The sequence below is a fragment of the Glandiceps talaboti genome, chromosome 11 (genome assembly GCF_964340395.1).
Source record: "Glandiceps talaboti chromosome 11, keGlaTala1.1, whole genome shotgun sequence".
Taxonomy (NCBI): domain Eukaryota; kingdom Metazoa; phylum Hemichordata; class Enteropneusta; family Spengelidae; genus Glandiceps; species Glandiceps talaboti.
In genome coordinates, this window is record NC_135559.1 from 9,538,317 (window position 1) to 9,606,258 (window position 67,942).

The 67,942-nt window shown below is 36.4% G+C and overlaps 4 protein-coding genes across 4 annotated transcripts in view; 2 read left to right on the forward strand and 2 right to left on the reverse strand.

The window, feature by feature from the left end:
* Positions 1–5,004: 5,004 nt before the first annotated feature.
* On the reverse strand, positions 5,005–9,395 carry LOC144442523 (thiamine transporter 2-like). Its single transcript, XM_078131890.1, has 4 exons — positions 8,069–9,395; positions 7,130–7,322; positions 6,365–6,506; positions 5,005–5,353 (listed from the first exon to the last, which is right to left on the reverse strand). Exons 1-4 carry the CDS (start codon positions 9,198–9,200, stop codon positions 5,060–5,062), a joined length of 1,761 nt encoding a protein of 586 aa, XP_077988016.1. The 5' UTR covers positions 9,201–9,395; the 3' UTR covers positions 5,005–5,059.
* Positions 9,396–9,594: 199 nt separating this feature from the next.
* Positions 9,595–16,241, forward strand: LOC144441981 (uncharacterized). Its single transcript, XM_078131253.1, has 4 exons — positions 9,595–9,652; positions 12,344–14,348; positions 14,994–15,110; positions 15,741–16,241. The coding sequence occupies exons 2-4, from the start codon at positions 12,357–12,359 to the stop codon at positions 15,963–15,965; spliced, it is 2,334 nt and encodes a 777-aa protein (XP_077987379.1). The 5' UTR covers positions 9,595–9,652; positions 12,344–12,356; the 3' UTR covers positions 15,966–16,241.
* A 5,510-nt stretch (positions 16,242–21,751) lies between these two features.
* Positions 21,752–59,158, reverse strand: LOC144442863 (ATP-binding cassette sub-family C member 4-like). Its single transcript, XM_078132259.1, is given in 27 exon segments — positions 21,752–22,420; positions 23,116–23,288; positions 23,630–23,719; positions 24,156–24,311; positions 25,019–25,173; positions 25,176–25,209; positions 25,648–25,748; positions 26,229–26,459; positions 27,248–27,398; positions 28,298–28,377; positions 28,821–29,034; positions 29,566–29,676; positions 30,301–30,437; positions 31,373–31,592; positions 32,505–32,601; positions 32,995–33,176; positions 33,360–33,551; positions 34,200–34,289; positions 35,057–35,173; positions 46,196–46,445; positions 49,071–49,196; positions 51,909–52,072; positions 52,810–52,899; positions 53,676–53,891; positions 54,773–54,890; positions 55,581–55,691; positions 59,029–59,158. Coding segments are annotated over 27 exon segments (4,038 nt in total). The 5' UTR covers positions 59,103–59,158; the 3' UTR covers positions 21,752–22,062.
* A 7,302-nt stretch (positions 59,159–66,460) lies between these two features.
* Positions 66,461–67,942, forward strand: part of LOC144441982 (ATP-binding cassette sub-family C member 4-like) — a 19,291-nt gene continuing 17,809 nt past the window's right edge. The window contains 1 exon segment of the mRNA XM_078131254.1: positions 66,461–66,534. Coding sequence (XP_077987380.1) covers positions 66,461–66,534 — 74 coding nt within the window.

Consider the following 67,942-nt stretch of genomic DNA (forward strand, 5'->3'; position numbering starts at 1 on the left):
AATTACAGTTACTGGGAGGGAAGGGGGGGGGGCACACGGAACCGCGAGAGGACAATATACAAACTACTTCTAACTGTTACAACCAAAATAACTGTTTTGCCTAGAGGACAGTCTGCAAGACATCAATTCATCCCTTTGAAAAAGTCGCTTACTTAGAGTCTGGATGCCTGTGTCTATACTAACTGGCCATGGGCTCGAGGGTGAATGTAACTACAGCAATTTTTAAAGCACAGGCCTAGGGGACAGTGAGCATGTATTATATTGATTAAATCACTACTCCACTTCGACACTAGGGGTTTTTGTCATTTAATAGAAAGTTCTATAGACTTGTCTATCACTCATTTACATTATGCTCTACTTCAACACTAGAGGGCGTGATTTGTCATGCACTCATTTACACCGCTTCACTTCAAAACTCGAGAGCCAGGGAGAGCATGATTTATTACTAATTGAAAGGTTCACTGACTTGTCTATCACTGATTTAAATCATTTCTCCTCTTCAACACTAGAGGGCAGCATTTATTAGAATGCACTGACTTGTCTTTCAACTCATTTGTCATTATTCTTCGTCAACACTAAAATGTATGAATTACAGGAAAGTTCTATTGAGTACTTACATCACTACTTCAACACTAGAGGGCAGTGAGTGCGATTCAAAGCAGTACTGGACTAAGAAAGGTCTATTTGCAATTGGTATCATCCATTCACATACGTGACAAACATGTGTATGTGTACATGTATGTGTGTGCGTGTGTACATGTATTAATGTATGCATGTGTGTGCATGCATACATGCATACTTGTATGTAATTCATGACATTAACTCCAAACTTATGTTCATAACATTTGATTTATTCTAAAATATATAGAATACCTTGCATAGAAGCATACAAAAGTAGAAAGCTGGCCGTTCTATTAGTTTACACCACAGTACTCATTCTGTATGACCATGGTAGAAATAAGTATATACAATACAATACAATACATACAATAAAATTCCATCTTCAATAACTGTAGCATTGGGAGGGGGTGGGGGAGGGTTGGGGGAGGGAAGCTTTATGACACAACACATAACATATGATGACTTAATCTACATCCTGATATAAATTCAGGTAAACCACAACATAAAGTGTTTGTCATTGTACCAAAAAAGTCTGCATTTCAGCAGAAACTAAGTCTCAAATGTCTACATTCTGCCAGAAAATAGCAGCGAAAAGTCCCGGAAAAAATGTGAAAATCAGCAACCTGGAAATGACATTTTTGAAAAATCTTGGCAAAAAATAAAAATTAAGCAACTTGGCAAGTACGTTCCCCAAAATATGGGGTCAAAGGTCATACATGCAATCAAAGAGGGATCAAGCCTCTATGTAGTGCTTAAAAAAATCAAAAGTAAAAAGTCTATGAGTCAAAAAAGGGGGCTCAAAACTGTGGTACTTTTACTATGCAAGTACCCCCCCCCCCCCCCCACCCATGCTCTACTATTGTATTTTTCATGTGATGCTAAATACCTATATATTGATACATTGTAGTCTTGGTAATAAACACTTGGCTACAGTAACATGCTCAAAATATCATACTGCAAACTTGGAAATTTTCGCTAAAGACTTATTTTCACTTATTTCGCCACAGGCCGTAAAAATGCAATGACTAAAATACCTTCTTGTACATGAACGCAATGTACCAGTCTGGTAATTAGTAAAAAAATTAGTCTTTGAGAAAACTGTAAAATCACAACATTTTCTTGTAGCAAAATATCTAGATTTACAGTGTGTTGCGATAATGTGCACTTCTGTGTGATGAACACTGTAAATAAAACACCAGAAGTACTATCACAAAATGAACTATGTTTGTAATTTCAAAAATAGTTCTTACTACACTACTTTGTACTGATATTTTTAGTGTGGGCGGCAAGGAACCCATTAGTAATGTGGCAAATAATCCCACACTATAGCTTATCTCTGTTTTTACTTTACAAGATTTATTCACTATAATATGATACCACCATAGAATATGAACCAACTAGTTTTACATGGTGGGCTAGGACTAGTCCTGCTTGTAGATGTGTACATGTTTCGCTCAACGGACGACTTACTCCGTATGTAAGCAGGACTAGGCTAAGATCAATCTGATTAAAGTCCGATGTAGAGTACACTGTGTGATTTCTTTTTGGCTGTTACGTTTACTGTCGTTTGTTCTTTAGTGAGTGCTCATTACATACATCTGACACAATACCATAGGTTTTCCCAAACTCAATCTCGTACTTTAGAGTAGCCACCAGAATTTTTCTTACAATATAACACTCAATGTTTGAAATTGAAAGAAAGAGAATGACCAATCAATAATCAAGACTACATTCAATCTGAAATGTTATAAACAAGTATGGCACACAGTGGAATCACATTACTTGTGTGTTATTGGTTGTACACGAATGTGGCACACTGTGGAATCACATTACTTGGGTATTATTGGTTGTACACGAATGTGGCACACAGTGGAATCACATTACTTGAGTGTTACTGGTTGTAGTAGTTTTGTGAAACATTTCATTCAAAATGTATCCACCTGCTAAGATTTGATTCAACTTTGTAAATAGATCATCAAAAGTCTAACAAGTAAAATAGTTGAACATTTTAACAAGAATATCAAATATTCCAAGTACCCTTATATTATGTATATACATAATACAGTTAAAATGGTAACAGTTTAAACAATCCCCAGACAACCAGAATTAACATGTGAAATATATACATTCCTTCTTATGTAAATGATAATTATGGAAATTTTGAAATTTGACACAAAATTATCAATAATGGACATAATTTGGTACATAACATATTTGAATAATATCATAACTAGGCAAAGCCCATAAGCTTGCGCAGGGTGGATTAATTTGTGACCGGTTGCCTCATGATGATTATAATAGATAGCGCCCTCCGTGTGGAGAATGCGCACAGTATATAGAATGTGCATGCATTGTCATTGTGCCGCAGTGCATCCTTGGGTAAAACCACCCCCAAAAAATTGCATAGTATATAGGACACGCATGCGTACTAGTCATTATGAGCTATTATCTATCATTATACCACAACTGTATGTGATTTGAACAGAAAATACAGCATGTACCTTCTAATTGTTCTGTTACCTGATAACGTAAACCTAGGTCACTGGTTCTGCAGTGTTCAAAATGTGTCAACATGCCCAAAATAGCCTTTATTTCTCCAACATTTTCTTAAAATAAGTTTGCACGAAAGTATATCAATAAAATTTCATAATTGTGCTAGAAGTATGTACTCACCACATATGGGTTTTGTTACTATTTGTCTTTTGATTCATAGTGATCAGGCCCCTCAGGTCACTCAACAAAGAAGAATCTTGGGGAGTAAAATCTACGTTACTCTGTTTGCTATCATTAAAATGAGATGGTTTCATAAATCACAATAAATTGATATTTTTGCAACCTTTTAGTGAAGGGTTACAAATGTTATCTGTTTTCACAAACATTATTTGTAAAGTCAGTATGCATGCTGACTCAATTCACAGATTTGTTGTGTCTTGAATATGTTCTGAGGTTATCAGATGTCTGGCAGCCAAACCTCTCAGACCTTACTGTTTTCAATGCTACCAGGAATTCTATTCTACATGAAAATGAAAAAGTTCCCAAGTTCCTTTCAGTACTTATTGAAATATATTCTTGGAGAATATTAAGTTAGTAATGCTGTTATGTGACATTGTTAATGTTTGATACTTTGACAGTGGCAATGTTATAGCGCCCCCTAGAGTCATGCTCACCCATCATGGAGTTCTGTGAGATTAAATGACCTGAAAAATAAATTCAAAAACTTGTGTGTAAAACTTACTTTATACAGGCACTTTTGTATAGCATGATCTCTGACCTCTGTGTTTTCACATTCTACATATTCTAAGTATTATATTAGGGAATGGTTCCTATGAATTATTCACATAGTTACAAAATTTTTTTTTTCCTCTGGGACTTTGAATAACCTTTGACAAAGATAAGGAGTTCATCACAATCTGATTTAGTGAAGTTGGTGCGATGATTTACCTGTTTCTTAATTTCATTGTTGTTTGTTCTTTTTTGTTCCGTGAGCACTTTGTACCTACATCTGAAACAATACCATAGGAGTTCTCATATAAAATGTGAGTGTTGAGTTAATTTACTCAATGAATGAGAACACATAATATGTCGAAACATATGGGTACAATACCTCAGAACATTGTTTGAAAAGAGCTCAAGTGCAGAGCGGCAACGACGATGTTATTGTTATTCTTTGGTGGTTCTGTTTGTTGAATTTAGAGCGTCAAGTGTTACATTGTTAGATGGATTCCGGTTGGCTACTCGTAAGTATGAGATGCAGTATGAGAACTCCTATGGTATTGAGTCAGATGTAGGTACAAGGCACTCACACAGTCTAGTTGTTAAACCATATTTGGAAGTGCTCATTTACATAAATTTTAGCATATCATTAATATGCGGAATGTCTTTGTTGCATAACAAAAAAAAAGCCAAACAACAACAAAAGTAGGAGGTAAATAAAGAAATCACGCCAAGTTCCCTATATCAGATTTTAATCAGATTGGAGTTCGTCCATAAAGTTATCTGTCCATATAGTTCACAGAGAAGAACTCTTTGTGAGAATTTTTTATGTGTACACAATGTCACATTAGTTTTTCATAATATTAGTATCTTTATATTCTATTTATGAGCAAACAACCTCCAGAGTTTGAAATACTTTGTCTTAGTGTTTTCAGTTCTTTTTGTTGACGAGCGTACAACAAAATTATGCAAATTTATGTATACATATGGTGTGAAAAATATGTAAATATATCACTTTTAAACAAAATTTTTATAGAAGTTCTTTTAAAAATAATAATAGCTATACAAACTGTCTAAAATAAAAATGCTTTATGCAAAAAATTTATTAAAAAAAAAAATTTGCATAATAATTCTGTTAAAAATATTTTCAACCTAAAGGTAACCTACAGATTTTCTTTTTCTTTCTAAAACTCAAACAACGTATTTCAAACTCTGGTGCTCATTGTCAAATAACCAAAGGTCTTTTGTCACTATTACTTGGTGAAGGACCAACAACATTGTCATTGCTTTGCTGGGAGTTCATACTTGATCCAAAATCATGCTCATGGTCTGATGACCTAGACTCGCTCTTCTCCATGTCCTCCTCCAGGTATTTCTCCTCACAGTTTGCTTCATCTGTTTCCATGGTATCCCATCGTTGTAAGCAACTTATTCTCCATCCTGTCTTGGTTAAAGTGTAGATGGCTTTGACCAGAAAGACAACACCAATGACAAAGAAATATCCTGAGAAAACTTGAAACTGGAATGGCAATGCAGAGAGGAAATATTTGAAAAAGAGAGCTGTGATTTTAATTGATGCACATCACAAAACGGAAGGTACCATTTTCGACCTCCAGTTTGGTAACTCAATGAATAAAACTATATTCATATTCAAAATATTGTTGGACAGTTGCAAATTGAAAACTCTTCTGACTACATTTAATTTGTAGTTCTTAGTTGAGGGTTGTTGGTGTAAAAACATGACCATATGTTCTGCAAACAATGCGCAGTCCTACAGAAAATATGTCCACAAAATGATAGGGTTTAATGTGATAGGCATATGTAGTGATTTGAGTGTTCAAGTCTACTTATTATCTGTGGTGAATAAAGCTTGATACTAGTAAAGGACGTATATGAAAAGACTATGGTGGTATTGGTGAGTACAATATTTAAAGAACTAGAGTATGTAGATGCAACAAACAGTTGAACATACTCTCTAGCTCTCCTGCCCCCCCCCCCCCCCCCCCCAGGAAAAAAAAAAGAAGAAAAAAGAAAAAAAAAGGGAAACACCACTCTAGGAAATAAAGGTATTTTCTATAGAAGAGAGAGTCAGTTTATCATTTACCACCACATACATTTCTAATGATAGCCAAGAAAGACCAAATTGAAACTTTTTTCTTTTAATTGTTCTTGCATTGGTTCACCGTTGCATCATAGACATCAACAGACATATACATTATATGAACACTGCTGAATATTCATGACTACTTCATCTGAATGTAGTAAGCACTAAGGAGTCATGAATATTCATTGTTCAACTAATACATGTGTGTGTGTGTGTGTGTGTGAAGTCCCATTAGGCAACAGTGGACCACTATGACAACAAAGAAGGTGAAACACAGTTTGATTTTTGGTGTTTCTTGGGAAACATGCAAAATGTATGTGATGTGAAATCATGACAAAACTCTCCATAACCCACAGTTTATGAAAATACCTTAATATTGTGCCCCTTTAAATTGTGAAAAGAATGGCATATCCTATTAGTACTGACCTGTGTATGAGGTGGAAGGTCAAGTCCATGTTTGTCAATTACAACAACTGTCAGGATTGCTTGCAGTGCTAATGCTAAGAATGTATTACATCCAAACACCAATGCATAACGTTCTGTTGTCAGATGGCTGGCTATCTGGAAACTGAACAGACAGACACCTTAAGATGATTTCATGACATCATTAGACCTACAGTAATTTTATCCATTTGTCTTGTAATTTTTTTGAACGGTTGGAAGATTAGCTACAATTGTTTTTGATTTAAAATAAAGTGAATATAGATATAAATTGATAAGTCTTGGAAATGTTTTAATGACTTGGAGCTATTATGCTGAAGAATAAGATATCTTCTCTACAAGTACATGACAGGGCAATTAGCTTCAATATATTTCTCTATCACTGTTGTCTCAGAGTGAACAGAGCAAGGGCGAATGTACAGCGCCCTCAACTTTCTCAGCATGGGAGGATGGTCCCATTGTTGCAAACAACGGCCTCTTTTACAGCAGAGGGTTTGTTATTTAACAGTATGGTGGAAGAAATAACAGCTCTGGTTTGTGAGAATGGGATGTACAATACCCAAAATTTTCCTAGTAATGGAGGATGTATCGTGCCCTAAACTTATACTCAGCAAGGGGATGTAGTGTCCAAGCTCCTAAACATCAATACCCATAACTATCACTCAACTTGAAACATTCAACTGAAAGCAGAAGCTCGAGCTAGTTTCTGGTAATGCTGTGTAGAAGCTTGAAACAGCGCCCTCAACTTACCTAGCAATGGTGATGAGAAATTGATAGGAAGCTCTGAACAACACATAGAAACTATATGCAAACCAGATATTGTTTGTCATCCCCATGACAACTAAGACAGCAGCATCCATAATAGATACAATACCCAATGTCAATTCACCAAATATCGTCCAATTAAACTTGATGAATGCAAGAACAAAGGCAGCTAGTGCACCTACAAAAAACAAAATTTGTTCAGTGTTTGTTGCCTTCCATAACCAGTACTTGAAATAAGTTGTAATGTTTCCTCATTTTTGCTGTTCCTGTCACTGTTTACATAGTGAAGTACTTGTACACAGCAAGTCAGATAATTCAACGGAGAAAATTTAAGAGACCATATCAACTATGTATTAGATGGAGTAACACTTCTACTTTTACGGCTAAAATATATTTCTATTATTACATTATGTATCAGAGAATTACTTGCACCGGTGCACAAGTATACCAGTGGTATATGCACTGCAGTGCAATAGGGAATACAATATTGCATACCTGCATGCAAATGATATGCAAATAAGTACACTATCATTCGTTCTTTACTAAATTGCTTGATCATATAGTGTAATTGTTATGGAAATTCGTTGTTTTGGAACATGTGTAATAATAACAGAACCCCATGCTACGTGAATTACAGTGTGAGTATTTGCATTTGTGCTTGCAGTGTTTTCTGCTGCACTTTCACTCACCACGCTCATAAAAGTACTGTCGCAGAGAACATTGCAAGCACTCATGCAAATACTCCCAAGTATGTCAAACTTGCACTCACATGTCACAGGGTTCGGTTATGTTATTTCTTACCTAGTGGTAAAATATTTTGGTATTGTGCAGCAGTGGCGAGGCACACAGTGGAAAAAAAAATTCTACTATTTGCCCAACTACTGGGCGTGAATAGCATTTCCCCCTTCCCCTTGAAATCATTACCTGCAAGAGTTGCCGCTGCTTCTACAGCACCATTGTAAACGTTAGTATCATCTTTTTCTGATGGTTGAATTGATTCCCATAGAGTCTGTACATAATTACCAACTAGGAAATTACCGCATGTCGCAAATGCCCACCAGATTGACCACTTTAGTAAGTGACTTGACGAATAACAAGTTTTGAAATCAGTCCACAGTCCTGAAAAACTTTCACAACACTTTGTACAACATTCTGGTCGTTGTACTTCAAATTTTCCTTTTGGTTTTGAATAGACGTCAATTGTAATAACCTCGGTATCTTCGTCAACATACGTTCTAGTTCGTACAATGTCACTGTTTGTATGTTCTTCAATCCCCCAAAAGTTGTCTGTTTCATCTTGGACACGGTTGGTATCATCACTACCCTGCAATGATTCATTCCGATGCACACTCCTTTCCACGCTCGCATCCACATCCGACACAGATTCCTGCATCGTTTTAACATTTTCATTCCCTCTTTTCTCATCACTTATTTCATCACCCGAGCTGCTGACAGTATGAGCTGATTCTGAAGTTTTCCTTCGGTGGAAATAAACGCTCTTTTTCGCAGGTGGTAAAAATACACTGATGAAAAATGCAACACTGACACTTGCAAGGGAAATGTAATTGAGCGTATCATAAGTGCTCACGTGAAGTGATACAAGTATCTGTCCAAGGACGGCAGCAATGAAATCACCCATTAGAATGGCAGATCTTGTGTAACTTGTAACTTTCCTGTAGTGTTCTGGAGAAACAACTGCATAGATGTATGAATAATATGCAATCTCCAATGCTGTAGCAAAACCATACACAAATTGCATGAGTTGCATGGTCTGCACACCCTGCCCCCAAATAAGTAATACCCAAGTACCTATATATGTGATAGCCTCTATAACAATCACAGGTTTGTATCGGAGTAAATCAGTCAGCAGGAACACAAGAACAAGAGCTCCTAGGTAGGAATATGTCCAAATTGGATATACTTCATTGTTTATCTCTTCATTGGTGAAGTTTTTGACAGTATGTAAATATGGAGTGAGAAATGGCTCCGAGGGCCGCATCTCCTTGAAGAAGCCATATGAACAGAGAAGTGCTGTGGCGAGTTTCCACGCTGCCATTTTTTTTCTAGTAAAAATCTGGACACAATAAACGGTAGAGTAAAACAAGGCCTTGATAATCCAGGGTCAATGTGTACAGTAAAGTTGTCAACACTTTACTTCCGGGTTTTCATAACTTGTTCATGTTATGGAATGTTCCTCAGGAAATAATAATCTGCCACGCCGCAAACAACTTTCAAAAATGTTACTTGCGTAAATGTGAGGATCCTATCTTACTGAAGTTGTCATGTTTGATGTTCGATCAATGTGCCACTCTGCTAAATGTGCATATGTATACATCACACTTTTCGAGCGTAGCGCAGATGACTTGGTGACTTTTCGGATACGTCATATTTACGCGATGCACCATGGGATTGTGCGCTAGTTGCTCTTCATCCGGGTACTTTGCTGCAAGAGCGCGTTTGTGGAATCTACATTCTCCAATTTTTGTGGACCATTTTCAGTGCTTTGAGGTAGGTTTGTATCCATAATCATATTGAATCGTAAAATAAATCCATGAAACATTATATATATACTTCTAAATAATACTATACTTGGAGAAAAGGAACAAACTTACGGTTTGTTTGTTCGTGTGTGCGTGTTCGCACAAACTTCACTCCCGGCGACATGAGTGATCGCCCTTTCCTAAATGTGAAGCCTTGTTCGACGTTTTTGCCGCCAAAGCGTGGTTTTGATGAATTATATTGGGGGCTTCTTAATTTTTTGTAACATAACTGTATACCTAGTATCGTGTTTTCTTGTGTTACACCAGTCTTTCTTGGAGTTTTTGGTTGAAATATGTTCGACTTGGAGACGCGACAAAATGGCGGCATTCAAACCCCAGCTAACCGCTCATCAGCTCCCAGGGATACTGTGCCATGGGGCGGCACCCAGCCTTTACTACTTTATCATGTTTGTGTTATATGTGTCATTAATTTTTGTTGTCGGGTACAACACTCTCGTAAATACACGGTGAAAGATCTGACAACGGCTCATAGACACATCAAAATCGTTTCTGATATAATTTACATTTTTGTTCCAATCCAAGAGTTCGTTCACACTCGCAGTTCAGACTGTGACTAGTGAGAGCCATTTTGTACAAGCACAGAGCCAGTGGTATATACGATAATCACATTATTTCGTACTTTGACTACATTACACCTGGATTAAATATCCAGATTTATACACCTTTTATACTAACTTTTAGTATTACAATGTACAATGCACCCCCCCCCCCCCACAACCACAGTTGGCATCCAGACTACAACAGCTCCATCTTTTTAGATACTGCGATGTCATGTGGTACAGATTGAATTATGGGTGAATCAAGATAAAAAAAATGGTTTCCCTTTTTGATGACCTATCCTGTGTTATGATTAAATAGGGTTCTAGTCATTTCTCTATATTTTGTAAATTACAGATTACATGCATATTGTTTTATTGTTTTATTGAATGTCTGTAAAGCTAGAGGAACCACAATAAAAAGCGTGTATAGATCATTGACTCATCTTTGTGCTGTTGTATGTGAACATTCTCAAAATTACATCAATGAATAAATATACAAATTCCTAACCATTGTCAGTGTCACTGTCAGATGATCTCGAAAATAAATGTCATGTCACCCCACCCACACCGTTAGCCATGTACTTGAATACCTCCCCCTCCCCACACACCCTTACATAGTGATTCAGTATTCAAGCCAACTTTTTAATCTCTATATTTCATGTACTGATGAAACAACAGCTCTAGTCTAGTTCCTATATACATGTACAGTATTGCTATGATTAATACCTTCACTCTCACCCCCCCCCCCCCCCCCCCCCCCGAAACCACAGTTGGCATCTGGACTACAACAGCTCTATCTTTTTAGATACTGCGATGTCATGTGGTACAGATTGAATTATGGGTGAATCAAAATAAAAAAAAACTTTCCCTTTTTGATGGCCGATCCTGTTTTAGCACAATTCCTTAAGAGAGCATACTTTTGATCCTGACTTAAAAAAAACCCCACCAATGGTTCGGAGGGGACACCCTTACCCCCAATCTGATTAAAATCCGATGTAGATGTCGGCTAATCCTGATCACCTTGGCTAAAAAATGTAAACATGTACCAAGGTCAATTCAGGCAAAATAACGAAGGTAAAATAGCAATGAAAGATTAGCCGACATCTACATCGGATTTTAATCAGATTGCCTTACCCCCACCAACCCAACCCCACTAGTCATAACACTTCCTTGTTGAGCTTTTTGCCAACTTGTAAATTTTACCTGATACTTTGAGATAAATGGGTATGGCGATGTTCATTAGAACAGTTTTGATATGGCCTCTTAAACATAATAGCTACATTCATAAATAACTTGAAATTTGTGAATGTAGCTATGAAGTAAAGCGGCCATAAAACTTGTTATCAAAATGTCTCCACACTTCCAACATGTGTTGTCACTTGTTCTTAATCCAGTTCATTTGTTTACGTTTCCTTTTTTTTGTCAATTCCTGCTTGTTACTGCTTGTATGTCACCTGTTGTACATCCCTGTCAGAGATGACATATGAGATACCCATTTCTGTATAGCCCCCAGACAACTTTTTCTCACCAAAATTTGACCATAACTAGGGTTAGGATTTTTGAAATCCCACAACCATGATAATGGCATTGCAACTGCAAACTTACATGGATTGTAATGCTGCTCTCATGACATAGTCATAGTTATTAGTAACAATAGGGAACTTGCCAACCCACCATGTTGAATGTTGCATCATGGGAAATGTGATAATAAATACTAATCAAATAGTATTGTAAACAATACTGTTACATAGTTTTTAACCACAAATGACCAATTCATAGTCACCCTGACCATTGTGGGAGATTTATTTTATCAGTAGCTCCTGATTAGGTATTACGATAACCACAGATAATCCCAAGATAGTCCTTTGCATCTGAGCATGCTCAGTCTGGATTGCAAGTTCCCTATTCCAACAACTACAAACAGAGGTGATATTGCCCTCATTGCCCTCGGAAAATTAGTGTACATTAATTTAGTTAAATTTCAGTAGAGTCAGTTGTGTTTCAATACCATTGGCACCATTTATTTTCCAACCTGTATACTAGTATTAAGTTACATGAATGACTACAGATCATTTATATATAGCTTTTGTACCTTGCAGACCAAGTTGAACAATGCCAGAGGTTGGGAAAAGGAAAGCTGAGGACAATGAAGAAGAACCAGAGGCCAAGAAAGCTAATATTGAGGAAAGTTCTAGCCAAAATTCTGAAGAAAGTACAGAACAGGAAGACAGACCTAAGACCCTTGAGGAAATTGTAGCCAGGGCCAAGGAACAAAATATTCAAGTCCGACAGTTGGGTACTGGAGAAACACTTATTATTCTCACAGACTATGATCTTAGAGCTGCTACTGGCACTGGCAGTGTCAAAGGAGGAGGTGAGAGCAGTGGTGTAGATGTTTTACCGCCAAATGTGGACGTTGATAATTTGGCTGAAAAACAGGCAGGCATTACTGTTACTGTGCTTAAAGATGCGAATGCCACAGAAACAAGTAGTGCTGAGGCAGATGAAAATGTGGATACAGCGAAAGAGGAAGGAGGTGAAGCAAATGAAAATGAAGAAGCAAAAGATGGGGTAGTCAATGAAAGTGATGATGGGAGTACCAATGCGAGTAAAAGTCCAGGGAATAGCAAAAGAATGGTGACCCGATCAGTTACTAAGAAGAGTGATGGAGACGGAGACGAAGATTCAGAGACGGGTGAAGACAAATCACCGAAATCTGGCAAAGGAGAAGAACAAGAGATTCATACATGCACTGATTGTGACTACACTACACCACATAAATATAATCTGAAGACTCATATGAAGAGGCACCAGAAATTGAATGAAAATGACCTGTACAAGTGTTCTGAGTGTGATTATGTTTCACCTTACAAACATGATCTGAGAACTCATATGCAAAAACATGAACCTGAGAAACCATACAAATGTGATAAATGTGAATTTTCTAGTATTTATAAACACAGTCTTTTACATCATGTGGCAAGTAAACATGAAGGTCTTCGTCCTTTCAAGTGCGAGTTTTGCGATTATGCATCTGCAAGAAAACAGGATTTGAGAACTCACATTGCAATCCACAGTGGTGAGAAACCGTTTAAGTGTCACTTGTGTGACTATGCCACACAGTATAAATCTAGCTTCAAAGCTCACATGGACAAACACGATGGGCTTCGGGCATTCGAGTGCGATTTTGAAGGCTGTGATTTTGCAACGAATACCAAACAAAATCTACGATCTCATAAGCTGCGTCATTCTATTGTAAAGCCATTCCAGTGTGGTTTTTGTGACTACAGTGCTGCTCACCGACAACAACTTCTTAATCATGAAGCAAAGCATAGAGATGATCAGCCTCCAAAAGAGAAAACATTTAAATGTGACCTCTGTGCTTACGCAACAGCTCATAAGCATAGTTTGACACGTCATCTGCTTACGCATGAACCGAACAGAGCACCTCCTGACAAAGTTTACGCTTGCGATCAGTGCTCTTACACGTCAGGCTACAAGAATAGTTTGAAACGTCACATGGCAACCCATTCAACTCTGAAGCCGTTCAAGTGCGGTCATTGCGACTACTCTGCCATCAACATGACGCAGATGCATGTACACATTGCAAAGCATACGGGCGTGAAACCTTACAAATGCGATAAGTGCGATTACGCTACGGCTAATAAGCAGCATCTCACTGCACACCAGGCAAAGCATTCAGACATTAAGATGAAGTGTGATTACTGTGACTTCACTACCTCATGGAAGCAAAGGCTACGCACACACATCAAAGCTCATCAGTTGGGTCGCGTATTCAAATGTAGTAGCTGCGAGTATGTGACCAGCTCAAAATCTGACCTCAAAACTCACGTCAAAGAACACCTTCCTCAGCAGTACTCACAGTTCCAACTGCCAGCAGGAGTAACAACCATCCAAAGTATGAATGTTGCTGACTTCCAGAGTGTAGCAACGGTGGAGAATAGTGAAACACAAGATGCTCTATCTCAGATTTCTGACGCTATTGCTGCCTACCAAGCGCAGGCTGAAATGCAAAATCAAGTCATCACACAGACTGTGCAGACAGAAGATGCCAGCCATGGTGCAGGTAGTGAGCATGAACAGGTAAGCAACTTATAAATATTGTATATCATCACTATATGTGAAGAAATCCTAGCTTTCGCCTGAGTCTTCTCCAGGAATGCAAAGTTAATGATGTTAATATGCACACATGACTTCAAAATATTGCACCAATTATCCATTTTTACCAAAATTTCTCTGTTCAAAGAAAGTGATGTGATAACTAGAGTTGTGAAGATCAACTGGTTAGAAAGGCTGGCTTGCAACAAATCTGCACATTGTGCTTTTTGTGATGTCAAAATAGATTTAAATGGTTAGAGGGATGGCTTACTATCTGTACATTACTTCTTGTGGTGTTGTGAGAGTCAAATGGTTAATGAGCTGGCTCATAATCTGCATTGCTGGTTTGATCCGTGCCATTTCTCTCAGATTGTCTGAAGTCCCTGGGCAAATGTTCAACCACAGACACCCTAATGAACCCAGCTGTATAAATGGTGACCTCCTTGTACAGATTGTTATTTGAAGGATTTAACATGCGTTTTAGTTGCAGGATGGAGTGTATACTGTCTGCCCAGGGAGTTCATTGTCTGGAGAGTTGCTGTCAGCATTGTTTGCATCCAAGATTTAAAACTTTGTATTGTCTTCTTGTGAGTAATTTCTTTACATCTATTCTCCATTTCATCATTTCAGGTGGAGGAAAATACCAGTGCAGAACAGGTGATTGTTATTCCTCAGTTGGAGAGTTCAACTACAGCTGATGGTGTCAGAGAAGTCGTCATAGAATATACCTCTCCAGATGGAAGTCAGGTAGGCCATGTGGAAAATATTTTAAAAAAACACTTTCCATCTTTTAAAGGGTTTACCATTTAAAGGCCCAAATAGAAGGATTACAATTTAGGTGTGAAAAACATTTGTCTGGCAGAGCTTTACAAAAAGTTGGTCCAGAACAAAATAATCCCATGTAATTTTCATGGCTCCACTGATAAATCATTAGAATATTATTAAGATAACGCTAATGTGAGATATTGGGACTGAAACCCTGGCCTTTTTTAAGTCTGTGTTAGCAAAGAAAGTTTTGTAGTCAACCTGACTTATGTTTCATGATATTCAATGTCTTGCACAATATGTACACATAGTCGATATACTTATAATGGTCACTTTCTCTACTAACGGGGGCAAATTAATGTTAAGAGTAGACCATGCTATGTGTGATGTTGTGAGTTTCATACATATAGATTGTTGGCTAATTTTAGTGGTTAATTTCAAACACCAATCAAGAAAAACTTCAAAAAGTACATGTCAGGTTTTCTCTTTGAACATAGAATATTGTTCTCTGCTGTTATCGAAAACTGGTAGAGGTGAATCCATTTTCCTGCGTGAGTCTGGTTTGATCCCCAAGTGTACACTTTTTCAACTTTTGGTGTCCTTATTTTATAGGTTCAGTTGGTTGATGAGGAAGGTAACCAGATACAAACAGTCAAGTACATGGATGGTCAGGTAGCAGTAGTAGAACAACCTCCAGAAACCGGTGTCCATGTTGTACAGTCGCAGGAAGAACAAGATGCCGCCACTGAACTTGTAGAAATGGCTGTCAGCAGTCAAGAGAACCCAGAAACTGAGGTTGTTTCTAATGAAGTCACTGCTGTTGCTATGCAAGGGTGAATACTAACGTCTTCAAGAACATTCCATACCTTCAAACTGTCTACTTGAATGATCAACGACAGGCATATATGACGACAGGACAAATTGGACCAGTTTTTCTGATTTTTTTTTTAACAGTTGTTGGAGGAATTCGGTAAATCTGTTGAATAATTCATGTCTGTAATTGTAGTAGTATTTTTTTTTCACCGGCGATGTAATTTGTAGACACAATTTGAAGACTACTATCCTTGCTGATTTTTTTTTTTTAGGTACATTTCGTAAAATAAGAACTACAATATTAGGGTTCAAAATTTCAGCAGTGTACTGAAATGCAGATGAAATGTTGAAGAAATAAATATCTTTGTGATATCCTTGCATTTCAAAGTCGCACTAGCTAAAGTAAATACATTATTGGGGTGTAATTTTTGCTGTATATGGAGAGATATCTGTCATTTCTAATTACTTAAAGGGGTACAAGCTGTGTATTGTGGCATACTTTTTGCTGCATATTTAACAGGTACTCGTAGTATTGTACTTACTGAAGCATACTTAACCAGCACTTGCAATTGACTGAACTCAAACCTAGTATCAAGATATAACCCATAAATGATCCGATGACGTAATTTATCATATGTATCGAAAAATGTTCATGAAATCTGTATAATGCAATCAGCTGTTTGAACAATGCCAGGGGGGGGGGGGGGGACAACCATAATGTTATAGAAGACATGCATCAGCATGAACAATATACTGGAATGTGGTTTTGTTTTAAGCATTTTCACTTGAGTAATATGCTGACAAACTGAGCTTGTGCCACTTTTAAACATAGTTAACCATCACTTTCTATTGGCAGAATTCAAATCTGGTATTTAGGACTAATACATAAATGACTTGATGACATTATTTATCATACGTATACTAAAATGTCATGGAAACTGTTACTATGCGATCAAATGTGACAATACCAGAATACAATTTCAGTGCCACTGAAGGCATGCATTGACATTAACATTATAAAGCGTGTAGTTTACTTGATAGCTACAATGCCATTTTTTGCTATTGTATAGTTAATAGTGGACACAAATCATGAGATCATGTACAGAGATACGTTCAAATGTAACAGCTGAATGCTGAAGCCTTTCATATAAAGTGCGCCCTCTATAGTCTGGTTTGTAATGAGAGACAACATTTTCTGCGGTGGGTCAAAATGAGTTTTCATGCGAGTGGCTGCATAGTAAGGGATAGGATAGGGGGGTATAGGAACAGCACATTGTGGTATGTCACAAGAAATTGCAGTGTGCCAGTGTGTGGCATGTCAAATTGGCTTAGAGGACACAGTGGTCAACACATGGTGATAGGGGAATACCAAAATCGGCGTGTGTCATAAGAAATTGCTGTGTCGTAGTTGCACATCAAATTGGCTTTGAGGGCATATGTGTCAACACACATGGATGAGAGAACACCAGATTTTGGTGTCACAAGACACTGTGTCAAACACACTGGTCGACAGTAATTTCGGTGCATGTCATAAGAAATAGTTATGTGCCAGTGTCATCAAATTAGTGCAGTCCAAACTGGCTGTCTGTTGAATTGTGTCACAATAAACTCGTTGAGAAACATTAAGTCTTATTTGTATTATAGTGGTATACATAAAAAAATGAACAACAGTTTTAATTTCATTTCAAAGTAAAATGCTGAAATGTACATATTCCTTTGACCTTGACCTGTAGTTATTGAATTGTTGGCTAGGTGTTGTAAGTTAGATGTGGTTGAATATGAAATAATGTATGATAGATATGAGTGTAACACAAGTAATGAACCCACGTGACTTGAATTTTGTATAAGCATGTATAGAAAATATGTCAGTTTGGATGATTTGAACTTGTTGTCAAATAATATTTCTTCTGTGAAGGCCAAAGGAGTTTGTAATTTTTTGTACGATGCAAGAGTTGATGCCATTAGGATGAAATGTTTTGAAAGTTTGGTTGTCTTCAGATTAATAAAGTTGGACTTGAATGAAAATGATAATTTGTGCATGTGTTTTGCATATCAATTTCACAGCGTTACATTCATAAATGTTTTTCAAGACCTGACTGACTTGCAGCTGACAACAAACGCCCTCTATGGCCTGATCAGGAAATACCTCACAGATGTCAAGCCGGGGCGTGTTCGATTTGCACAATCATAATCAATTATTTATCGATCACAATCACACGATTTCACTTTTGACAAGTACCAATCACAATCATGAGGTATAATTTCTTGAAGTTCAAACAAAATCCACGGTTAGCAGCTAACTGAAATTTTTCTTTCAGGCAGTCACACTGTTCATATCATTAACTAAATAGAGTCCACACTGTGTATGTGATGTTTGTGTATTATCTTTATGGTGTCTATCTCAACATGAAACCTTGTGATCAGTCTCACTGATCTTGATAGTTGGTTAACAGTTTGGGCAAGCTTGTCTGAAAAGAACTGGGGCCGGCAATGTGATCTAGTTGGCTGAAATGACAACATTTATTTCAAAGACAGGACCACATTGTAAATATCAACAACAAAATAAACTTAGTGAATGTGTAATTATATTTATTTATTTATTTATTTATTTATTAAATGTTTGTTACATTATAATATCACAAAATAATATGATTCTTAGAAAAATAGTTGACAACATGACAAGGCAAGTTCATGGCAGATGATACATTCTGTAGTGTGTTGTCCTGATGTAAATAAACCTAAATTTAACAGGTTGCTGCTAATACATTGTGTCACAGTTTCACGTCAGTCGCTGTGGTGAGACATACAATAGTCAGCAAGTGTTGCAGTCACCAGTGCAGCATACAATAGTTAGCAAGTGTTGCAGTCATCATGGTGAGACATACAATGGTCAGCAAGTGTTGCAGTCACCAGTGCAGCATACAATAATGAGCAAGTGTTGCAGTCATCATGGTGAGACATACAATGGTAAGCAAGTGTTGCAGTCACCAGCGCAGCATACAATAGTTAGCAAGTGTTGCAGTCACTGGTGCAGCATACAATGGTCAGCAAGTGTTGCAGTCACCAGCAGAGCATACACTAGTCAGCAAGTGCTGCAGTCACCAACACACATTATATAATAACAAGTGTTGTGCAGCACACAGTGATAAGGAAGTGTCAGTCACCAGCGCAGCATACAGGGTCACAAAGTGTTGCAGTCACCAGGTTTTGCATACAATGGTTATAGGTGTTAGTCACATAGAGTTGCAGTCACCAGATTTTGCACACACTGGTTACTAGGTGTTAGTCACTAAGTGTTGCAGTCACCAGGTGTTGCATACAGGTGTTAGTCATGAAGTGTTGCTCAAAATAGTCACCCAGTGTTCATTCACCAGGTGTGGCATACAGTGGTCACAAGGTGTTGCATACATCATAACCAGGTGTTGCAGTCACCAAGTATTACATAAAACAGTCACCAGGTGTTACTAGGTAGGCAAACAATAGTCACCAAGTATTGCAGTCACCAGGTGTGCATATAGTAGTCACCAAGTATTGCAGTCACCAGGTATTGCAGTACAAAGTGAGCAACAATCATAATGATTGAAATGCCAATTTCTGATTGACTATTGCAAATTGTTTACTTTATATAACATTAACAAAGAATGGAAATGGTCACCTTGTGAAAATAACTCACTAAAATTTGCCATCTTCTGATTGGCAGTTGAAAATGTTTCACCTGCTTCAACTTCTTAAATAAGCATAACTGATGTTATAGTTAATAAATCATACAAGAATAAAAATATGTTCAATTCTCTTGTCTTCTCCAGCTTACATATTTAGCCATATATGATATTAAACGTGATCTGAAAACGAGGTCTAGCCTAGAGTCGTATCATTGGGCTTTTTGGTTATCACCCCCTCACAGCCTAGAATCATGCTAATAGTTGTGTATTCAAACTTGAAATTAGATTGTGATTTCACACAGCAATGGTTCAGCCCTTCTTAGATATGTCTAAGTTTATCATGAAATCTATCTCTTTGTGATTGGCTTTGTGACTATCATTGAATATGGTAATTATGTTTACATTGCACCGTTCTACTCACCTCATTCATTCTAATGATGTAATCGAGCACAGTGGGTAGATTTAAAAGCCAATAATGATATAATCTAGCACAGTGGGTAGATTTAAAAGCCAATAATGATATAATCTAGCACAGTGGGTAGATTTAAGAGCCAATAATGATATAATCTAGCACAGTGGGTAGATTTAAAAGCCAATAATGACATAATCTAGCACAGTGGGTAGATTTAAAAGCCAATGATGTAATCTAGCACAGTGGGTAGATTTAAAAGCCAATAAGAATCTGTACCAGTTTTTGGTGCCATGATTCCATAAAGTAAAATTGATTTTGTCAGATGAGAACTAAAATAACAGTTTGAAACCCCCCCCCCCCCCCAACCTAAAAGAATTGAATTTTTTATCCTACACTGAACTACATGTACTGTACTGATCTCACCCCTTAAATGTAAGTATACTAAACTATGTCATCTAATCATTTACATAATATACAGGTTTGGGTTCTGCCAATAAAAAGTGATGGTTAAGGAAGTTACAGTCAGTACCATACTAGAACACCAACTACCTCTAAAAACGTATTAACTCAACTTAACTTGCCAAATAGCATGAACACTTTGCTGAGACACAGGGTTTTTTTCATGAGTGAGACAACATTAGAAGTAATTGGATATGAGATTCTTATCAAAGCTGACCAGTCATCCCCACTGAGTGACACCCACTGAGTGACACAATAGCAGCACATACACAGTCAGCTACTGAGGCATACACAGAGTAACTGAAGTTTTGATGAAGCCACACAACTTTACTCAACATCTACATCTGTGTTTGTCTTAGTACCTGACTGTGTGTGCTGCTATTGTGTCACTAAGTGGGGATGACTGGTCAGGTTTGGTAAAGATTTCATCTCCAATTACTTCTAATGTTGCCTAGCTCATAAAAAAAATGTATGTGTCCCCAGCAAAGTGTTCACAGTATTTGGGAGCTGTAGTATACCCATTTAAAATTGGAGTCCTTCATATGCAAATTCCATTCATGGTCATTAAATATACATATGACAGCATATTCTTTTGTACATTAAATAAATGTAAGCCTCTGTTTATCAGTACCATAAACTTATACTGAAGTCAAAAAATATATTATCTCATGCATTTCCATTCAAATATTCATACCAGGAGCACGTTCGGTAGACAAAAAGTTTTCTTATCATTTGGCCAGGTCGATCTGACCCTCTTCTGTACAACATTATGCATGTGAAAAACAAAAGATGGCGGCACATTCAAACAGAATTGTGGCATTTTGTGTACATTTAGCACTAATCACTAAAAAGACGATTTACATAGTTAAATCACATCATTGCAGTACTGCCAGGGTGCAAGAATGCTTTTATGCAAACGAAGTCATCTTTGACCTGTGACCTCCTGACCCCAAGTTATCTTGCATTGCTCAATGGTACATCAAATCGATCGTACCGTTATGCTGACAAGTATATGTATTTCTAAATACAGTGGCTAATAGTAAATGACTAATTTCATGAACTTTTTTGCAGAGGTGAATCAAAACTGATATGCACAAAGTAATCCTACACAAAAACTCAAGTTCACCAATGAAGTGAGAATTCGTGGTCGCCATCTTGGCTTTTGGCGAGTCACCTAGCTCTTCTGCCTTCCTTTGTCCCGGGTTGCCCGCGAAAAACTGACAATTAGTCGTTCATAAACAAAATGTTTCAAAATGTCCGCGGGCGTTTTGTCTACCGAACGCGCCCCTGACGAAGTCAATATAAAAGTCAGTAGCTGATTGGCTGACATGTCACCTGCAGCTTCTCATGTAAATCACTTGCTGATTGGCTGATTCAAATCAGCCATGATAATACTTAACATCTGATTGGCTAATAGCACCATGGTTCACCAATTCTTTGATGAACAATCACTGGTTCAAAAAGTCATTTGTCAACATTTTGGTTCTGTAGTGGAATCTGTTGTTGGTCCTAGAATGCAAATTTTCCATTCAGTGTACACCTGTTAATTAATGGTTCCACTTTCCTCACTGAAAGTGATGCGAACTTTCTAAACAGTTGATTCCAGTAACAACTCTTCAGCATCCGTTGGTATGAACCTCTGTAAATATGATCTCTGAGCATCTGGGATCCAGATTTTATCCTCTGGATGGGATTTTTGATAGATATCCATGGCAACATCATGAAGCGTATTTGCCTCACTTTTTCCCACCTGTTGCACAAATTTATATAAATGTCCATTTGGGTTCTGTAGCAGCAGGTGAGGCTCATCAAATTCCACAACACGTCCCTCGTCTAATACCAGTATTCTATCTGAGTCCATGACAGTGTTAAGACGATGGGCAATGGTTAGTACTGTACAGTGCTGGAATCGGCTACGTATCGTCTTCTGAATTAGCATGTCCGTCCTGTAAACACAAAACAAGAAACAGGATCAGTTAAGTGATTCAAAGACTGCAAGATAAGCCATGTCTGTTGACCTCAATGGTCTGTGAAAGGGTGAGGGCGCTCTGACATGGCATACCTTACAGACTATCAAAAAGATTAGTATGATATCATTTCTATGTGGTACAAAATTAATTTGTTGAAACTGGCATATCTTTGATATTCTTCCATTTTACGTTCTCTTCATCACTCTTATGAAATCCATCTGTTGTTGCCAACAAATACTTGATCAACAATTTATCTTTAATAGCTCTTTCCATGAGAGCAAATTAATGTGAAAAGTCCAAGTCCAGAGAGTTGTCTATCTGGCTTGTAAATGTTATTTCCCAGAACAAGCCAGTATGTCAAGTCAAATAGCAAAGTCTTGGGGTTATAAACTTGATTTAGTTGTATCATTTTACTTCCCTGTCCCTTGCTATGATTTGAAGGCTGGATATCAAAAGTATAAATACAGAATACATACTAGTATACTCACAATCAATTTCCTTGCTGGATTGACACTTAGTATACATCATCAAGTACCTTACATAACTGAACAATGAGAATGACTTTATCTCTAAGTTTTGAAGTATGTTACAGAAATATGTGGCCTGGTTTGCTATGCAAAAAGGATAAAACAGTGAAGCAAACGATTGACAGTCAACATCAGCTAACTCACCTCGGATCTACATTAGCTGTTGCTTCATCTATGATAAGTATTTTATTATTTCGTAGAATAGCTCTGGCTAGACACACTAGCTGTCTCTGACCAACACTCAGATTTGTTCCTGACTCGGCAATCTCTGTTTCTAGTCCTCCAGGTAAGTCGTCTATTGCACTGCTTAATTGCACCTGGTGACAGAATACACAGAATACAAACATACATAGTTTATTTTAAATTGCCGTTTGTTCCTCAATCCTTTTCTTTGCTTTACAACATGCAAATATATGCAAATGAAGCTCCAGGGAGCATAAGGGGAAACACACGAAATGATGCCAGGTATGTAAATGAAGCACCAGATATGCAAATGAAGCACCACTCTGGTTCAAATGAATGTTGACATTTTCTTCACAGCAAATTGTGCTGGGGTATGATTCAGATGACCACAGCATGGGTATAGAGCTATTTCTCCATAACTATGTATACAAATACAGCATGACTATAGGTATATGTATGTAATAATTACACATACCTGTTCTAAAGCCTTCCACAGGTCTACATCTGTGTGCTCAGTAAAAGGATCCAAGTTTTCACGTAGTGTTCCAGTGAACATAACAGGATCCTAATTACAGATAAAAAATGAAAATATTAACTTCTTATTGCAGCATGTAACGTTAACTTCTCAATAAATGACAAACAAATCTCAAATAAATGTCAATGTCATTTTGTCATGGGGATATCACTCTATCAACTGACCAGATAATTTTTACGACAAGGATGCTAGTTGCCTTGCATAATCCCTCAAAAAAATCCTGAATCATTTTGGGTCCTTTTTGAAAGTATGTGTACCAAATTTTGTTTTGATTTCAGCCAGTTGGTTTTCAGAAAATGATAACACAGACAGACAGACAGAAAGACAGACAGACAATTTAACAACAATTCTTGGTACTTGCAATAGCATTTCACTTCACGCTAGAGGTCCAAAATAGAATGATATCTGGTCGCCTTATTCTCATGTGCATCTACAGTAAAATTAGACTATTCTATTTTCTACATACCTGTGGAATTATAGATATTTTACTTCTCAAATCATGTAAACCTATTTCACATATATCCACACCATCGATTTTTATGACACCTTGAGGTTCAGATGTACGAAATAATAGTGAAATTAGTGAACTTTTACCAGCACCTGTTCTTCCCACAATGCCAACCTAAAAGGAAACAATAATTTTTAGAGGTAAATAACATGATTAAGAGAACATTCAACTTGCATTTTGTACATTTCATTGAGAGCTGGATAGAATTTTTCGCATTGTTGTTGAAAGCAGTGATTACTTCAGACATGGTATTCTGAGACTGAATCTCATAACAATACTATTACATAACCCAACAACAAGAAATGCAAGTGTGGCATATTCGGGTTATTTGCAGAAGCACTTGCAGTGTTCGCCGTGGCACTACATTCACAAGTGTAGTGAGTGAAAGTGCAGCAGAAAACACAGCAAGCATGGGTGCAAATGCCCGAACATCCACACTGCAACTCACATGGCATGGCTTTCTGTTATCATTATTACATATGCTTATCTGAAATTGCAAATTTCTGTAAAAATGATACTGTGTGGTCACATGCTTGTGAGGAGAGGGAAAGATCGGACCACCATTTGCATGCAGATATGCAATAACGATTTTGGTATTGTAGTGAAATAGAATGTATGTGCAAAGGTGCAAGAAATCACTGATACATATGTAATAATGTGGTTTAAATAATAAATTTTGTTCTTCACTTTTGAAACCTGGAATTCAAGATTTATTTGCTTTGGATGAGATTAACCTTGATTTATATATGTGTATATAATTGCATAACCTTGCTCAATTCAGAGATGTCTCTTCTACATTAAGCAAGAATGAGTGAACTTACTTTTTCCTGAGCTCTGATACATAAATAGACATTTTTAAGTACATATGGGGCATCTTCTGAATACTTAAAGTATGCCCCTTCCATGGTAATTATACCATGCTTTGGCCACCATGGATCTGGTTTGGTATCTGTTTCCAATGGAGGTTCTGGGGGATGTTACTGTAAGACAGTACTCTTTCAACAGATGTCATCTGTGAAGATGCAAAATAATTGACTTAATATCTGTGATGTGTTCATAAAATCAGAAGTTACATGTCTGTATTTATGAGAAAGTAAGAAATAGCATGCTTAGAGACAATATAGAGACAAAAGATAACGTAAACGAGAAGAGAGAGAGAGAGAGAGAGAGAGAGAGAGAGAGAGAGAGAGAGAGAGAGAGAGAGAGAGAGAGAGAGAGAGAGAGAGAGAGAGAGAGAGAGAGAGAGAGAGAGAGAGAGAGAGAGAGAGAGAGAGAGAGAGAGAGAGAGAGAGAGAGAGAGAGAGAGAGGGGGGGGGGGAGGGAGCCAAACACAAGCATATGAAAGACAGATGGAACACAAAAGATAGAATGAGAGTGAACTAATGAAAGATCGAGATAAAGATCAAGCAAGAGATCAAGAGAGAGATTGATTGTCTGTGTACATTTTTACCTGATTTTCAACTTCAGCACTTTGGCGGACACACCACTGGAACATTCCCATCAATGTCAGAGAGTACGTTAATGACAACCCAACTAAACCAGCATTTAATCCTAATAATTCAACAACATAAAAATGAAATATCTTAGACAAATGGCACATAGATTTGTAGAATCTATTATATTGAATTGCATTCTTTACTGGGATTGCTTTATTTAACACTGATAATCATCTCTGTAAAATTGCAACTCATTCAATATGCAAAGTGAACTCATTTCATATGCAAATTTAACTCATTCAATATGTGAACTCAACTCAATCCAACTCACCTCATTAAATATGCAAAATTGACTCATCGAATATGAAACTCAAGTGTATACTTATTTGCATAATGGCGGCTACTTATCAAAAGGTGCACAAAGTTGTTTAGTTGTAATTCAGCTCTTTATATCTTTCTTGAGCTGACGACATCATTTATTGTTTGCACACTGTTGGAAAGAATGATTGCTTCATCGTAATAACAAGATACAATCGTGTACAACATGAAAAAAGTAATAATTATTTCAAAATATTTGTTAATATATTTAACTTACTCTCTGCAGCAAAAACAGAACAGAAAGCTACCGACATCACAAAACAAGCACACAGTAACTCGATACGTATGGCAAACCATCGACTACTTGTCAAAAAGAGGAACCATCCTTCTGTGTGCAGATCTTGGTGAGAATCAAATTCTCTTGTAAATATAGTCTCTGCATTAAAAGCACGTATGGTACATAGTCCTTGTAGAGATGCTGATAAATGGGAAAAGACTGGACTACGGGCTGTAAGTGAAAGAAAGGTTAAATGGTAATCTGACAAGTGAACAGGATTAAGAATTTTTTTTTACACATTTCACAAGTTTATCAGCTTTTGTTAAAGATACTTTTAGCAGCATTTTTTAGTGCATCAAAAATATTATGATAATAATTTCAGTTCAGATGTGGTACTTCATGGCTGATCATTTCATAAATTGCATTTTTAAGTATAAATGTACTGAATTTAAGTTCTTATTTTTGATTTATTTTTCTATTGTTTTACTAGCTGAAGATGACGGCCTATAATAAGACCACAACATATCTGCATGTAGTATATCTGTTATTTGCTGACAAGTCTATTTTATACACCACTGGTTGGGGGACTTAAATCCAGTGTAAATAGCAGTGTTCTGGCTAAGGTTGGGGATCGCCAGTAACAGAAAGGGAGAAAGGGGTAAAAATGGAAGTGATTCATCCATAGAGTCTATGGTAATTTTGTTTAGGGAACACAGGTAAAATGACATGGGAACCCTGGTAGATTTTACCTACTTACCACCCTTAACAAAAACACTGAAATAGTAACATCACATGGCATAAAACCAAAGATCTCTTAGCAGCAATGGGATGACTCATACCTGTTTGAAGCCTTGGCTGAGAAATAATGCCCTGGCTTGTAAGATTGTAACATTTCTGACTAAAGGATAAGTATTGAACCATTTCATGTAAGGTGTAATGTATTTCTCATAGGGTAAAATTCAGTAAAACAGTTCTTATTTTATTTCAATAATGATGCTTTATATCAGAAATCTACTTACTGACTCCCTCCAGCCTTTTTATGTCTCTTGATGTCGCAAGAAAATATTTCCTGAGATAGAGAAACACCAATACTAGCGGTGCGGTTGGGATAAACACCCATGGGTTAATAACACCAGCTACAATGATAATACCTAGGGCTAAAAGCCCACTCTGAAATTATCAAAGAAGACATTGTGAATATATTAATGCTAATGTTTGACCATAAATGATGTCTTTGCATTTTATAATTTTCTTCATTTTTGACAACAATTTGAGATCAAATCTTTGGATGTGTATAAATTTTGCTAATTCATTGTAATTACTCTTCTAGACTGATGACAGAGGGCTTGACGTTTACTTTCAAATGACAAATACGGATGTGAATAAATTATGTTAATTAGGTGACATTTGATAGTGATAAGTTGACCATTACTTCTTTCAAATGAATATAAGCGTGACATGCACTCAATTACAAATGATGTGACGAAATTATGTTAATTGGGTGACCTTATATGGTTATAAATTTACCATATATGGTCTCCTTCACTGTAGACTAAAGCATGACAAGTACTCTCAACATTTTTTGAAAGTGTAGCATATTTTTGTTATCTGGTAAAATAAATTTCATTCATCCGTTCAATTACAATTAAAGATAAAGTGAATTAATTACTTTAATTTGGTGACCTTATATGGTGATAAGTTTACTGATCTTCTTCACTGATGACTAAACACTTAACATGTACTCTCAATTACAAATAAAGATAATGTGAATAAATTATGTTAATTTGGTGACCTTATATGGTGATAAGTTTACTGATCTCCTTCACCGATGACTAAACACTTAACATGTACTCTCAATTACAAATAAAGATAATGTGAATAAATCATGTTAATTTGGAGACCTTTATATGGTGGTAAATTGACCATATATGGCTTTGTAATCTTCATGACTGATGACCCAAGACTTGATCTCTACTCTTCAATGACAAATACTGATAATGAGAAGAAATCTTTGAGGTACATGAATGCATATTATATCAAATAGTGTTTCAAATGTTGCTAAGTCATACCTGACAAAAGTCAAAGAAAGTCCAAGGCAATAGATCATCCATGAATCCTATATCTCTGGAAAATCTGTTTAAAATACGACCTATTGCGGAAAAAAGTAAAATAAAAACAAATGAACATATGACATTTATCACAGCTAATGCAGTTTTAGGTTACATTTTATTTCAAGTTTTGAATTTTGAAGGAAAAGCTGTTGCTATGACAACATCTACTTTCTGACTGGATTCTCTTTAAAAATAGTTCTGATGTCCCTCTGTGGCAAGAGCAGGAAAGGTGTTTTCTGGACTATAAAAAAACATATAAAGTAGTGTAAAGCAATTCACATTTTTAGGAATATATACATAAATCATCTTATGTCAGAAAGGGTGACTTCAAATAAGGTGTAACTGGATGTTTTGTTGTTTCCTGGTTAACCTGTTCTTACATAAATTTGGCTGCTGCTGCTGCTACATTATCATCATCATTCAGGCACTTTATAAAATATGTTTTATAGATTTTTTGAGTCACTGGAAATCTTCAACTTACCAACTGGATTTGTATCAAAAAAGTAGATAGGTGCTCTGATGATAGCTGCAAACATTCTGTTATGTAAGTTTTTAGAGGCAGTAACACAAACATGGAAGAAAGAAAAGGCTCGGATGAGTCCAAAAATTAAAACGCCCACAACCAAGGCAGTATAAATTAGGATATTTGTTCTCGTATCAAAACTTAACACATCATCATCCTCAACAGTATATGTCTGTAAAAAAAAAGAAAAAAAAAGAAAAAAAAGAGAAGTATTATTCTAGTTTGTGTTTTGCTAAGACAAATCATTCATTGTGTGAAAATCATATAATATTGTAAAATTGAAAACTTTACTATATTCATTCATGAAAATGTACAACCGCTATATGAGACAAATTATGCAAAATGGTTCCAACTGATAATTGTCATGCAAATGAGCTACAGCTCACTCAAAGTAACAGTGTGGTATGGGAAAAAATTGACTTGTTTTTAATAATGTTAAATGCTTGAAGTGAACAGCATGAGATTGAGAGCTTTGTAAAACTTCCCTAAAACAATTTTCAGACCACGTAAAAGTTATGAAGTGCTTCCCTGCCTTATGGTGAGAACAATAACTAGAATTAAATTTTTCAGGTGTCAAGTCTCAAAAATGTTTAAAAAATGCTCTTGAAAATTTGTTGTCGGCCATGTTTGATGAAGGCTTGTGGGATTAATAATTGAGTTCAAAGGTCAAGTTGTCACATGACTTTGTAGAGTGCTTTTTTACCTTGTTACTAGTACTGTTAGGAAATGCAACTAATGCTACTCTGGCTGCATGTTTACTTTCTTCAGAGCTGGCCCATAGTGATAACCACAGATCAGATGCCACAAACATTCCCTGTGAAGAAACATGATGATTACATAAATATATATATTCCTGTGATGAGTGTCCATTCATACTCTTAGTCTTTGCACTGCAGGGCAATACCAAAATATTATAGCCCTCCTGTATGCAAATGAGCATGTGATCATTTGATGTACATGTCAACATATCATGACAGTTATATTTGTCAAAATCTGCATTTTTGGACAATTTAATATGTTACACTGTAATAACAGAATCCCACAAAATATAAATTCAGTTCTGGGTACTTTGGTATTTGCACTAGTGTATGTGGTGTTTTCAGTTTCACTTTCACTATACTATGCTTGCAGAACCAGTGGCATAGACACAGGTTGTCGTGACATCAGGTATAAAATCAATATTTTCTGTTTAAACATTTGTGCATGGTAAAATGTTTAGTGTATTGCTTTTGGGGATGTGTTTGGTAATTCTCTTTTAGGTAAGGAGGATGGTAGGACTTTTGAATGTGCTAAAAAACATCACTAGTAAATCACCGACAGGTCTTGTACTCATCAAACAAAATTTTGATAGGCTACTGTAAAGACTTTAGACCAATCAAACACTGTTTTTCATAATGACAGCCAATCAGATTATACGTATCAGTTGACATCAACTCACCTGTGCCATAAGATTGACAACTACAAGCATTATAAAACCACAGAAACTACACCCAGCTTTAAAGTACGATTTGTAGACACTCCATCCTACGTTACCGACTGATTTTTCTTCTTCTTGTTGCTTAGCAACAGCCTCTGCTGGCTAGAAATCAGACAATGAATACAATCAAATTGTAAGTATTGGTATAACTGTAATATTTAATAAAACATAGTTACACAAATGGTCAATTGTCAACGTTGTTGATAAAATTAAATCAAAATTAAAACACTGTACTTTTACACATTTGGAATGTCAGACTCTTACCGCCCACTGATGTGCAGTTCAGGGTTTGAAATTTAACTTTTTTTCTTTGATAGTCCTTGTGGGCTACCAATTTTTGAAATTGGTAGCCCAAGGATTGTGACCCTGCAGTAGTTCCATATTCCTGAACTGAAAACAGATTTCCTCTATTGGAAATATGTGTGATCTTAAAACCGTAAACCCTCCATCATTTAAATCTTCACATAATCAGTAATTATGGTAGCCCTATGACAAGAATTGGTAGACTGAGTACTGTTAATTTTGAACCCTGTAGTTAACCTCCATTGTGTAAATTAATGTGTGCACTGACCAGTGAAAGTATATATTGATTCTTAAAATTGTGACCGTGGAATGTTAGAAAGGAGTCATTGTAAACATAGCTTAGAACATAGCTTGGTAGAATAGTGGTGATTCAGGTTTTTGATCTGTCCAGTTTGCTTTCACATAAATGAAGACTGGTTGTATTTATGTGATAAGGATTACAATTTAGGTGAGAAAAACACTTCTTTTGGCATGATTATACAAAAGAGTCAATATTAAACAAAACAATAATCCTATCTTATCCCTATGCCACCACTGATGTGAAAATTGTGAGATTCAAATATTGTTGTTAAAATTGCAATACAATGCATAAATTACACTTTTTGACCACCATTAGTATTCATTTTCAATGAATTTTAGGTTAATTTTCTCACTACACAAAATGCAAGTACAAGTAACATTTACTACAGCTTGAAGTGGTACACGATTTGTTAACAGTAAAATAATAAACGTACCAGTTCAGAACCAATGGAGGCTACAGAATGCATGGAAGCACTAATGTTTGAAAGACTAACAACTGAATTAACTTTCTTCATAAGATTTGTGGAAGACCCCATTGAAGAAAGTGGTCTTTTTTTAGGGTTTTCTTCTTCGTCTCTTTTCAGCAGAGATGCAAAATCCACACCACCAGCAAGAAGTTCATCAAAAGTTCCATGACCTGCCATTTCCCCCTGGAATATAATCAATCGATGGATGAATTACTAACTTAAACAAATAATAAATGACTTCATAATTCTTGGAGTACATATACAAGTAACTATGATGTAATAATAATAATAATAATAATGCTGGTTTTTATATAGCACTGTCCCACTTTGTGCTCAAAGCGCTTTACAATTATTACCCCTGGTATGGCTTTATAGCAGCAAAATGGCCCTTTACTTCCTAAACTCCCTGGGGAGTATGTGCAAATAAGCTAATCTCTCTTTGACTGTGAAAAATGATTTCAACAGAACTAGTGATGTCATTGCTCAGGGTACACAATGATGTCATTGCCTGTCCATGCGCTACACAAACCAGTGATGTTATTGCATTAGCTACATAACCTAATGATGTCATTGCCTGGGCTACACACACCAGTGATGTCATTTCATTGACTACACACTTGACTGACGTAATTACATTATAGCTACACACACCAATGATGTCATTTCATCGACTACACACTCCACTGACGTAATTACATTATAGCTACACACACCAATGATGTCATTTCATTGGCTACTTAAACTGTTGTCATTGCCTGGGCTACACAAATCAGTGATGTCATTTCATTGGCTACACACTCTAATGATGTAATTACATTATAATATATACACAAACTTGTAATGTCACTGCATTGTGGAAAAGACAAATTTTTGATATCATTACATTTGCTAAAAAGCCAGTTAATGTCATTACTTAGTGGTGACATGATGACATTAGTAATGTTGTTGCATAAATACACAGCTCTGGAACCTGGTTTCTAACTACTTGAACTTCATGTTAATTTACTTTTTCTTTTTTTTAAATTTTTTTTTTTAATTAAAATTTACTTCTTTGCTCTAGACAAATGCTTGATGACTGTATTCAAATCAACATACCTGTTTCAATATAAGAATGTCATCTGCAGCTGCCAGATACTGTAGTTGATGAGTTACCAGTATACAGGGTTTACTGGACAGGTGACCAAGAATACATCTGAAAGTCAAAGAGTTATTGACAACTTTAGTGTGAAGTTGACCCTTGATCTCTCAATTTTTGTGGGCCACTGGTCAATGAAATAAAGCTTAGATAAAGTAATGTGTATGTGTCCCATATGATATATAACATTTGTGCCAGGTTTGAATGAAATTGGATATTCCATGTCAGAGAAATGACACAAGCACACACACACACACACACACACACACACACACACACACACGGAAGAGGGCATGGACAGTCACTGATGGAGCCCATTGTGATAGTTCCCCTTTGGAGACTAAAAACTACAATAAAAATGAAACTATCAATCGTATGCTCACTGCTCCCTGTGGCATCATCTTTGCGATCTTGACCTATGATCTTTCTCTACATGATACAATATCTTACTTGTTGAAAAGATGTCTTCCTACTGCAGAGTCTACAGCACTGAGTGGATCATCAAGGAGATATATGTCAGCATCTGAATATACAGCTCTCGCTAGATTGACCCTTGCTCTTTGACCTCCACTTAAGGTCACGCCTCGTTCTCCAACCATGGTGAGGTCTCCGTCTGGTAGAATTTGGATATCCTGATAGTAGATGGAGATGGAATATTAATGGTGGGTACATTGCAATGTTCTACACTAAACTTGTAACAAGAGTACCAACGCCTCTTGCAATTTCTGAGTACTTCTTTATAAATTTGAAAATGATATGCGAAATAACACTACATATAAAATTTGTCTATTAATGCATAAAATTCATAAATTTACCTTTTTCAGTGCACATATCTCGATAACCTCGTCATATTTCTTCTTCTCATAGTCCATACCAAACAATATATTTTGTCTGACAGAAGCTGAGAATACCCAAGGCTGCTGGGAAGAATACGCCACTTTACCTTTGACCTTTAGGATACCATTCTTGACAGGCAACTCACCAAGTAATGCCATCAGTAGGGAGGACTTGTGAAAGAAAGAGATTAATTATTGTAAATTTGTGTGTATGTATGTATGTATGTGTGTGTGTATGTGTGTGTGTGTATATGTAGGTATGTATGTACGTACGTACGTACGTACGTTCCTGCGTACATGCGCACGCGCGCCTGCATATGTGTGTATGTATGTATGTATGCATGCATGTATGTATGTATGTATGTATATATGTGTATATGTATGTATGTATGTATGTATGTATGTATGTATGTATGTATGTATCTATGCATGTATCTATGTATGGGATGTGTGTGTGAATGTATGTATGTATGTATGTATGTATGTATGTATGTATGTATGTATGTATGTATGTATGTATGTATGTACGTACGTACGTACGTGTGTGTGTGTGCGTGCCTGCAAACACTACATATGTACGTATGCTTGTGTGGGTGTGTGTGTGAAGGTAGGTAGGCATGCAAGTATACATGTGCAAGATATATATCATATATGATATATCTTATCATTAATTATTTATTGTTCATTCTGATTTGATCATTGTCAGAAGAATGCATTTCATATATCATTTGACACCATGGCTATTACATTGCCTTGCGTCAAAGAAATTAAGTGTTGCCACCATACACCACAACCAATCATCATAAAGTCAAACCATACCTTTCCTGAGCCGACTGGTCCAATGACAGCCATTAGTTGTCCAGGTTTTACTTCAAAATTAATATCTTTCAAAGTTGGGGTATCAAGATTCTGGAAAAGATGGTAAAAAATGGGGTTATTGAGAATTTCACATGGACATACCACAATTTGTTTTTCCCAACCTCTATGAATACATCAGTTACTTTCATAATAAATATATCATACGTACACTAACACAATAATCATTCTCACTTCACATAAGATGATTAAGACATTTGACCTTGAAAGTGATGGTCAAGGTCAAATGTAATGATATCAGCAGAAAGGTCATATATGATAATTAGGGAGTAGGCAAATGTGCTACTATCAGACACAAATAGCAGTGGTGAGATTTGTACTCACAATATGCAGATTACAAGCGAGTCTATTTAACCATGTGATCACCATGACCTTATACGTCAATTGTCTCAATATATAAAGGAGCATGAACAGTTCATTTGGGTAACATGAAAATTGATGACATGACTCTAAAACTCTTTCTTTGATGCACATATTCTGTCTACAAAAATTCATGGAAAGGTAACTTTTGAAAAAAATGATGTTTGTTTTATAATTACATCTTTTTATCAACATTGGCATTAGAACAGTATTTAACCAGTGTCTTTGGAGATCTATGTTATAAAAACATATTGTAATGCATTCACTTTTATAAAAAGTTGTATGTAGTCTTATTTTGAAGTGTTTATACTGTATGTGAAACAAACTAACGTGTGTTTTTACTACCTTCTGGATGTATCGTTTGTACTAAAGTTTCAATGAATTTTAACAACTTCTTGTACACTTTCACACATCATATGATGAATTGACTGTTTACTCACTGTATCCCAGCTTCCTGTGATGTCACGAGCACTCACTTCACAATCACTAGCTTTGGGTCGTAGATTAGTATCCTTTCCAACAGCTGACTTATCCAACTCATCAAGTAAAAGGAATTTCTGTAATAACAATGACGTTGATACTCAGAAATAATCTAATAATCAGTGAGAAATGAATGACATTATTACAAGTGAAGTCAGGAAACCCACAACAGAACATTGTCAGGTTCAACATTTAGTCATAAGTAAGATATTTGTTGATACAGATGACTGTTTCAGGGTGACTGGTTTTTTAACTGTAAAATGAAATTTATGCGAACAGAGATACATGAAAATTTGATGTCTGTTACTTTTCAAACGTCAAACTGCTATATTTTTTTCTGAAGCTTTGGCTTCACAGAATACTTTACCAAAACCTTTGCAATATCAATAAGAAATGGAGTCATGAAACATGTCATGGTCTATATGGTTAATATCTGATGTATGATTATGACTCAATTATTTATTTACCTGCATTACGATTTAGATTTTGTTATTCTGTCGATCAGTAGCCCCATATAGACATAGGTCGTTCTACCTGAGGCAGTTCCGAGTCCTACCTGAGGTAGGATAGATTTGCGTCTACATCTAGGAAGGTTATGGCGTAGATGTCACATGACCTACTCCTCAAAATACCGTAGATATTGTGACGTAATGAAAATTTGTTATTATTTTGACACACTTTTTTTTTTGATTTTACGCAAATGATGATCATCAACTTAAACAACAGAATAAATTCACAAGAAAAGTGTAAATCTGTTTATGTTTTCAGTTCTACAATGGGATCAAGGTCACAGTACATAGGACGAAGTCAGGAGGGTTTCAGGAAACCTCTCAAAGTGTCCTAAGTCAGGACGGTTTCAAGACACGTTTGCATCTACACTGGCTTCAAACTATCCTGAATTCTACCTCAGGTAGGATTTTCTGTGCCATGTAGATGTGCTATTATAGTGATTGCCACATTAGATTTTCATCAAATTGTTGCCTTGCTAACGTTCAGATAATTACTTAATTTTCAAACCTATTCATATGAAGACTAAAATTTTTCGAATCACATATGCTTTGCAACTGACAGTGAAAATGTTGATAACCCATCACATCAGTGCAGTAAGGTCGTATCTGCTATACAATTGATACGACCAACTATGATACAAGTGAATAAGTTGTTTTTTAAAATAAATTTTCAATTTGACTGTTATGTGATCACACTGATGTACAGTACAGCTTGTTAAACCCTTTCTAATTTGCTAGCCTGGTATTAACAGAAGGTTGGTGATGGCATTAACTCTTTCAGTAGGTAACACCTGCAGTGGAGGCAAGTAGTCCAAACTCAGTGTTAACACTATATTACCACTGAACTAGCCCAACGTTGGTTCAAATTGAAAAGGAGTTCTTTAGCTGCACTGTAGGTTCTCATTATCATTCAATACTAATTGCCATTTACCAAAATACTTCCTAGATTGATATCACATTAATTACATCCTAAAATCAGATTAAAATAAATTGCTGTATTATGCACAAGAACTTAAGTAACCCTTTCTTTTAAGTTTTGCTTGTCTCTTGGTTCATAGACCCTGGATGTGAGCTTGACTACAGTTAGTCTACACCCCTCTGAGTAGTCAGACTACAGTGAATTCGTGTATAAAAGCCTTTGGCTATAAAATTTACTTTGATATTACAAAAGCGTTAAAAAACCATCCAGTCACTCCCATGTACAAGAATGTGAAAAGTTAACTTTTTGTGGCTTAAGAATTTTCAAAACAACTGGTGTTCAAAATGCCATTGATGAAATCCTACATACTGAGAAAGTAACTACTTGTGTATTCCCTCCATTTCATACAAACATGGAACGTCTGTCTCCCCCCCCCCCCCCCATGATGACAATGACGAATAATTTCTTTGTTTCATAAGAGCTGACCTATCCCTCTGGCTTGTAAAAATGTGATTACACTTAATATCATATCTTAGTAATAACATAAATAATCTTTATATTAAATTAAATTAAATTTAACCTTCTGAACAGTATTTGAAAGTGTTTAATTTCTCAAAGAGTGTTTTTTTGTAGTGTTTTATGTTTCTTCGTTTTTCCAATTAGTTGTACAGTGCATTGTGATTATTCTAATGTAATGCACTTTAGGCTTAAAAAAAGGAAGTTGTTTGGTACCAGTTACCCGACCCCACCTAGTTTTTCATGCCAACCCTAAACTTTTTTTTACGTATCGGTATTATAAAAAAGTAATAAAATCATGAAAATTGGGAAGTCTTGCAAGAAATAGTGGATGCGGAAACTGACATCAACTTATAAAGACAATATAAAACTGTTCTTCCAATCTGTAATGGCTGTACATCTGATGGGAAGAAACCAATAACACAGAGACCATATGGAAAACAACGTTAACTACCTATACTAGACACTCACACAATAAAATAAAAAATCTACCTACCCCACCTATTCACAGTATTCTAAAATTGACTGTAATTGGAACCACACAAATTTTTTTATGGCCCAAGTATCCTTACTATTTGAGAACTGACAAGAGAATCCTAGTTTTTATCATTTTGACCGACAACAAACTCTGTCTTTGTTATAGAACACACTAATGTACACGTACATGTATATCTATGAGACTTTACTTTAACTCAATAATTATGTAAATCAATGTTTCTCTTCTAAAATTTAATTACACATTACGAAGTTTTGTCATGGTAATTTTTATTGAGAATGCTAAGTTGTGCACTTCTAAATGACTTTGCATTACCACAAGACTGACTTGATTGGTCCTCAAGAGAATATACTGTACACTTGTATCAGCTACCAGATAGAATGTTTGACAAATGAAGTGAGTATTGTGTTGCTCTCTTGTAATTAATTCAATGTAGTCATTGTATTATATCGCGATATTTTATCACTTAGGCCTCGATGCACAAGGATGATTCAAGATAGACCAACGTGATCATTACTACATTTATTCAGTAGGGTTGGCTGCCATATTGAATACTGGAAACAAGTAGTATCGAACATACTAACATACAGGACGTTTGTGTGAGGTCGTTTATAATTGCCAATATGTGTGACCTTATTAGTTATTCATATAACAGGACATTAACTTAATATCACTATTTTTTGACACATGTCCTTCATTATAGCACTTCTAGAGATGTACTGTTTTTCTACTGTACATTTTATGAAAATACAGGTATACCATAGAATACAATATAATACTGGCTACAAACCTGAAGTCTTTGGATGGACACTATCATTTGGAATGCATCACGCACACCATAGGGCATGTATCGAAGCACTCCTACTCTAAAAAAAGACATCATTGTGTACACATAGAATATAGTCCTTGCTCGTAGTACATTTCCATTCATTGTGTACACTGTAAACATTGTAAGTAGCATGATAAAAATGAGAGAATCTGAGATTCCGTACTGTAACGCCCTCAAGTTGGCGGCTTGATGAATATGACTACACTCTTTCCTGTGAATATACAATTAAACGACACACAGTCTAGTCCCTTTACGCACTACCATCATCTCCACCGTAGAGTCAAATGGATTTCTATTGAACAGCATTACGTTCTTACCACCAACAGAGTTAATTTATGCTATTGGAGCATTGATATATATATTATGTCTGTCTGTCAGTATGTGATGGATGACTACTGACATACGCTGTTCACTTTTCCTTAGCAGGAGATTTAGCTAGATTTAGATAAACTTTGTCCGTTCGACTAGATGTGGAGAGATCGTAGAAAACGAGAATGACTACACGTACAGTAACTAGACTAAACGACACACAACACAGATGTTGTCCTTGTAGAAAGCTGTAAGATGTCAGTGGCTGGTCACAGAATAGACTGTGAATTTTCCAGTATATTTTACCAGCTTTCTCTGTGAATTTATTCTCCAATGAAGCATCACATGTTCTGATTAAAGTACGCATTTTCATATTAATTTGGGGAAGGCTGACTGTTATTTTTCTCTCCATTGGTGTTTAAACACGGCTTCATTTTGATGTTAGTAATCTGCTGCATTTTGAATATTCAGATTTAATTTTGATTTTGAACTTGTCATTGGAAGGTCTTTTGGCCATTATCCAGTATCTTTTACAGCTTTTAATAAAATGTCAATTTATGTACTAATGAAACATCAAATTCATATGATATTCGAGGAATGGATAGTCTGATTCAAATACATGTACAAGTCTTCGCATTTTAAAAAGGAAGACCGTTGTTTTTTCTCTCCAATTTGACGTTGGTAATGCTTCAACTTCAGGCCAATACACTGCTGCATTTTGAATATACACAGTTAACTGTTTTCAAATGTCACTGAGCAATCAAAATATTATATCACCTTTGTTCCCATTCGTAACGATTCACATTTTTCAAAATTAGTATTTCACAACTACATTAAGCCATCGTTCGGGCCAGTTACACATTAAAAGAGTACAGAATCACAGTTAGGCAAGGAGTGCATTTTAAAATTACAAGCATGGAAGCATGGATGACAGCAAAGGAAACACAAATTAAAATGCAGTATATTTTGTTCTCATGTACATGTATATAATAATGTTTCCTGTGATGATTACCATGTTGTTCACATATGCATGAATGTATTGTGCACACCATGATATAAATAAACTGAAATTATTAGTACTGACAAAAAAGATTCTACAACAGACCTAGTTAACATATAGATGTTTGATGATAAAAAGAATTTGCCAATTACAGTTATTTGTGAGAAAAAAGCTTCTAATTATCACATTTCCCATGATGCAACACTCAACATGGCGGGTTTGCACTTTCCCTATCATCAGCATCTGTGGGTAATATTTGAACTAAACTTGAATGTACTATGAAGCTCTTACATGTACATTGTAAATAATAATTTTTACTTTTGCATGCTGGCATGGCACTAGTATAAGCCAAATCATTAGCAACTGCCAATAAAGTTTGTAGTACTGGACACTTGAACCTCACATCTATGATTTTATATAAATCTTATAACAACTGATACAACATGTACCATTGAACTTTGATAGATATTAAAACCAGTGTCTACACATAAAATCTGTGCGAATGGAGACAGTCTTCAATTTACAACTGAGCCTATGATACTAACAGTATGCAAGGTATAACTGATATTACTTTGAATGTCAATTTATACTATAAATTTATATTTTGAAACTCTCTATTCATGACGTTCTATTACCTAATTAATGCAAGTTTTTCAACATCACTGAAATTTCTTAAGTTCCATATATACTGTACCATATATGTAACTTTAGAATAATACTCAGTTAATAAATGCTCAAACTCAAACATCAGATCAGAGTACCCAGGTCATGTACTAAGTACTAGATTCTCTTACTTCATCTTTGTACAAGGTTTGAATGTAGTCAGCCAATCATGTAACAGACAATCAGAAATGTGTACAATCATGTACTGATTTTGTTCCATAAATACCTATGTTCAAGTGGTGTTTGTGATTCACTACTTTCGAAGGAGAGACCAGACATGTACGACTTGTGTAATTATGCATGTGCATACAATGTAAAACCAAATACAAGGTACATGTGATACTATGCATAAATCCTTAAAGTGGTGCTTGTAATTCACTTATTTTCGAAGAAGAAAGACCAGACATATGTCTTGCATGTGTGACCCATGTAATTATGCATGTGCATACAATGTAAAACCACATACGGTACATGAATACTTCTGAGTTCTTTACTTCTTAACTAAATTGATCTTCACATTGTGAACTGGTTTCATGTCATGAAGAAAAGGCAATATCCTACACATTTAAACTTATACATGTCTGAATGGCATTTATTTAACTACAGTTTAGATAAAACTAAATGTCAAAATCAAGTGCTTACTGAAATTCCTTTTATGTTAAAACGTTTATAAACAGATTTTTTTAGTTACACTTATCTTGATATCTAAAACTGGTTTTTATGTTATAAACTTAAACTACACATTTCTACAAGCCAGAGTACTTGATAAGTCAACCCAATCTGAAGTAGTGAACTTGACACGATTTCTTTATTTACCTCCTACTTTTATTGTCACTTGTTCTTTTTTTGTTCTGAACATGACAATGTTGTTAGATCATGAAAAATGTTTAAAATATCTGATTATGCAAATCAAGTCATAACTATGATCCAGACACTGTATCAAGAACAACCTATTTTGCTACTGATTTTAAACATCTTGACACGTTTGTCTAACATCAATATGCAAATGACTTCATTAACATGCAGTTATTGATGACTGACATATGTAAATCTTTACCTAATAGTAATACATTTATGTAAATTTAGAATTTTTTGTTTACATTTCCATTTATTTTAGTAACATTTTGGTTAACCAATGGCAGTGTAAGTTAGGAACAATAATTCAATTTTGATCTTTCAACTAAATAAAACTTGTTACATTACTTTTCAAAATGTTTCTTAGAATGCATCTCTGTGACCTATTTTTCACGAAAATTGAAGCTCTTATAATCTCAGCTGAAACATTATCACATCAAAACTTCTTTATCGTTGTGAAATAATAAAAGACATTGGTGTTCACCACCTTAATTCCAAGGAAATCGACCATCAATTCTTATACTTTCACCAAAGTTATGTCATCAGTATTTGACGGCCATTTTGGATTCGACAGCCATATTTGATTCAGTGGCCATATTGATTCAGTGGCTATACTGGATTCTAAAATGGCTTAATTTGATATCACTTTGACTACTTTTTCAAAAGCTTGTGATGTGACCCCTCATTTTTTCCTTCATTTGAACTGTGAATGGGTCGGAGTTTTCTTGAATAAAGTAACAGAAAAAGTTTATTTTTGAGGTGCATACTACATTAAGGACATGTATGGACTAAGCTCATGCTTACACAAAGGTATTTCACTTGACTTTTAGAACCTGTGAAGCAAATATTAAATGTAGAATTATGTTTGCTGACATTTCATACCCTTCCTATATGTACACTGTAACATACCACTTCTACTTGTACAAACATTGTATAGTAACTCATGCTTCCACAAAGGCATTTCACTCTAAATCTTGGTGACTTTAGAACCCATGGAGCAAATGCTAAATGTAGAATTATACTGACATTTCATATTCTTCCTACAAGAAATATCGCTGCTAGTACAAACCTGTAACCGTCGTACAGTAACCAGTACTTCAGACAGGAATCTGATGGCCTCTTTGCAGTGAAATATCACCGACATACGAAGAGTTATCAACAAAAGGAAACACTTAAACACAATAGTTGGTGTCAGAACATGACCAGTTACTACGTATGGTATAAACATAGCATATCCAAGAAGTGTTGGACTTAGAAAGGCAACAGCTGTTGTGCCTGCATTGGCTTTGCCGGTGGTTCTGATTTTGGCAATTTCCTTCCTACAATCAGAACAAAACAAAACAATACAGATATATCCCTAGCCAATCATGTGTGCAAACTCCTATTAAAACATTCAAATGAAAATATAAGTGTTACATAAAGTTAGTAAAATTAATACTAAAATTGTAGTCTTAAGGCATATGTTGAGATAATCACCCAAAATGTCATAGTTGTCACTAAATATTTTGTCATCAAGTGTGACATTCAAGGAACACATTATTTGCAACAATGTGGTATTGCATTTATATAATAGCACCTAAAAAGGTATCTGTGACTTGGAGGTGGTATTGTTGTACAGTTTTTGTCCAATACTATCTTAAGAGACTCATGAATATATATACCCCTTTGTACCAACACTCTCAAGTTAATGTATAAAATACAAAAAATACAAAATAACACAATTGTACAATATATCTCACTATCAAGAAATGCCATAGTATGTATCAACCGCTTCTTTTTGCAAAATTTGCATATCATTTGTCAGTAATATTTTTTGAGGATTCATTATGAAATTCAAACACATTCACAATCCAATGTTGACCAGTCTGTCTATCTGCAATCTCTCAATTTGTCTGTAAACTGAAAAGATCTGTTGGTGTATCAATAATAGCAAAACTGTTCGTTGACTATCTTAATAACTAGGCAAGTGTTTATAAATGCCTTAAACCCCAAAATCTCATGGATTATCTGCGGAGCAATAAGGATTTACTGGGATCATGCTTTTGTTCTGGATCAACTTTTCCTATAGTTCTATCAGACAAAGATTTTTCATCACAACAGTAATTGTAATCCAAAATGGTTAATTTTTGGTTCCACGACAAATTGCATGAGACGATGTCGCTTATGTTGTTACATTTAAGCTTGTTTTGTCTTTATTAAATTTGAAATAACATTTTCATTGTGAAATGATAAAAAGACGTGTTGACTTTTTTAATTGTTACTAATTTTATATCACAAAGACTAAACAGCATCAATGACAGAGATATCATTTACTAGTACACCAAGGGTACGTACAGGCAGGTGACAACTATCCCCCTAAGTAGCGCATGCAAGCCCTCTGTGCATACTGAATGCATAGCGTTGTATTGGGACCAACAGCAGGTCCATTTGCCTTTAAGCATGTGAAGGATGTGTATCAACTCAGCAATTACTCTCTCACTGCAGTGATAACTTGGTAAAGCTTTATCACTACATCTATTCTTGGGAATGAGTAATTTGTTAAAATTATGTGTACCTTGTAGTCTTCACTTTCAAAATTGGTCCACCAGGGACTATTTCTGGAAGGTTCTGACGAGAGTAATGGTGGGCGTTTAGATGGACCTTGTGGGGTGCTGGTTTCTTATGTCAGTTTTGAATGTCTCACAAGACTGAATGTCAACAGTACTTTGTGGTATTATAGCTGTTCCATGTAAGCTGTGTATAACTTGTAGGGTGTGCATGTATCTCACAGTATCAACATATTGTTGAAATCATCAGTTTTAATATTAAAGCGCATACACATGCATTTGGGAAAGAAGCAGCAATGAAAAATTAACTTAATGTTTTTTTTTAAATCTGTGACATCACTCAGGGTCAAAGTTTACACAAACAATTCAGGATCTGCAGCGATTATATAAATTATTTCTTTACAGCAAAACATTCTTATGATATTTAACCATGTACATAACATGTTCACATAATAGTCTATACTTGACATTACATTGTATATACTTATGGCACTTTCAGGAACTCAGACACCATTTTTGACCAAAGCCAGTGTTCAACATATCCATACCTTATATAAACTACGGTACAACTTAACTAAGAATACATTGGCATCGCTACAGCTTGGTCAATTTCATTTTAGTATGGGCAACAACCATAATTCAATTGTCAGTCCATTTATATCAACGAAATGGTGACAAAAAGTTATTCGTGTTGTAGACCACACTCGCCCGTGTATAAGGACCCTGGTTGTAAATGTACCACTGTACATAAGTAGACCAGTGGAATATTTCTGTAGTTACGGAATTAGCACATGAATGAGGTTGTATAACTTGCTTTAAGCCTTTCATTTGTGATTTTAGCTTCTGTGACTGCATGTACAAATGTATGTATGTATGTATGTATGTATGTATGTATGTATGTATGTATGTATGTATGTATACTATGTATGTATGTATGTATGTATGTATGTATGTACATGTATGTACACTATGTATGTATGTATGTATGTATGTATGTATGTACACTGTATGACTACGTATGTATGTATGTATGTATGTATGTATGTATGTATGTATGTATGTATGCACATGGTGAACTTTGCAGATCTACAGACTAGGCTATCTAACTCAACTGCCCCAACAGAGACTTGGCTATCTGGCTCAACAAACTGTCACTGTCAAACCAAATACATATAGTCAAGTCTCTAGCTGGGTTACTTCTAAGTGTCCTAGTAGATATTTTACTTACCCTTTTAGAGTTGCAATATATGTTAATCTAACAATGTGTTGGTACGCATTTCCCTCTACTCTATATAATTTTTGTAATTTTAGTGTATTCTGGCTTCATAAGTAATCATGTACGTAACTTACACTGCCACCCCTATACTGTCCAGTACAGGAATCAATACATAAAATTAAAAATTGTCTTTTGTTCTCTCGAAGAAATGTCAACTTGAGAACACCCAAACAAAAAAAAAAAACCCAAAAAACAACAACAAACAAACAAAAAACAAAACCCCATCACATAAGGTCCAAAAAGGTGAGTACATGTAAACTTGGAATCTTATTCCAAACAAATGACAAGTATGAGCATAGAGAAAGCTGCAAAGCTTGGCAAAATAGCAAGCAAGCTTTCATGCAATGACATCAAAATTATAATATTAATGAACACAAATGAAAGCAAATTAAGTTTTTTTAAATAAAAGCTGGGGTTTCAGGTTTTTGCCATGCTATTGCTAGCCACCATCGCTAAGAGTATCACCATACTATTCAATGCAAAGGTTTTCATAGGGACATAATAGTATATTTAGTGTGTGTGTGTGTGTGTGTGTGTGTGTGAGGGGGGGGGGGGCTGGTTGTATCACTGTGAATGTGATTTCTCCACTACTGTAATGGATTGAATAAACTTAATTCATGGTGCATACTTTACTTATAACTTTTAATTTCCTACGACAAAACTATCCTTTTTATGGGAGAGAAATAATTAAATTAAAACCGGATAAATGATTTTAGAATTGTTATTTTCAAACTGGCACAATCAACGCCACAGCTTACAAATGTTCAAGGTATCATTTTCACTTAACCCAGATTTAAATTTTTTTTTATAAGTGTTTTATTTTTCTCGAGAGACAGATTACAGAAACACAAGTGTAAATATAATCCGTGGCACAATTTGGAATATCTAAAACAATTTGCACTGTAGAATATATGGCATGTCAATGTACATGTGTTCATATGAGGAGATACCGTAGTTTTGATTTGATATTTGCATCTGTTGTTATAGAAACGAGTGTTGCTATAGAAACCAGTGTCCCACATCACAGTAATAAGGAAACAGAGAGATCTATACATGTGTAATAAGAATCAAGATGTATTACAAGTTTCTGAGCTGAGGGGTCTGGTTGCGAGGGGGGGGGGGGGGGAAACACAACTCTAGCATGGCAAAAACCTGGACAGACCCCTTAAGCAGCTACTAACCTGTATGCGTGAAGCAGATACGAGCCCTTCAGAGGATAGCTTAAATGCTTGAAACATTGCAATTGTGGTTGTAAACCTGATGGAGTTGTATATGGTGAGTGTGAAGAAAGCTGTCTTAGGGGTCAATGTATTGCCGCTGACAATGTATGAGATGAAGGTTAACAATAAGATAACACCCGTTGCGGAATGCATGATACCCATATTCATGGCCCAAAGTCGGCTGGTCTTGAAAAGTACAGAAATCTCACTCCTGGGGGAAATCAAAATGCAGCAGAAATACTAGTATACAGGTTCAGACAGACTGGTCAGTCATTGAATGTGTTTATTCTAACTTAACTGACTAATTTCTACGCGACAGTGTTTTTAATTACGAGATATCCACCAAGAACTCTTAATTACGATATATCCACCAAGAGCTCTTAATTACGATATATCCACCAAGAACTCTTTATTACAATATATCCACCAAGAGCTCTTTATTACGATGTATCCACCAAGAACTCTTTATTACAATATATCCACCAAGAGCTCTTTATTACGATGTATCCACCAAGAACTCTTAAATACAATATATCCACCAAGAACTCTTTATTACGATACATCCACCAAGAACTCTTAATTACGATGTCTCCACCAAGAACTCTTAATTACAATATATCCACCAAGAGCTCTTAATGATATATCCACCAAGAACTCTTAATTATGATACATCCACCAAGAACTCTTAATGATATATCCACCAAGAACTCTTAATTATGATACATCCACCAAGAACTCTTAATGATATATCCACCAAGAACTCTTAATTACAATATATCCACCAAGAACTCTTAATTACGATGTCTCCACCAAGAACTCTTAATTATGATACATCCACCAAGAACTCTTAATTACAATATATCCACCAAGAACTCTTAATTACGATATATCCACCAAGAGCTCTTAATTACGATATATCCACCAAGAGCTCTTAATTACGATACATCCACCAAGAACTCTTAATTACGATGTCTCCACCAAGAACTCTTAAATACCCATGCTAAAAATACACCCTCAATAAATTACACCATAAAATAGGGGAGGAAGGTGGGGGTTGGCAGAAAGTTCAGTTCAGTTCATATCAATATTTCTATAATTTCAACATAACACTATTGATCAGTGTAAGACAGATTTTCACTAACTAATAATAATTTGACACTTCGAGTCAAATTTGCTAAAGCACTTTACTTGCAGTAAGAGATTTGTAGCAGATTGTATTACCACCGAACTAGGAAAGATCAGTTCATATTGCTACAAATTATACTTTCATATTGTTATCAATTATACTTTCATATTGCTAAAAATTATTCTTTCATATCGCTACAAATGATAATTTCCTGATCAGCATACGGACTCCTGGAGGATTATCTTATTGTTATACTTTTGTTTACATTTTTGCTAGAATTTTTGCTCAAAGAGATTTGTGAGTAAGTCTGTGTTATCATAGTCTAAATGTTATTCATGGCTCTGAATCTCAAGGTCTTTCGTCACCTTGTCTAGCTCAATGAGAAATCAAGTTGATCAAGTATAGAAAGATTAGTTTGTAGTGCTATGTATTTTTTACTTTAAAACACACTACTTTTGATTTGCAGAGGGATTTTTACTGTGATACTGTGGCACGTTTGTTAACCTTCATAAAGAACACTTGACCTGCTCACAGAGATTTGTGACAGACTGTCTTAACTATCGAGATCGAGTAAGAAAGATTACATGTAGTTTGTAGCCTAGTGCTTCATGTAACATGTATTTCTTTACTTTATACATGATAGTTTTGATCAGCATAAGAGGGGTTTTCAGTGTGGGTCTTTGACCTTTTGTTAACCTTTGCTCAATTGCTCAACATATAATTTTTATTTAGTAACAAAAAATTATCATTTAGTAGACTGATAGGATGTTTTTTTGATGCTGAAACCAGACCTGTACTGCTACATCTGAACACAAAGCGAGTAAAAATAAAAGTTATTTAAATTTTATCACTTTTATTCTTGCTACAACAAATTTGGCATAACTAACTTTCCTGTGTGATGATGTCATTTGTTTACATGTTCAACATATACATTTGACTGCATATGTGTGTCAATGTCTACTACATTGTACTACAGGAAAATAAACTAAACATGGGTCCGATTCGTTTGTTTCCTTTCCCTGTTCGTAACAACTTCTGGTTGTTACTGCTTGTGTGACTACTGTTGTAATAATATAGCCAATACAGTATACTAAACATGTGGACATACTGTACCTGCACTATTACAATGTAAAACTGTCTGCACCATAGTTTGGATGCCAACATGATCTCTAACTAAATCACATCTGGTCAAACTCCCTCAATAACCACTAAAACTTGTTCATCCAATCGGTGAATCCCAACTGTTATAGTGATGTAAACAGTGTACAAGTAGCATCCTGAACTGACAAATATACCATATTTGGACATTACATAACTGCCCCCAGTAAAGACTAACTTTATGAGGGACTGTGATTTTTGTGATTGATTTTGTGATTGATTAACAAATACATGATGTTAATGACTGTACGAGTGGCTGTGGATGAATTTTAAATTGCATCTCAGGACTTCTAGAGTAACGACTTTGACTATACTGTGAGTGGAGGTGTAAATGGTGACGATACCATGCATATAGGACTATCTGCATGCACCACAGTATTGTACACTTATTTAGAAGAAGTTATGCATGAGATAGAAATATTGATAAAACCCGAACCTTCTGCTAACCCCATGTCACTATAAAGACCACATAAATTACGACTAGTATATAAAGACTACAATGTAAACAACATGTATGCTTCAATGTGACAGATAAGATGATAACAAACTGACCTTCGAACTCTTCGTATAAGGTCACTAAAAGACTTCTCCCAGGTGTACATTTTGATAACCCTCATTCCTGAGATGATTTCATTCATAAGTCTAACTCTCTGGTCTGTCTGTACAGCTGTCTTTGCTCTGTAATAAGATGAAAAATTATGAAATATTCTATTCAGAATATGATAATGGTGATAATCACCCAATCTTCATCTGCATCATGTTAAACTGGACAGATAAAGTCTGCCTTATTCCTGTTTAAAGGCCCATGTTTTAATCCCATGTCTACTTCAGAACACAACATATATTTAGAACACTATCTTATCTCAGTTCTGAAATTTACCAAATACACTGTTTAAAGATAAAAACACTTACGAAACTATAAATCTGACATGAAACTATAACCTATACTGATACTGCAATTGGGTCAGATAACAGGAAATGATATCAAGGCCTTTTAACTATTATGTGTGGTATCTCACATTATTTGGCTAGATGCCATGCAATATAGCATAGGCCAGACTCAACACTATTGTCATGTAGAAATGATCTTCAGATTAAGTAAATTAGCCCTTATATGATCATAGCAACATGTATACATACACCTTAGTATAAAGTGTAGATCAAAACCATTGATTGCGGGCTACAAATAGCCATGCTATACTGTAGAACAGAACAGTATGGATTCCAGGCTACGAATAGCCATGCTATGCTGTAGAACAGGACAGTATGGATTCCAGGCTACAAATAGCCATGCTATACTGTAGAACAGGACAGTATGGATTCCAGGCTACAAATAGCCATGCTATACTGTAGAACAGGACAGTATGGATTCCAGGCTACAAATAGCCATGCTATACTGTAGAACAGGACAGTATGGATTCCAGGCTACAAATAGCTATGCTATACTGTAGAACAGGACAGTATGGATTCCAGGCTACAAATAGCCATGCTATACTGTAGAACAGGACAGTATGGATTCCAGGCTACGAATAGCCATGCTATGCTGTAGAACAGGACAGTATGGATTCCAGGCTACGAATAGCCATGCTATACTGTAGAACAGGACAGTATGGATTCCAGGCTACAAATAGCCATGCTATACTGTAGAACAGGACAGTATGGATTCCAGGCTACAAATAGCTATGCTATACTGTAGAACAGGACAGTATGGATTCCAGGCTACAAATAGCCATGCTATACTGTAGAACAGGACAGTATGGATTCCAGGCTACAAATAGCCATCCTATACTGTAGAACAGAACAGTATGGATTCCAGGCTACGAATAGCCATGCTATGCTGTAGAACAGGACAGTATGGATTCCAGGCTACAAATAGCTATGCTATACTGTAGAACAGGACAGTATGGATTCCACGCTACAAATAGCCATGCTATACTGTAGAACAGGACAGTATGGATTCCAGGCTACAAATAGCCATGCTATACTGTAGAACAGGACAGTATGGATTCCAGGCTACAAATAGCTATGCTATACTGTAGAACAGGACAGTATGGATTCCAGGCTACAAATAGCCATGCTATACTGTAGAACAGGACAGTATGGATTCCAGGCTACAAATAGCCATGCTATACTGTAGAACAGGACAGTATGGATTCCAGGCTACAAATAGCCATGCTATACTGTAGAACAGGACAGTATGGATTCCAGGCTACAAATAGCCATGGCCCATGCTATACTGTAGAACAGGACAGTATGGATTCCAGGCTACAAATAGCTATGCTATACTGTAGAACAGGACAGTATGGATTCCAGGCTACAAATGGCCATGCTATACTGTAGAACAGGACAGTATGGATTCCAGGCTACAAATAGCCATGCTATACTGTAGAACAGGACAGTATGGATTCCAGGCTACAAATAACCATGCTATATACCGTAGAACAGGACAGTATGGATTCCAGGCTACAAATAGCCATGGCCCATGCTATACTGTAGAACAGGACAGTATGGATTCCAGGCTACAAATAGCCATGCTATACTGTAGAACAGGACAGTATGGATTCCAGGCTACAAATAGCCATGCTATACTGTAGAACAGAACAGTATGGATTCCAGGCTACGAATAGCCATGCTATGCTGTAGAACAGGACAGTATGGATTCCAGGCTACAAATAGCTATGCTATACTGTAGAACAGGACAGTATGGATTCCACGCTACAAATAGCCATGCTATACTGTAGAACAGGACAGTATGGATTCCAGGCTACAAATAGCCATGCTATACTGTAGAACAGGACAGTATGGATTCCAGGCTACAAATAGCTATTCTATACTGTAGAACAGGACAGTGTGGATTCCTGGCTACAAATAGCCATGCTATACTGTAGAACAGGACAGTATGGATTCCAGGCTACAAATAGCCATGCTATGCTGTAGAACAGAACAGTATGGATTCCAGGCTACAAATAGCCATGCTATGCTGTAGAACAGGACAGTATGGATTCCAGGCTATGAATAGCCATGCTATGCTGTAGAACAGGACAGTATGGATTCCAGGCTACAAATAGCCATGTTATACTGTAGAACAGCACAGTATGGATTCCAGGCTACAAATAGCCATGCTATGCTGTAGAACAGGACAGTATGGATTCCAGGCTATGAATAGCCATGCTATGCTGTAGAACAGGACAGTATGGATTCCAGGCTACAAATAGCCATGTTATACTGTAGAACAGGACAGTGTGAATTCCAGGCTACAATGGCGACATTCTTACTCATAGTTTGAGCACCACAGAATTAATAAACACACAGTCGTTACATAGAACTACCAGTTTAACTAATACCATACTTTCAGTTCAAATGTGTACAATCTGTTGGATAATTCCTCACCTGAGCTTTGAGAACAGCCTGCCCATCCAGCCCTGAAATGGCATCATAATGAGAAGAACTGCAAAACCAGCAAGGCAAGATGGACCAATCTCTCTCCATAATAGCACCAACACTGCGATGATTTGAAGTGGCCCAATCCAAAGATAGTGAAGAAATATGGTAGACTGCAAATGTACACACAAAATATATTTTTGTGGTAGTTCTGAACTCTGAGCATAAATAATTTCCATAGTATATTTTGGTTTAATCACTCAGCCTTCTTCAGCTTAGCTATATACTGTATGTGGTCGTGTGACAATTAGATTTTATTCCCCAATATTTTTCTTCGTTCAGTCAACGAAAATAGGGGTCTTTGTCACTATGAGTCGATAGATGAGTAGTGACAACACTTAAGTCGTGAGTTTTTTTGAACTGAATGAAGAAAAATACTGGAGAATACAAAATGTAACATAATTATACCAACGCCAGTAATATCAAAGAAAAATCAGATAATTTTGAATGCTTTGAGTAATATTTTGAAGACAGTAGAAACAGTGACGTAGACATGCATTGTCGTAACATAGAGGTGCACTGTCATGATGTAGAATGACCAGAGTATATATTCCATATTTTCTGTTCTAAATGGCTCATGCATGGTATAATGAAATGTTATAGGATTGCATGTAATATTGCTACTCACTGGATCAGTAAATTTCAAAGGAAATAATCCAAAGTTTTGTTGACATCATGTTGGCATCATAAGGAGTGTACACATGGGGTCTAATGTCACATGACATCCTTTGCCCATAGTTTCAATGATTATAATACAATTGTGCATACTTTTCAGAGAGAGCTTCATATCAGCTTTGCATTCTGGCAATGCTATATGTATATTTGGTATTTTCAAGATAACAGGACTTACCACATCAAATCTGTTCACATCATTTGAGAGTAGATTTACTATCTGTCCAGTTGTTGTTTGTCCCATGGCACTATGGCTAAGTTTTAATGCCTAGAACAAGACAGCAAACGTTAATTCACTTGAACGCAGAACAAGACAGAAGCGAGGCCAGGAGTGAATTTTTATTTGTTCTGAGGATACACGATTTCAATACAACTAAACCACCACTGTGGACAAAAAATGTCTAAACAAACATATTATGCATTTCAATAAGTTACTACGATGTGTAAGTGAATGCTTCAAATAAAGTAGAGAACCTTTGAACTTTGAAGTCGAGTTACATGGCCATTACCATCAAATGATGACGGACATATACAGTCATACACACAAATACACACTTCCAAACACAAAATAGACAAGTGCACACATGAAACACTAATTTACATACATACATACGTACGTATGTACATACGTACGTACGTACGTACGTACGTACATACATGCATACATACATACATACGTATGTACGTACATGCATACATGCATGCATGCATGCATATGTACATACACACACACACACACACATACATGTACGCATCATATGCCCTTCCGTCCATCCATCCAGCCATCCATCCATGCATACACACACACACACACACACACACATGTACATACATATTCCATAACGGTACATACATGCTCACTCATGCACACACACACACACACACACACACACACACACACACAGACAGAGCATCTATAAACTTATACTCTTGCTACATCCAATAAGAAAAATATCAAAGTTCTCATGACCACTTGGAACTCTATGAGAGAATAAATAACACTTACACAAATAGTGAAAATATGTACCTGTATTTACTACTTACTTTTCTATAGATTAACGAACAAGCTGCGATTCTAACTCGCATTCCAATACGTTGAACGTAAAAGAAGTACGGATGATGAAAAAGTATAAGAAGCAACGCACATACTGATACACCTGTTGCATACATTAATGCATCTGTTTGTGTTTTTGTTGATCCTGGTGAAAAACAGCTAATCAGCTGTGCAAGTAATAGTGGTGAAATAATTTTTATTGTTTCCTATAATAAGAAAATAAGAAAAAAAAAGTTCATTATCAGTTAGGTTGCATTTGGTATAATCTCAAAATGAAATACATGTATGCCTACAAGAAAACTTTTACAAGAGAGCTCAAACCCACTCCAAGTTAAAATCGAGAAAGAAAATCAAAGGTCATCATACACATTTTTCTAAGAGGTCAAATATCAAAATTAAATCATTTTAGACTCCAATATGGCCGCCAATCCAATATGGCCACCAAATCCAATATGGCCGTCAAATACTGTATTCAATCGATGGGAAAAAAAGAGATTGCCATTTCCTTGAAAACAAGACGATGGACCTTCAAATTTGTTTTATTATTTCAAAAGGACCACAAGCAAGCTTCCATATAACAAAGTTTGGAGAGACTTTAAAGGCCAGGGTTTCAGTCCTGGGTTCTCACATTAGTGTTATCTTATCAGTAGAGCTATGAGAATTACATAGGATTATTTTTTCGTCCTGGATGAACTTTTTCTAAACCTCTGTTAGACAACTATTTTTCACTGCTAAATATTAACCCTTCTTCTAAGTGGGTCTTTAAGAACTTTGATTTCAGTAGAATTCGTCCTCTGGGTGCACTGTACCTTAAAGACCAGGGTTTCAATCCCAGGTTCTCACATTGTGTTATCTTATCAGTGAAGCCATGAGAATTATTCTTCTGTTCTGGACTAACTTTTTCTGTAGCTTTGTCAGCCAACTGTTTTTCACACCTAACGTTTCATCCTTTTTTAAGGTTGGCCTTTAAAGAAGAACGTCACTCCAGGAAATAAAGTCATGTTAGCATCATAGGTATACCAGGCTAGAAAACTGACAAGGTAATTTTGAACTGTGGTCTGTATGGACATGTTTATCAGAAGCTTACCTCACAAAGTACAACTAATCCTATTAATATATATCTACAGCCAAATGTACGAATAATGGCTTTCGCTAGACTGGGTTTCTTTCCATTTTTTATCTTTCGCAATTCTTTCTTCCATTCCCTGAAATAGATAATATTGCAGAACTTGTTACTATTAACCTGCAAGGAGAGGGGGAAGGAAGGGGGGGGGGGCGAGAGGTAGGTCGGAGGGGGAGTGGAATCTGCTGATATGTACTGTTACACTAGAAGTTATTAGAGGAACATGTAGTTCATTCAACTAATGGTATTGCACTCACTGACAATCCTGAGGAGGAAATTGCTGTATGTGTATCTTTTTAAGATTAATTTTTATTATTATTATATTGGTGAATAAACTTATTATTATATTATTATTTCTGTGGGTCAACATTTCGTTGTGACAAAAATTACACAGTGGACAATTCTGAGTACCTATAAATTCTATAATAGAATTTTCCTCTTATGTTATAGGGACAAAATAGAACAAGACAGTTGACTTATTCTCATGTGCATAGGTGGAACATTAGTGTACATACATGTACATTTTTGTATGTACACTAATGTTCCTCAACCTGATGTTATGTGTCTATCGTAATTTTGATTTAAGGTTACAAAAATTGAGCCCAGTGTTCTCTCATCTGATGCCAGGTAGGAGGTGGGGTGTTGGAATACTTGAATACTCCTTATAACCACATTGTACTTGTCTCATTTAATGATTTATTTGGTTGAGGGAGACTTGGGTACATAGTCTGTTTATTGGGCCCTTAGGTCTTCTCAAGTCTCACCTACTTACCTTTCAAGGTTATTTGACAATATTTCAGCTGAATCTTCTGGTAATGTATCAAACATATCTTTAACTTCAAGTGACCGTCGGTAGCCATGTTTGAAGAGAGGATTGAGCCACCTGTAAGTGGTAAGAAATAGTATATACAAATAAAATAACAATTTGAGAATGTTTTTGAACTCCCGAGTTCAATCTGTACATGTAGGTGTAAGCAATGCTAATAGGGATAAAGTGTCAATGACATACCGGTAATTGTACAGTGTATTTTTGACAACAAATGGCCACAGTTCTACAACAAAGTCTTGTCACTCCCCCCACCCCCCACATTATATTCATTTTTAGTTTGTCACTGCTATTATGTTAAGCAAAGTAGTTCAAATTAAGGCCCAGCAAAAAAAAAAAAATTGTTTGGTCCGGATTTTCTGACTCGTCTAGTTTTTCACTGCTGACCCTAAACTTTTTTTTACATATTCAACAAAAAAAATCATGAAAATTGTGAAGTCTCGATAGAAGTAGTGGATGCATGGGGAACTGACATCAACTTCAAAAGACAATATAAAACTGTTCTTTCAATCTATGGCTTTACATCTGATAGGAAGAAACCAATAACACAGAGACCATTTGGAAAACAACAGAAAACATAACTACCTGAACTTGACACTCAGACATGAAAAAAATATATAATAAAATAAAAAAATCTACCTACCCCACCTATTCTAAAATTGACTGTAATCGTAACCACACAATTTTTTTATTAGGCCTAAATGCAACATACAATACAATGAATGCTTCTCAATTGGTAAAAATTTTTACAAAAGTTTGTCTTGTGATGTTGTTGGTAGTTTTATCTACTGGTGGTCAAAATCATTACTTATGCCCAATTCACGAAAAAAATATTGTGAATATGTAAGAGAATGTTTGAATCTAAAATTAATGAAATTCAGCCTTTGAACAGCATATATAGGAGTCTGTCTGCAATCCTCTTTGTACCAGTACAATTCATAATCACTATGTTATATTTATAGATACTATTCAGCTTTGTATGATACAGCAAATGTGCATAAATTATTACCCAACAAATCATGTTGTTGAAACTCTTGTAACACCAAGCGGGAAATCACATAGAACTGTGATTCAGTGAATTTCACAACATCAGCTTTTCTGTTTGATACAACCACGCAGAAACCAACAATAAACTGCATGTGCCACACTTCAATAGCAAGGTCGCATTTTTTTGCTACGTTTAGTCTAAATGAAATAAACCATTTAGAATGTATTGCAACTCCATGCAGATATTCGGGCGCCAATGTTTTTCTTAGTATCAAACATCTGAACAACGACAACCCCTCAATCATCCTAAAGTGAGCATGTTAGTGTGGTATAGTGTGGGGTACAAACTCAGCTACTTTTTTCATGACCTTATGACCTAATTCAAAACCAACAACAACAGCTCAGCTGAGCAGATCTCCTGAATTTCTATAGGAGCTATGTAGATAACTCAGAGCTGTCTTTGACCACAATAAAAGAGCATTTACAAAGGCCAAGTTCACATTAGGATTAAACCTCAGCTCTACAATGTATGGAGAAAGTTAGAATAATTCTAGTCTACAGAGTGTAGGTCAAAGTATCATTAACTTGGGTAGACAGTGTGTATGATGAGTTTTAGTATGTAAGTACTAGTCTAGTACATGGTAACGTTACAATTTACACCTCCACTTAGTTAGAGACCATTGTTGACATCCAGACTGGAATAATCCTAATATGTTGCTTCCATCAATCCTTTTGAGTCCACTGAGTCAGTGAGTGATAAGATACATGTAGTTAACACTAACACAAGGACCTGGGACTGCAACCTTGGCCTTTACATAGAATGACATTTGTTCATTGTAATAGTGCAACGGGTTGATACAATGATAGGATCATTCAACAATGAACTTGATCTACTGACATATGTACAACAATAAACAGTCTATGGTACGACATGATATTATAACCATGACCTCGTTACATGATAATTTCAACGTTGACCTGATGTTCTAGTTTAGTAAAGGGGTACTGGTGCATTCACACCTACATGTATGCCTAGTCTCGCTGCTAGACTCGTGACTATCGTCCCTAAGCTTTCTATGCCGAGCGGCATAGCCGCGAGAAGAGAGGAAAGTCCCTCTCTTCTCACGGCTAAGCTGCTCGGCATACATAAAAAGATCAGGAATGAGTCTGGCAGCGAGACTAACCTATGCCTTACTGTAACAATTATTTAGATTTTTATACAGTAAATCTGGAAATGTTTCAATGCACAAATTAGTGACTAAAATGTCTTCTTGTACATGAACACAATACATTATACCATGCATGAGCCAAATTGAACAAAAATATGGAATATATACTCTGGTTGTATCTTACAGTCTAGTTTTCATTGGACCATATATATAGGGAATAGAATGGAGAAATTGTATGCATAGATGTACGTAGTCTGTCAGTCATTGTACACATGGTAGGGCTCTTTAGTGGTCAGAGGGTAAGTGGCACTCTGTACATGATGTAGAAGTTATGAGCAAAGTTTCTTTGTTCGACACAGTATATTAGTAGCAAGGAGTGTTTTGCTCATTTGTAAAGGATTGATTGATTTCACTATTTTTCCATGTAGGTCAGTGACTTATGGTTTCCCAAAAACAAAAGGGAGGGGCTAATATCATGAATATATTCATGTACTATGTACATGAAAAAACTTCGTTATGCAAATTTCATGTGACTGCTGTAGTCTAGCACTGACTTGTTCAAAGGTAACTACTACTAGTAAAACATACATTTGCACGTACACCTCGTGTGATCATTGTGTCCCCTGACCTCGTATTACAAAATGCTTGTTTGCCAGACTATTACATTGTCCACCCAACCGAGGATTGTTTATTATACATACATGTATGTCATGGCCTTGCCTTGATGCGCACACGATAATATGTGCCGCTATCGCTAAAATGTCATCGGAAAACTGGACCTCGGATGTCGTAACACATACATAACTGACGATAACGAATGTCATGACAATGGCAGTGGCAGCGGCCGGTCACTGCCGTCGTTTTCCGATTATTTATAGTAATTCTCTGACATTAACGTTCATGTACGTCGTGATGACATTATGAACGCTATAAATACGTTCGTAAAAATACAATGGGGTTTATAATCACAGAAAGTGTAAACTAAAACGTACAAGCGCAAGTGACGAAAACAAACACCGCACATTTCCGATTTTAAATATAAAGATTTGGTGCTAAGACAACGCAAGTTCACAGCAGTGCCATCATTATATCGAGGACGGATAGCTATGTAGCTTGTTCATCTTGCAGCTGGGTCGACAGACGACACTCGACAGCCTAGGTTATGTCATGAGATTGAATGACAATTGTTGTTGAATCGGACAAAGCTATCGCATACTGAACGGTTTGATTCTACTTACCAAAACAAGAGTTGCGATATTAGATTTGCTGTTGCTGCTGGGTTCCTCTGTGATTGTTTTTTGAATTCGTCCATGGTAATGTAATAACGCAACAACCTGCGTAAAACTTTAGATATGTTGCAACTTAGAAGCAGTTTCGTAAGCGGGGAGCGCCATATTCAACAGACCCTCTAACTCATTTAATATTTTCATTCAGGTTGTGAAACAGGAAAAATTGTGAACGGAAGCCTATAACAAACGTGGAATATAGTGGAAAGCGTCGACACAATATTTGCTCGGCCATTTAACAGTACTCTTGATAAAGAAAAACCTTTTCGGTGTAATGCGTAATTATCGTGAATGTCAAGTTCAGTATTTAAATAATTGTGTAAGTTAAATAATTTTCAACAACAAGGGGAGTCCACTCCGCGTTCATTGTGCAATGTCTCGACTTTTAAAATCTCGATCCACCGCGCCGCGCCGTTCTCTACCACGTGCAAAGTTGTATACATTTTACAAAAAAACGTGCACTTTTAAAGCATATTTACTAAGTTATCACAGCTTCCTTTGTTGTGTTTTCTTTATGTAAAAATCATATAGGCCTAGTAAATTCTCTTATTATAATAAATATATTATAATTATTTCAGGTATAGTTTGTAATTTGTTTCCCCTGCGAAAGGATGTCATAAGCATACTAGCATATTTTAATCTGTCTGTCTGTCTGTCTGTCTGTCTGTCTGTCTGTCTGTCTGTCTGTCTGTCTGTCTGTCTGTCTGTCTGTCTGTCTGTCTGTCTGTCTGTCTGTCTGTCTGTCTGTCTGTCTGTCTGTATATATGTGATGCAATGTCTCAACTTTTAGAAATCACCGTTGTACACCGAGCCATACACTTCACAACAAATATGCAAAACAGTCAGGGTGAACGCTACGGTCCCTTAGGAGATTACTAGTAACTGGGAAATGCAAAAAAAGAAGTGGAGGACGATAGTTTCCTTAACAAAACAAGAAGTGAATAACAAACTTACATCTAAAATTAATGTACGCTTGGTGTTTCACTCATGGGACATTATGTTTTTGACACAAAGATAGACATATTTCAACTCTAGACTAACAATAACAGAGACACAATAAACACAGGAGGATCCATTGCTCAGTCACATAGAACACTGATAAGCATTGCCATTCTTTCACACTACAGTAAACAGACTACTTCTAATGAAAACAGTACACATGGACTTGACGATTTTAATGGCTGCAATTGTTTATTTTCGAACTGATAATCTACATTTCAAGTTGACTACTTCTACATCCCCACTGTACACGGCACCTATGTAATTATTTCTTTTGCATTAGAAGTTGTATGAGGGTGTGTATTAAATGTCATGTCACCCGAGTGAAACGCCAAGCCTACATCATTTTAGCTGTAAAACTTTGAAAGTTGTGAGGCTTACTAGTAATATAAAATCCCCAAAGAATTGGTACCAGCCCAATAAAAAGGTTAAAGTCACCAGCCAAAACTAAACAATGATATTTATTACTGATATGACGCAAAGCCTATTCTTAACCATTCATAATTGTTATTTCAACCTCACTGATGAACTTGAGATATATCACTTTTGACATTGCACTGCATAGGAGAATGCACATAAATCCTGCCCTCCAATCTACCATGGTCTCTGCATTTTTTTTCTTATGTGTAATCATTGATACTAATGTATCTTTGTTCTGTGTTTGCCAAACTTCTGATTTAATGAATTTAAACTTCGAAAACTAACTTGGATTCTTCGAATTTTTTATTCCGGTCTATTTGTTTATTTATAGTCTGTAACTGAGTTTTGTCATGGCAGGGCGCCCTCACTCATTAACTAACCTCTTTCAAGATCAAGACCGTTGGGGGCGCAGCGACATGACGTATCTTCCAGTATGAGATCTGATACTTTATGGGATAATGGGAGTGCAGTGCACTGCCTCTACTTTCACAAAGTTAATGAAAAGCATGAAAAGTATACAATTAGTTCAAAAGAAATCCACTCATTTTCATTTTTTCGATATAAGGGAGTGTCCAGATTTTACTTCCAGGGGGACCCCGGAGGATTTCCCCTTTTCCTTGTGTACTTTTTTCATGCCCCCCATAGACTTACACACATACACAATCACATTATACATACATAATGTACATACATACATATATGTATGTATGTATGTATGTGTGTGTGTGTGTGTGTGTGTGTGCGTGTGTGTGTGTGTGTGTGTGTATGTGTGTGTGTGTGTGTGTGTGCGTGCGTGCGTGCGTGCGCGTGCGTGCGCGTGCATGCATGCATGCATGCATGTATGTATGTATGTATGTATGTATGTATGTATGTACAGTATGTATGTATGTATGTATGTATGTATGTGTGTATGTATGTGTGTATGTATGTATGTGTGTATGTATGTATGTATGTGTGCATGTATGTGTTTATGTATGTATGTATGTATGTATGTATGTATGTATGTATGTATGTATGTATGTATGTATGTATGTATGTATGTGTCTGTCTGTCTGTCTGTCTGTCTGTATACAATTACAAACACACACACACACACACACACACACACACACACACACACATACACAGCTTCATCGCCATGCCTATAGCCGTTGAATCTCTGAACCTTAGTTCAGTTGTGCTTTAAAAAAATCAATATTCATAAATAACTTATAAAGTGTATAAACTTTTACAGGGTAAATCATTATGCTGAAACAAAAGAAGATAACCATTTCATGCACAATATCAAGAACAACATATTTCCATTGGGCAATGCGGGTATACTTTAAATACTTCACAACTGTTCTACTTTTTAGATACGTATTGAATACAACTTTTAGTTCCAATGCCGGTTTGTGTTGCTCAGCTTCTCAACAATGTAAGTATAAATGTGAACATTTTTTATTGTTGGAAGGAATATTCAAAAACTGAAATATTGTTGCTTGTTATACTTTGACTGATATTTAAGTTTAACTTCTATTTCCAGTATTAGGTGATTTTGCAAACACTAACCAAACTGTAGATGACTTCCAACCCCGTGCCAACATAAACAATTACATGATGCAATTGCTATATCTCATTTTGCAGAGAAATATATTGTCAGCATAAGTGTTGTCAAAAACTACATTGAACATCTGAAATATCTGGAGAGAGTAAAATCAGATCCAGACATCGGGAAGAGCAACAGAAAAAAAGAGAAAACGAAATATAATGACTATGACTGGTTGAAGTTGTTCTTGAGTGGAACTCTTGAAAAACGTAAAGTGAAAGAGTTAGATAAATATCTTGATGAGCATAAATTACCAAAACAGAGAAAATTAAAAAGAGAAAAATTAGACATAATATCCACTCACATGGTAGGAACACCAGAATTTAGATCTAGAAAAATGACTGCAGATGAGTGAAACATGAGTGAAACAGGTAGTAGTGACTCTGAGACTGATGAAAGTGACACTTCTGTAATGCATGTTCTAGGCAGTGATGGCGACAATTGTGATACTGATAGCTCAGGAAATTCATGTACTTATGATAACACTGATAGTGAGTGTGATGAAACAAGTCTTGCACATCTTCGCGGAAAAGTTACTTTGAGAAGTGGCAGAATTGCAGGTCGATTTACGTTGCATCATCTTTTTTTCCATGATCCCCCCCTAGAAAATTGTGAATTTTTTGTTTAGCCCCCCCCCCCCAATTTTTCCTGAGAAAAATTGATGGCCCCCTGAAAATCCTCCGGGCCCCCCTGGAAGTAAAATCTGGACGCTCCCTAAGAGGGCTTGAAAAGTCTGTGGTTTGTGTGTGTGACTGTATCACCATTTTCTATAAAACGACTGGATCAAATCAAACGAAATTTCGTAAATGTGTTCCGTACGGTAATGGCAAGAACTGATTAGGTTTTGGTAAATATACCATTAATATTAATGACCAATTTGAGTAATTAATCGATCGATCGTCTGGTCGCACATGCGTTTAGTGTCGAAAGTGCGCCACCAACGTCGCTGTAAGGTAAACCAGGAATCTACGGTTCCCAGGCTACGGTTATCTGTTTCTACACTGAGAAAGACTCTGTTTTCAGGGGTTTCAAGGGTTTGTATTGAAATTTTCGTTGAATCTTAAGATTATTACATCAAAGCAAGGAGGTGAGCACTGAAAATGCTGAATTTAACTTTTTTTAAATTGTAAGTGTTCATGATTAGTTCTGCAGTTGTCTTTACTGAAGTAGCAATTAACGTAGGTAGAGGTTTTTTTTTGTTTTCCTGTGGATCTGCAGACTGCATTGGCTGGAAAAACACAGGGAAAAAAGATCGAAGTGGGGGCATTTCAGTGATGCGCTATGACCACTAACAATTCCTTCTCTTTTGTTGGCCTTTATTAAAACTTTTACTACGGCGAGAGCTATGCTACAACGTTCTATAAAAGCTTCACATTACATGTTGTAGTTGGCCATAAGATCGCATCTGCAGGCAATCATACGATCTCTTCACTATTTCAAAATTTAAAATCTTGTTTTTACTTCGTTCGATACTCGCGCGCGTATTTCTGTTTCTGAAAGCATGCATGGGGAGCTGAGGTCGTCGGTCAAACCAGGTCAGCTTCAACTTCCGGGTATGTAAACTTTCTGATGCGTACTAGCAATGTTACGACCGTTTGAATTTGTTCACTATTTGCCTTGGAAACGAGTGTACATATCCCGGGTATGTAGGGGATCGCGAAAGTCAGAGTGTTCAAAGTCGAGTCAAGCTTTCCTGTATTGAGAATAGGTAGCGGATATTTGAATAACTTTTTCGACAACTAACTTTCACTGGGACTTCAAAAATCACAGATATAGAGCTAACATTCATTGTGTTCAAATGATACCAATAAGCAATCCATACATTTGTTCTGTATGCATGGGTAAATGTACGTACGGTCTGTATGCATGTCGGATGTATGTGTATCCCTGTAAATTTGAATAATTTTATTTCAAAAGCATTACATCTGTTCCACTACATGTACATACATAGATTGATATCACAAAGTACTTTCAGATTTCTATGGTTTGGTACAACGTTTTGCCAATTCAGGGGTATATCATGTACTAATAGCCTACTATAACAAAGATAGTTGCATTCCAGCAATTATTATATATAATCTGTAATAAGTAGGAGGTCATCACAGTCTGACACAGACGCACACGCACGGTAGCTACATTGTGAATTGTGAGTGCTTCGACTCTTGAATTTGACTAGAATAGGGAACTTGCAATCCAAACTGAGCATGCTCAGATGCAAAGGACTATGGGATTATCTGTGGTTATCGTAATACCTAATCTGGAGCTACTGATAAAATAAATCTCCTATAAAGATCAGGGTGACTATGAATTGATCATTCCTGGTTATAAACAATGTAACAATATTGTTTACAATGCTAATTGATCAGTATTCATCATCACATTTCCCATTATGCAACATTCAACATGGCGGGTGTGCAAGTTCCCTATTGGTCGATAAGTCGTCTTTCCTTCCCTTTTTAATTGCTTTCCAATTTGGTCTGTAACTATTCTGTTCTTAACAGTGCAGTCATATCAGGATGGAACGATTTTTACAACCAGCTAAACTACACCAATTGCTTGCTCGCATTTCAAGTTGGTAAGCAGGAATGAGACAAGTTTCATGTATTAGGAGGCATACTGTAAATAGTGTTGAGCAGGCGTCCCAGATCCCATAACTCTGTCTACCGATAGAAAGCTACACACGATAATGACAGAGCCCAACTGTTACTGTTAAATATATAGAACTTCCACAGATACAGAAACATATAAAAGTTGTCTGTGCTGCATGAAGTCCTTACCTTATAATAATTGGTTCACTTCGAATTCATTCAAGCAAACGCGCACTGGTGTTTCTTCGCGGGTTGCACCACAGCTAATGTTATGTATTACTGGTGTTCTTGTTGTGAGTCTCCAGAATGCCATGGCTGAGATGTTTACTCTTCTTCATACTTGTTTTTGGTCTTCCATCAGGAGCTTTCATCATTGCCGTCCTCATTTCATCACTGTATACATTGTTGGTCTGGTGATGGATTTGATTCCATGGTCAGGAAAGCTTTCGTCCTACTTTAGAATGATCTCTGTGTCATTCATTTTCAGCAAAGGTTATAGACTTTTCTGTCTGTAGAACCAAAATAAGTATTGTATCCGATCCGATTAGTTCACCGGAACAAAACTTGATACTGGTAGACGTAGTTAATGTAGGTCTCTTCCCTTTTGTCGCCAACAATGATTTGTTGTTTCAAACATTTGTGGCACCGTACTTAAACGGTGAACTAACCCTCGTTGTGTCTAATTCTCGGTAAGCTTATAGCTATGAAGCTTCTGTTCCCACAGTATCCCAATTTGACCGCAAGCAAAATAGTGTGACCTATCAGGTCAAACAGGTAAAGTGATTTTAAGTTTTATATTGTACCGCTTTCAAAAGTCATACTAGTACTAGTATAAGGCTCGTTTATCAAAGACAATGGAATTTTATTTATTGACAAAATGTCCTAACTGACGTTACGACGTTGTTGTTTTATCGATACATTATTGGCTGATTTGTAAATTTTAAGTACAAATATTATCTGGTTGATATAATCCGTTGGTTACTATATTACCACTAGCGACAAAAATGTTACTAAGGCCAAAACAGAGAAAGAATTGTTTCTGGTCATCAAGCGCATCACTTAAATAACCTCGCATCGGTCTTTTTTTGCGTTTGTCCAGCCCATGCAGTCTGCTGATCTGCGGAAATATAAAAAAATAGCTTTTTCTACTCCAGTGAAGACAACTGCAGAGCCAATCATGAACAAACAAATGACATCTGTCCCACATACACACTTGCTCTGAAGTACTAAATGAAAAGAAAGGTAACTGTCCTAAATAGTAGATTGAGTGACAGGTTTGTTGAGAATAAACACACACACACACACACACACACACACACACACACACACACACACACACACACACACACACAAGTCGCGTCGACACACCACTTTAGACAGAATGTCCTGACCAGAGACAATTTCTGCGCGTGTGTACAATCAGTCAATGGCTGCATAGATTACAGGTAGTATAGATGGCAAACCACCGGCGGTCTTGTGCTTCAAACTACTCAACCATGAACTAACAAACATTACCCCCATTTACATTAATAGTACAAATGTATCACACATGCCCTGTCCTTCTCGATTTGAAGTATTGTTTCTTGATGACATTTCTGTCAAAATGCCCAGATACTGAGAAATTCTCCATGGCCAAATATCGTATTAAGGTCATCTAAAACAAATACAAAATCGTCATTTCATTTTACACCGTGATTGGATGTTTGTGACGAGTTGGCAGGTACGCTGCAGAGAACATACACACACGACGATCCTGAGTTTCATTGGTTTTATTGGTGATATATAAATTATGGAGGAATTCAAAACGGAGCCACAGAAGAATCCTGGAGCAACAGCCAACCCTTTATCATGGCTTGTATTTTGGTGAGTAGAATTTCATCGTCTTAAGACAACAACATTTGTGTGTACGTGTGTCCTATGAACCAAATGCTGTGATATAGCTGCCAAGTCCACAGAGTTGTATGTTGCTTGCGACGATACTGGTTTGACCCAGATACGGGACAACAGTGTAAAGTCTGAGAGTCAAAATCAGGGCTAATATATACGCCTACTAGAACTTAAAGTCTGAAAGCTAACCCTTATTCTTACGTTGGGAGCAATGTGTAGGCGGAGTCAGACATCAGTATTTGTGTGTGTATTTAAAACAGTGGACTGCATTAATATGACAAGTGTAAGCCTGTTGTAAGCAGACTCGGGCAGGACAGAATTGTATTATACGTAACAGTTACATGTGTGATCGACTGAAATGAAATTGTTCATTCGTAACAGGTGATATTAAACGTGCACATTAGATGTCTGGGAAACGTGGGGAAGAACTGGCCCTGTTTCAGCGATGTATAAATTACCACCCGCTACTATCTTATTCTCTGCCTAGAGACCATTCCTATGGAGGGTGGGGATGGAGTGGGTGAGAAAATGCGGGGTCGGGGGGGGGGGACATGAAATGTTTGCCACTGCTTAAGTGGAGGGGGGGGGGGCGTCTGAATTAATGTACAAGTTATCTAGGTGGTATTGAAATTTTACACGGATAAGCGAAGGTGAATTAAATACACATTATATTTGGTACAATAATGGCGTATGATTTGAACCAGATTTAGTTTGAAAAAAATATCATTGGGCACCTTCTTAACATTAAGAGAAGCCAAACTATCCAAACAGATCACAAACAATTAAACCAACAAGACAAAATGGGAACGCTTATATGTTTGGGCGGAATATACAGTGAATGGAGGAATTAAAAGAACTGACAGTACATGAATTGGGCAAATAGACCTCAACTACTAGGGATGTATAATGGCCGGTAGCCGGCAAAAACAACCGGTTACTTCGCAATTTCTTGCTGGCTACCTTTTCAGAAATATGTTTCAAAATTCTCTGTTTCAACCACAATATATCTATTGTTGGGCATATATGCTCGTAGTCTGACCCTTAAAAGAGATTGGAATGCTGAGACGACATTTTAAAGCACAATGTCATAGTGTGACATTGGTGACCTTCTGATACACGATTCCATCACGTGATACGAATGTGGGACTACCGGCCGCGCTGGCGCCGGTCTTCCACTCTTCCTGTGAAAATGTTCGAAGTCAAATCCCTTTATAGAAACGAAGGAAGCGAATAGATGCTCTTAGCATTGGGATAATTCTAATGTCACAGATGACATATTCATAATTTTAGTAAATTCAGTAATTTAACTATATCGCATGTCCCACTTTGACTGAAAGGTCAACAGACTCTATCAAGGACTAAGAGATCGACAGACTCTCTCAAG

Coding starts and splice junctions, on each gene's coding strand:
- LOC144441981 (XM_078131253.1), top strand. CDS start 12,357: ATGCCAGAGGTTGGGAAAAGGAAAGCTGAGGACAATGAAGAAGAACCA. Junction 14,349..14,993: donor CAGGTAGTGAGCATGAACAG/GTAAGCAACTTA, acceptor TCATCATTTCAG/GTGGAGGAAAATACCAGTGC. Junction 15,111..15,740: donor CCTCTCCAGATGGAAGTCAG/GTAGGCCATGTG, acceptor CTTATTTTATAG/GTTCAGTTGGTTGATGAGGA.
- LOC144442523 (XM_078131890.1), bottom strand. CDS start 9,200: ATGGCAGCGTGGAAACTCGCCACAGCACTTCTCTGTTCATATGGCTTC. Junction 6,507..7,129: donor TTTCTCATCACCATTGCTAG/GTAAGTTGAGGG, acceptor CTGTCTGTTCAG/TTTCCAGATAGCCAGCCATC. Junction 5,354..6,364: donor ACCTTCCACCTCATACACAG/GTCAGTACTAAT, acceptor TTGCCATTCCAG/TTTCAAGTTTTCTCAGGATA.